Raw genomic sequence first — 72,089 nt, 5'->3', positions numbered from 1 at the left:
ATGTATAAACAGGTCTGTGTTCTGGCTCACCACTTGTGATCCAATCACTCTAGACTCATGTCTAGACTCTAGACCAGATGTAAATTGAGCCATTAGGGTTTATAATTGTTTTAAATTAGAGGTCTCATGATGCATCCATTAGAATTGTCATCAAATACATTGGTGTATCATTTGAATCTGGATGTAATGTAAAGGTAAATGAGAGAAAACAAGAAAGCTTTCTTTCCTAGTTTAATCTTAGAATAGCAATCAATCCAGAACTAGCAATCTGACAACTTTATGACAAAGAACTCCTCGTCTAGCCTAACCCTTTATTTACTGCCTAATTGCTTTCATGAAATAGAAATCGTGAGAGGTTAAAGTTTGACTGTGCTCTCAGGGTGTGCTCATACACTCTCGTCACAATTCCTGTGAGAAACAAATTAAAAGCAGACACAGTCCAATTTGAACACTGCTGTTGAAACAGGATGCGATCCAGGCTATGCTTGTCAACGCAGGACTAGTCATTCATGAAGGGCTAGCCTTTATCTTGCTGAAAATACTCTCCACCAACTTGGGCCTACACTCTAGAGTTGCCATAGAAACTAATTTCATCTGGTTTCTCTTTGACAAAAAAAAAAAAAAAAAAGAAGAAGAAGAAGAAGAAGAAAAAAAATCAATTATTTATTACATTGTGATAATGCATATAATCTGATCATTTACTCACACTTTTACATAGTCGGTATGAATTATGGATGCACTTATGGAATCACTCCCATAGTGGATTTCAGGTTGTCACGGTAATACTTTCCCTTGACAGTCATTGGTGATACAGGTATTCCTTATATTTATCTAAATTGTGTTATTGCTGAACGTTGATTTGAAATAATCTGTTTTGTGAATAAAAGAAGGCCGCACACTGTGTTTGTACAAAATTGTTTTATTCATAGCCAAACATTTTAAGTCAATAGTGCTTTGTAACAAAGTAGGCAAATTTACTCAGTGTTTACCACTTGAACTGTAATACAAACACAATTATTTTATTGTCATCAGTTTTAGTTTATGTGCTGTCCATAACATATTTCTCAGATCTGAATAAATCTGTCCATGAGTATTGGAGATAAAGACAAAAATGTAGATCATAACAAATGAAGCTCATGTGTAATATGGGTGGACTTTCAGCCTAACAAATACAATTAGTAAAGCTACATACCAGGCATCACAATGACTATCCCTAAGGCAAAACTAATTATATGTTTACAGAAGTGCAATGTCTCATGTGTTTCCAGTGATTATGGGACAGTACTGAGGATTAGGGCAAGGTGCATGCAGCCCATGGTAAAATGAGCAATTAAAGATGGCCAGGCTGGATCAAGACATAGGCTGGCTGAGTGCAGGTGATGTCCTTCAATCATCATTGCACAGAACATGGGTTATAGGTGTCATGATCAGTCCCTCCCAGTTTCCATGTTTCTTGTTTTCCCTGTTCTGTTTTTTTTTAGTTCCGTTCCATAGTTTCATTTTCTCCGTCCCTCGTTTGATTTTCAACACCTGTCCCTCGTTTAGTTGGTTGTATTTAAACCCTGCCTTGTTCCCTTCGTTTTGGCTGTTCATTGACTCCGTGTGTGAATGGTCATTGCGTACGGTTATGTTCCTTTGTACTCCGTGCCTTTGTGTTTATCCTAGCTTTCGTATTTCTTAGCCCCGAATTTTTCCTAGTGTCTTATTATAGCTTGATTCCCTTGTTTTCCTTTATGTGTTTTTGTTATCATATATCTACGTACTCTCCGTATTAGTAGTTTGACCCTGGAACGTTATAACGACTCTGATTCTGGATTTGCCTTGGATAAATCTCGCTCTTCTCCGAACATGCGTCCGCTTCCTTAACGCTCATCATTACAATACGCAACATGAGCCAATCTCTCCGCAAATGTCTCTGGCTGTTAGACATTTGGGACTTAGTCATCATTCCTGACAATGGAATAAAACTAGTAAAAAAACATGATTATATGAAAGCCTGTCAAGAAACAGAGATAATCAAATCCAACAAGTGTGTAAAACTGAAGAAAACTGAACAGCTGCCTGTATTGAGCTTAAATTACACTGCTAAGATACAGTGAAGACTTGTGGGACAAAATTGCACCAGACAACAACAAATCACATATGACAGCGATAGAACTGAACTCTATAAAATACTCTGCAAATTCACTTTCCAAATATTTCCAAAACTCTTCACAAACATGAGATCACATTAAAAAACTTAATTTAACTGTTGTCATGTAACGTATGGTGGCCCGAGTGCCGCAGGGCGAGGGGCAGGACGCACAGACTCCACTGACTGGGACGTTCTATTAACACAGAACACTAACGGCACTCACAAGGATTACACACGAGGAACATGAAACGGTTATCGTTAGACAGATACAAGAGTACGTTTCACATTAACACGAAACATCCACACATTACGCCTACAATAACCAACACCCTGCACACTTTGACACGGGTTTATATACATTTAGACGAACAAGGTGCAGGTGTGATTACAAACAAAACCGCCCTCCCACTGCACGTGGCGGGCCAAACTCGAGGAAAAGGCAATTTAACAAGAAAAAAGGTTGCACCCTGGGTACTGAACTAGACTAGCGCATATTACAATGGGGCTTTTTGGAAGGAAAATAAATAAATAAATAAATAAATGAATAAATAATCATCCACACCATAAGCCTATCATTGCCAAAACGGTAATTATAGAAGATGCTGAACATCATCAGACTGTGTCCATCTGGGTCCATCCAAAGCAGTCTGATGCTCAATATGGTGTTAAGATGTAATTTAACCAGAATGTTGTTACATGTTTGATGGCAGTATTTATTTGGCAGTTTTTTTTAGTAATCGTTCACCCTCATTCTGATGAGTGCATAGAGAAAGCATTGGCCAAGGTATGACCTGACAGCTGTTGATAAGCGTGTTATCTACCTTTGAAATGTCTCCAACATGGAAGGAGGGTTATTTAAATTCAGGAACTGAGAAAAGCATAGACTGGGAGGAGCTCTGGGACAAAAAGACAGAAAGTGTGATAAAATGGGGAACAGTGGCTCAAAACAGTAATAGAATGAGGGCCAGATAAAATGCAGTAGATAGAGGCAGTGATGTTGAGATGGCAAATAGAAGGACAAAAGGGAGTCAGAATTGAGAGAAGAAAAAGCAAAGCTACAAGAGAGTGACTAAAATGAAGGGGAGGGAGGGTTCTCTAGAAAGTCACAAAAGGTAGAAGCAAATGGCTTTGGCTAAGGAAGACAGACTTCAAAGGTGGAGAAGAGCAGCCAAAGAATTAAAGTGAGTACTGCAAGTTAGTTAGCTTGTAGGCCGGAATGATGGCCGAGATATGGAAGATGGCAGCTTTAGTGTAGTGCTTGCCATCAAAGAGCCCATTGTCCCTCAGAAAGCCTCACAGAAGAAAGAAGTTCTGGATTTAATCAGCACATTGCAAGATAAATCCATAAAATCTTATGCAATCACCTCTTTTTATGCTTCCAGGCAGCATTTTTTCTTCATTAATTCAAATTCCCAACAGCAGTGGTCAACATTTAAAATGGATGTTATTGAGTAGATGTCTCGATCAACATCTTAATATTATTTATGATGAATATATGCATTTCACACCATAGGTATGATTCACCCCATATAATGTAATTATTCCTATACTAAAATTAGTGCACAATCTGATTAGACACAGGGAGTAGATTGTACTTTAGTTTAACATATGAATGTACACATATAGTGCAGCTGCAAATCCAAGGTGTCTTTCTTTATCTCCCCACTTGCAGATCTATTTAATGGACTTCTACAGTTGAGAGTGCCCCTGCAAACATGCATGGAGATGTTTTAAAGCATGTGGTCAGATTCACAGTTGCAAAATATGAGGTTTTCACCTTACCTAGAAAACTTTTCTTGCCCTGCAGAGTTTACTCTGTTTTACCATGTTGTTTTTGCCCACTGATACAATTAGCATAATCATGTCTATCACAGCCATGATTCATTAAATAAGAAAATGGAAGGATAAGAATGTGGTTCAAATAGATGATTTCAACATTCACTTCTTTCATTACTTTAAAATCCTGAAGCATGAGAAATGTGTTCTCATTATCCATTATCTTTTCCCATCATCTGCAAATCCTTTCACATTTCGCAGTCATGGTGGAAATTCAAATAACTTTTACTTAAAACATTCCCAGAAGTTGAATTTATGATATATATTATACACTGTGTGTGTGTGTGTGTGTGTGTATATATATATATATATATATATATATATATATATATATATATATATATATATATATATATATATATATATATATAGTTGCTGTTTGATCACAGTATATACAGAAGTTCAAGTTTCTTCTACACCAATAAGAACAGACAGAAACAGATAGCTTTAACACTATTGTATGACAAGTTACATCCATACAGTGTAGCAAAAATAATTGTGGCCTGCAATATATATCCACCTTTTCCTCGGGTGAAAAAGAAATTAATGAACAGCATATCTCCCTGCTTTTGTTTATAGGATGGGAGGAAAACATTTATAAATCGTCTTACCCACATAAGTTGGAGACACATAAATCTGGCTGTGAGTGCATACAGCAAAATTAATTGTTCTTACTCAAGACTGATGGCTTTGATGAAGACTCACACAAGGAGGCTAATTTCACTGCGGTATCAGCAACAACCTCCAATGAATTCAAAAAGGCTTCTCGCATGGCAGGGACTTAAAATGCATTATATATGCTCTCGCAGATTTAATTGAAACTGAAAATGTTATGTTCCACTCTAGTGCTCCTTTAATAAGCAGGCAATCACTGACCAGTGTTGTGCCACTATTACAGGACCTCACCCCTCAGCCTTTTCGCCTCGTCTGACTTTACTTGGCCATGCTGATAAGAGAGCAGGCAGAAGCTCCCATCTCTACCTGACTGAGCTCATAAGGGAGGAAAAGCGACTGAAGTCCAGCGCTATTTATAGGTCCTTTACCCTTATCTGGCAGAACAATTCATCAGTATACTGCAAATGTGTTCACTGTACTGGCTGGCATTATGGTGAATAGTCTAGTTTTTTTATTGGTTTCAGAAAAAAAAGGTGAAAAGTATAATCATTATGAAATGAGATTGTATCCCTTTGCTGCAGTGGGGAGTAGAGAACGGCATCAATAATTGTCAGATATTTATAAGTGCTGCAACACTAACCTAGTGCCATGAGCAGTGATGTAAAATGCATGAATGCTCTGCCACCACTGGAATGTGAATGGCTATGAGTTGGAGAAGATACAGGCAGACTGAGAACAGGGAAGTGGAGTTATCAATGTCATTTTACCAACTTCCCCAAATACCTGGGCCACACTAATGATAAATCCAATTCTAGGGTAAAAGAGAATTCACTACCTTAGTGAGGTAATGAAAAAAGCAATTAGTTTCACATTCTGCCCCCTCTAAGTGTGGAATATGGTTAATTAATGATTTCTTAATTCAGAATGTATCTGCCCCAAGCTTAGTTTGACCTTATGATTCACAGTAAAGTCCATTTTAATTATTATAATTAATGTGGCATTCTGCAGATACGCATTATTCGTCAAACATTATTGATTGTTTCTTGCCTGCTTTTGTATCCACTTCCCATTATCATTTATTATCAGAATTTAATGCTGAGCTCCTGTGTCTGCAGAGGCGAATACAAGGCACATTGTCCTGCAGAAATTCTCTTTTAGCATCTCAGCTCCTCAGACCTCATCTCATGCATTTATGCAAGATTATTAAGAGCATCCTTTTATTTACAATGTCAAAGCATCTGAAATAAAGCAAGATGCAGTTCTTTGATGAAGGACTATGGCGTGATCAACACAGTTGAAAAAACTAATATGGTACCATTAAATAACAAGTAAACAGCTTTATCAGAATCATATAAATTTCATTGTGCATCACTCAGGGCTTCAATTTTGCATGACCCATGAGCCATCCAAGGCATTTTACAAGGTCTTAATCTGATATCAAGGCATAGCACCACATCTGCAATGACCTTGACTGATTGAGCCACGATCTATAATTAAGTTAAATGCACGACTTCTAATAGATATTGTTAATAGGTGTGAATCACCATGCAAAATATATTTTACGATTCATTTGGTGATTAATAATCCCCTAACGCATGAGGATTGCGGTGATTCATAATGAGTGCCTTCTTGCTTTGGGTAAATAATACACTGACAGGATGCCCAGGACTGACATCTTGAGGTGTGCTGGGAAAAATCTGTCACCATCAGTTATTTTTAGATGATAGTTAGATACTTAAATAAATTAATACTTAAATAAATAAGTTAGATACTTAAAAATTATTTGCTTCTTTCATAGTTGTTCAACATTTTCTATATTTTTTGGTATTATTTCTCTCACACATTTCATATCTCAAATGAATAAAGAAAAAAATGATACACTTGAACTCAGAGTGAGAACAAAATGCCCAGAGAACAGCTTTAAGAACAGCCTCAAGTACATTTGGCAGATGAAGAATGTACCTAAGGCTGTATAATCAAAAGAATCAATGCCCATCCTCAATAACAGTACCCCTCCTTACAATTCAGAGTTCCTGCAAACGTTTTTGCTCTTTCAGTGATTGCCACATTTCTTCAGTGCTCTTAAAGGCTCCACAGAGAACCAAGGGGGGGAAATATAAAGGCCATGAAGAGTTGAACATCTTGTTACTTGTCGATATTAACAACCGCCACATGATTTCTCTTTGTTAACAGTATGTCAGAGCAATGGTAACTATAGGTTTAAATGTTTATTTTCCCACTCAGTTCACTCAGAGAGGCAACCTCCATCACATGATCTAGGAAAGCCCCAACCAGCTTTCCTTGCACTGGACAAACATCTTGAGTAAAGTCCTACAAATGCAGGCATTTATTGGAAGTGCCACCCGCAGCAAATGTCATCTGACCCTACGGTGCATCAAACAAAATGTGAAAGGAGCTTAGCTGGATTCCCATGCTGCCAGTGCTTATATTTGTTATTTGCTCACATCTGTCACCGAGGGCCAGTCAATACTCAACCTGCTGTGATCCTTAAAGATTTTACCCCCGCTCTTATACATGACATCGCAGTATAATAAGCACCTTGTCACTTCGATATGTGACTTCCAGCAGAGGACTGTCTGAGCTCCTCTAATTTAGCCACAACACAACAGAGCATTTAGAGCACACTGAAGGGAAATGATTTCAGCAAATGGCACAGACTGCTTTTGAAGGCACACTGCATCCCATGCAAACATTTGGAAATCAAACGTTTGTTAAGCTCTCACTGTGCATATCTGTGGCTGATCCACAAATGTCAGCTAGGTCTTTCTAGTAATATGTCTCAAGAGCACCCCCTGGTGAAAATGAATGCATCTGAACCTGAGACAATCCCAGTTACTGAAAGAAATTTTCTACATATTCCACATATATTTTCTACATATTCTATATCAGTTCTCACAAAGAGATGTTTCGCTCTCTCTCTCTCTCTCTCTCTCTCTCTCTCTCTCTCTCTCTCATATATATATATATATATATATGAGCACCTTTACATAAAATCTTCCATAGCTTCCATAGCTTCCATAGTTCTTCAACTCTTACATGATTTATTACAAGGATTTAATTCATGTTCAGCCTCTGGATGTACAGTTATAAAAAGAAAATGTTATCCTTGCTAAATAAGGGTAAGCAGCTAGTTAGGCTATTGCACAAAACTGAAGTGTTGTGAGCACCTTCCGCATGTGACAGAGGGAGCTAAAATTAACTGCTAAGCCCAAACTACTAACACTGTAGCCACCAGAGCATGCTACCAGTATCTACAGTGTTTGAGACACTTCCTCCCTTACAGCATGATCCCTAATTTTGTCATAACATGAGTTTCCTTCTCATACATGTTATATTTATTTTCAGTCAATTGTTGCCAAGCTATAATAACAAAGAATGAAATTTTAAAAATGTAAAAAAGAATTATTCTTTTAGTCTATAGTTAATAATAAATATAATTTCTCTTGTAGCATATGAAAGTAATAGCCAATCAAAATAATCAGAATATCAATTTTTGGACATTTATTTCACTGGAGGAGACAGATTACATTTTTTTCCACAAAAAAGACTCATTTTTTTATACATTTGGCAGACACTCTTATCCAGCATGACTTACAATGTCAAGCATGTTACAAAAGCAGGCTAATGTAGTGTTGGGAGTCTTCCCCAAGGACTCTTATTATTATAGAGTAGAGCACTTGCCCAGAAGGGGTTTGAGCCCCAGTCGCCCACAGAAGAAGCAGCATTGTTACCCACACTATACCAATACACATTTAAACATTTTAAGAGTCCCTTATGAGAGTTTGTATAAAAGCAGTCTGTACTGCTTTGGGAGCAATGCATCCCATTGGTTCATAACATCTGGTTCATAAATGCCACCACATAAGAATAAGTTTAATAAGCAACTTCAAGTGAAGAGAATTTAAACATTTTCCATGGTGACTCCTTAAAAAACGTCTGCTCTACCACAAACATAAAAAACTCGCTTTTGTTATATTGTCTCGCGTAAGCATACAACATAATTTTGTCATGTGATGCATACTTCTCAGTAAAATACCCCTAACTTTATACCCATTACATTAGGGAAACACAAAGCTTTCAGGGTGGTCTATAAAAGGCAGGAGTACCTATAATTATAACAATTACGAAAACCAGTCAAAATTATTACTAGTGGACTCTTATCAGGGTACTACACAACAAGAGTGGCTGTCAATTTGTACAAAACATCTATTCTTCTTTTTATGAAATATTTATATTCTTAGTTTATGTTCTTAGGACTGTATCTAGGAGTTTTTGTTCTTAAAGACTCTCCATGAGCAGACTGCGCATGCACGCAATAAAACCTGCACAAAGCGATCCAACTGCTCTAACATGATTGTACTGACATAATATCAATTTGGGAAGGAAACAGTTATGAAAACCATGTTGAAACCAGCAGCTAATGACTGCTAGCAGTTTGCCCAGAGAACAGACAGCACCCCTGTTCAGTCACCAGCTTGGTCCCACTGGGCACCCGTTATTCTGTCTGCATTCTTGCTTCCCTGTGACAGTTTATACCTCAGGCTCAAAAGAGTAGTGTACGTCATGACTGGAGCAGGGCCAGCCAGCTGGAGGTGTGATAGGGGAGGTGTGGGAGGTGACAGCACCTGCACTCTGATGTTCACTCTGCCGGTGAAGGTGTGAGAGGAGGCTGCTGGCGTAACTATGTCCCCAATGTAAGCGATTACTGAGTCAGAGAAAGCTATAGGTGTTGCCTTTTGAATGAGAACTGACAGAATAAGACCAGGGTTGTGTCCTGTTGGAAAAAAGCTGAAAATGAAAAAAATTAAAAACACCAAGGAGATGTTGCTGGCAACAAATAAAGAGAAAACATGTTTTGGAGGTTTTGTTTTAAAAAAAATGCCTTACCGTACTATGTGAATACCTTAGTGTCTATCCCCAGTTACTAGTGAGTGTCCAGCTAATTCAGTCCATCTGCTCAATTGGAGTGTGCTAAAATGTGCAAAGGACCAGATCTCTCCCAAAGGAGAACACAAAGATGCCATAAAACATGCATCTAGTAGGACTGGGGTATTGACGCTCTTGTGCAAAAAACACCAGTCACTGAATAAGCTGCCCACATTTCATTAATAAAATACACCCAAGTCTCAAAGCTTTTTGCTATAAACAGCAGTTTTGGTGCATGGAGTATAATGAGACTGAGAACAAATGCATTCTCCTTTCAGAATTATCTGATATTCTTCTACCCCTGCTGAGCTATTCCAGAGTCCATGAATGGCTGTGTTTGTTCAGACATGCCCTCAGAATTGCCCAGCCCAACAGCTCTGCAGCTCATTCTGAGCGTTTCTTAGCTCCTGTGTGGAAATCCACGTTATTCACTGATCTTCCAAATGTCTTAGCAGGACAAAGTGCAGTACTGTTCTACAGATGACCAAGGTCATGAAACAAGGCAGCACTTAAGAAAAGTGGGTAAAATTAAGTTATGCAACATATATCCTACCAGAATTATGGGCTATCATAACTAATTGCCACAAATGTGCCAGTGCTTATTTGATCTTAGGTAATGTCATTATCATATTCTCATGAAAAGATTAAATCCGATGTGAACCTATTAGTAGTCCAATCTCCTGACCCAGTTCTTATTTGATCTTTGATGGTGAATGAGATCATCTCCATTAGTGACTATTATTTTCATCTAGGGCATAGGAATTGATTGAGCACATTTCTAATAGCATGTGGTCAGTGGCACTCACCATATGCAATAAGTATTGATTCACTGAGGTGGGATGGGACAATGAAGACTAAGATTTATTCCAAATGACCAGCAATATTCCGTTACTATCACAGAGCATAGAAAGGATTATAATGCTGCTTGCCTTGCTTTGAAATCATATTTCATTCATAGTTTTTAGACCATGGATTAATATTTAATGCAGGATGAAGACACAATGATTTTAATTTGCAGGATAGTGTTTGGCACTGCAATAACAAAGGCATTGAAAACAACATCTAACACACATGCTTTTGTGCTCTCAGAGGTCTTCCTGGGGTAGCCATGGTGATGTTTCAGCAATCCCTTGGGGGTATATCATGAAATGTGGTTCAGAGTAGAGGCTTCTCCTCTGTCTGCTTTTGAGATCTGGCTAATTGGCATTTACACCGGGCATTTACACCAGGCTTTGTTCATGTGATTAACCAGCTGGATGCCACACTATATGTGGCCTTAAAGCCTTTTTGGAATAAATCTTTAGTTGTTTCTGCATTATTGTCAGCATTGTTGTCCTGCTAAAAACCTGGCAACTTATAGTGTCAAATGAGTCTATATATAAAATATATGTAAATATAGATATAAAATAGATAGATACTACAAAACATCATAATGCTTGATTGGTCAGCTATAAATGTATTCCTCAATAGAAGCAATGTATTATAAATGATCACATGCAGGAACAAGTACTGACATAAGACTATTTGGTAAACTAAGTCAGAAACATGGGTGGATTAGGTGAAAGCTATTTTACAATTCCTGCATTTGAATTGCTGAGATTTGGAACATATCTGGAACAGAGTAGCTATGGAGAGTAGGATGTTGTAGCTCACTTTGTTAGGGAACAGAATTTTTGTGAAATGAATAAGGCGTAACTCTTTTCATAAATTAGGTAGATAATCTCAGAGCCTCACTTCAAAGTAGGTCTCTCTGCTTGAATTGTTAAAAGACTAGTTCAGATAACCCAAAGGCTAATAGAGGTAACAACAAATAAAAGCTATAAGGGCATTTGTGGTTTCAGAACAATGGTTTGTCTGAGCTGTTTTCTAGAAGTACTCAATCAAGTGCCCGCCTAGATTGATACAGAACTAGGTAGAATGATGTTTTTAAAAAAACAGGCAAGACAAGACATAAACATAAACATAAATAAGACACGTGTTATATAGTGGATGCAAACAGAATAGCTTCCCAAATCTTTTTGACTTTAAGAACTAATTAAAATTAGTTAAAATATTAGTTATTAAAATGTTAAATAGAGCTAATAAGGTTGTCAAGGGAGACACCTAGTGGTACACATCAAAAACAGGTCTCAAAACAGGTTCTGGAACTATGCCTTTTGTTGTTGCTGTATTACGTAGTGTCATGCTCGTGTGTAGTGCAGATCTGCTTTTGGAGCTTGACCATCATGCTAGTTTAGCTCCAACACATCCAGCTATAGCAGTATGCATCTGAATGCCATAGTTAGAAGTTGGCAGATGTCCACTTGCATAAGGCATGAGAGTTCCCCACATAGCATATATGTGTTAGAACACTGCAACAAAGTGACTGTTCCTTTATAATGTTTTTGTTACCAATAAGAAGGAACTAGAGAGGACTGTTCAAATGTTTACTTAGGGAATATTTTATGTGATCACCTTGCCCCTTTCTGTTTTCATAGCAATTTTAGTCAAACATGGGCATTATTCTGGATATACATCAATAAATGGGAAGTTAGCATTATCCTAAATGCATGCTCAGCTGCTCTATGACACTGTGGTGGCAAGCAACACACATCATGGGAGAGGCATGTATTAACCCTCACCATCCCACAATGGGATTGATCTTGTAAGGGAGACCAAGATACTGGGTCAGAATTGATTTTTAATGTAATATGAGGCACATATACTGGTGTAGGTAGATGCAAAATTATATATAATTTTAAAAGGACTGCAACAGTTATGAGACTATGAGTGTGACATATGACAAATGAAAATACATATGCTCTTCATCCATTAGATTAGACTATGGTAGACTCTGTAATGACTTCTTGTATCCACAAGAGTGCAGAGCACCTTCAAATATAAAGCTCACTGCAAAGAGACATCAAAATCCATATTAGTATATCTGTTTGTTTATAAAGTTGTTTGTAGGGATGCACAGTTACAACCATCATTGACACAAGTAAGCTTACCACACCAGGAATCTTGTTCTGAACATTTCAAAGCTAGACATCTTCTCATTGCTTTTGTGAGCCAGGCAATCAAACCCAATTAATTGTATGGAAATATGGTACACATGGCTCCCTTAGTGTTTCCTTATTTGTGGTGAATGGAGTCTGCTGTATGCAGCTTTTATGTGAATAAAAGTTACAAATTGGTGACTAAATGATGAAAACAAGGCCCCTCTACACTATGAAACAAAGGGGACATTCAGATGAAAACTGATTCCAAAGTAACAGGAGCATTTATTGCCTCATTTCACAAGACAGTTGATTACTATAATCTATAATAGAAGAATAAGCATGCCCCTCAGCAAGGGAAAAAGTATCTTAATTAAAGATAAATCATAATTATGAAAACAACAATGAATACATTTATTCAATTAATTAATATGTGTTTGCAACAAATTTTGGAAGGCTCCTAATTTCTGTTTCTAATTTCTTCAAAGCATTTTAACTATAGCTTTTCAAAAAATACCACAGATTTTAAGTGCCAAAAATGACTATATTATGTTACTCTCTTGATAGTTCTTAATAGTTGCCAAGACAACATATCCTGTCACATTTCAGCTGAAGCATTTCTGCAAGAGATTTGTAGCTCTTAAAGGGTAACTTGTGCAAGGATTATGTATAGTCAGGCCTAACTCATAATTCCCCATTAAGATCTATACTCATTATGTGGTCTGTATTTGTGCAGGTGGTTGCTGTGCTGTGGTTGATTACATGGTGGCGCAGCAGGCAGCCCCGTGAGAGTCGCCATGCACTCACCATGCCTGTCCATTTTATTAGCACAATGTACCCCTTAATCTCCTCCATGTCAAATCTGCTGTAAAACTGCATGGAACTACTATACTGCATTTGTTGTTTCAATATGCCCTTCCAATTAATAACCACAAGCAAAGGACGATTCCTCTATACAACTGAGCTTCAGATTTTGGGTAGCTGACTTTAATATTATGGCATTAATTGTTACAAATCTTCCAGGAATTATGGTACGTCTCACTTAAACTGAACTTGAGTGAAAGACAAACAGAAGAAAACCCTGCATAATAGCTAAATAAAGGTAAATCACTTTGAAATTTCATTAATCATCAAATAGTAGACACAGGTGGACTGGTGGACAAGGAAAAGGACAGTTCATAAAATAAAAGTTCTTCCTAGGAATTTGTTCTAACCATCTGGCTTTTAATTGCCAGATGAAATTAATGAAATCAGCTGGGTGATACAAAATCATGTAATAGTCATGTAATAGTCATGTAATCATGTAATCATGTAATAGTTTTATTAGTAGCACTTTAAATACATTTTGCTACAGTATAAATTTAACAAGTGAATGATACTCTGTCATTATAAAATGGAAAACAGCTTCAGTATGCACAGGGTAAGTACAGAGAGAGTAACAATTTGTACTCAGTAAAAAAGTGTTGACCACACAAAAGTTAATTACCTTTTATCTGAGTGAATCCTAGGACATCTCTGTTGACTTTAACTGAGAAAGATACAGAATTTATAATATGATGTGTATAATTCATGTAGACCAGGACTATACTTATATCCTGGGCTTCCCTATGACTGTTTCTAGTCAACCTGACATCTTCAGCCTAACCATACATTATGTTTTATCTAACTTCAAAAAACACTGACAAATTATTGTTCATCCTTTCTGTAGGCTTATATGAGGGGTTACCATGTTAGCATGCTCACCTAAGGTTTATGACCTTGCCCCCACAATATTTCTTAAAATGGGGAGGATAAGTTGTTCACTAAAACTAGATCTGGGGCATTCATGTAGGGCTTCAGATAAAAAGCCTTTATTCAGTAGCACTCAGACATAAAAGAAGAAAATCTCATTTTTACTGAGAACTGCAGATGAAAAGCAGTGATCAAGGTGTTGTGTTATGAACACTCAAGTATGAAAAGTCAGGGCAGGTAGAATTAAATGATTTCCACTAAGGCCACATTACATGGGCTAAGGCATTTCTGTTGTGATTCATCACGAAAAGAAAAACAGAAAAAAAGAACACCAGGGAGTGACCATTAAAATGTAATCTTAAAGCTAAATCTACAGACTGATTTTAAAATTACTAGATGCTTGAAATTCAGTTTCTTGATTTAAACCAGAATATATAAATAAACATCTGTCTGAATCACATTTATGTCATACATTTATGTCATACATATACATATACATTTGTCATATACATATTATCATTGTCATTTGTAAATAAAACATTTTAATAACATTTTAATGCTTAAATAATAACAATTGCATTTGGCAATTCATATTATTAAGAAGTAATCTAAAAGACAACCAAAAACCATCTATCACCTCACATGTCGTATCACAAATGAGGGCGCATCAACATATTAAAAGGTGACCTGAACATAGTTAATGTCTTAATACTGCAATGTGTTTGGTAAACCAAGCACAGATGTCAGTTTTAAAGGAATCTGTCTCCATCTGTCCATTATTTGATCGAATTTATTTCATTATAATGACTTAATGTAACATCTGAATGTAGATTATTTCATTTCATCAATCCAGCATCACAGAAGGACTCGCTGTCCAAACAGAACTGGTTGCCTCAAAAAAGGAACGCATTGTAGTCTATTTTTTCTCATGGAGAAGCCCTGTCCAAAACATTTAGTGTCTACTTTTCCTGGAACAGACGCAACCCCCACAGCACAGTCAATATTTAGAGGACTGGATAAGACTTGATTTTGGGGGGGGGGGGGGGGGGGGGGGGGAAATCTTGATCAAAGTATACAGAATGCCTCTTCTCATTTTATCCTATCACATACAGTATGTGGGTGGATCTTTTTATGCTATCCCCATATTATTCACACAGGGCTCTTCCCAGAGCCCCACGCATCCAGTAATGACCTTGTAGAATAGGCCTACTCTACATGCCCACTGGTAGCAATAAATGCCACAGATAGGGGGCAATTGTAATGCCTCTGTGTTTATATTAATTATAGTGAGAGAAAACACATGCCTTATGTTGCAACCTAAAATAAAACCATTGCAGTTAAATATGTGTGGGCTAATAGAAGGGATAGAGTCATGAGAGGGGAGCACACAGTTTCCTAACTGGCACTGCTGTTTTATGTATAGTGTCATGAGAACAGCTGGGAGAAGCTAGTTTGAGCATCAAAGTGGGGGGTCTTCAGACATTCAAAGCATCTGTTTCCTGTGGCAAGGAAGGGAGCTGTGCTGAGTGTGTTTGAGAAATTGGACAACTTGTTCATATGGATTTATTTATTTTACATGGCAGTGGTAGTATTTTCAGTTTTAAAAAGAGTTTAACAAAGGAGAATAAGTGTCATAGCACAAAAATACTCTAAAATGACCTCTCTGGATTTTTAACATATGTAACTCAAAACATACTAAGAGCATGACAGCAAGAGAATGATAGTTGAGTCAATGTTATATTCTGCACAACCTGTATTTAAAATACATCCCCAGTATATGCTATAACTATCATAACCAATCAAATTGACACTTCTAGGGGAATTCATGGTAAAACGTTAATGCTTATTCTTATCATTTTGAGTAGTACTGCTAAAAAAATTCCTTTTAGCTCTAGATTTTTTACCATTTAAATGTGACACTGAATAGCCATTTATGATTGCCCATAGAAGTAAAAAATAGTTAATCTAGTATATATGCCAAGAAAATAATTTATTACTTTGTACAATGTGCATGCTTATTTATTTGCATTTAAATTCCCTGTAAAACTTGAACTTTCATGTAATAGTTACAAACATGTATTGTTAAAACAGATATTTTAAGTTTTTTTTTTCCTTTTAAGCTGACTGTAGTGGGAGTCTGTCCTGTCTGATCAGATAATGCAGTAGGCCTTACTCTCAGAGTGTCACTTTGCTTCCTGTCTTTGAATTAAAACATCCACTGGCCCTGTTCGCAGCGTAGCATTGTGGATTTAACTATAACCTATGTTTTGTAGGGTTTAGGGACTTTATAAGGCATTATGTAATGAAAAATACACCATTTCATATTCCTTTGACTTAACCAAGTTCTGTCAATTTCTGGCATCACCTACAAAACGGCATATACAGTCACTGCCCTGTGCCACTTCCCACCAGCAGAGGAGAAGTGCCACTAGTGTAGGAGTCTAAGGCTGATGCCAGCACTGCACTCACCCCACCCAGCATGTGAGACAGTGTGCAGAGACCGATAGAGACCATCTTACGCCTTCACCTTCCACTCAGGAACGAAAACCAGGTAATTCAGCTGCCAGGGCAGTGCGTTTCCTTGGCCATTATTCATCCTTCAGGTCAGGGAGACGTGGAGCTGGCATGAAAGGCTGCACGTTGTGCAGGCTGCACTTGGGAATCCCAGGTAGCAGTGATCACACCTGGTCAGCCTTGTGTGGAATGACCCTTCTCTGTCATTCATGCACACAGAGAAGTTGTAGGATGTGAGAAGCATGACAGACAGTGGTCAAAGCACCAGTGACATGGGTCATTTTTCAGGGAGCCAAGAATTGAGGTATTCAGAAAGGGTATGTCAGCACACAGAGACAGGAAACAGCTCAGGGCACTGTGCCTTTATATGCAGAGCTCACTAATATTTATTTCACAAAGATTTTCTTTCCCTCACTCTACAACACACAGAAAGTGTGTAAAAAAATCAATGTCTAAAATATCACTTCTCTCACACTGTGTGTGTACAGTACATATGACATGCAAGCCATGGAGCGCTTTCTGTTGCTAGAAACAAACTCCCAGTCCGAATGCTTGTATCAGGTCAGATAAGTGACAAGCTGGCCTGTTTGCAATTGAGCCTTCAAATGAGTTACTGTTGGAGATATTACTACACTTATGTTGAGCTAAATGTTTACAGAGCAAGAATTACAATACTTTTATGTAAACTCTTCTTTCCTTGCTTTCCAACTGTTGAAATAGCATAGCACCGGCTTGCAACAAAGAATATAAAAGTTAAATGACATTGAAATAATGCATTACATGAATGGTCAACATGTATGGAGGGGTCCAATTACAAACATTCAGATAAGGTTTTTTGTTTTTTTGTTTTCTTTTACACTATTTCAACTCTTCTTGTAAATCCAGACTTCTTGTAAATCTTGGAAATCCAGAGACAGCATACAAACTCTCATATGACATATGAAAGAAAGCCAGCTTTCTAAAGCCTATAAGGTCCAGATTCTAAAGCTTGTAAGGTTCTTGTATTCAGGGGAAGAATAGCGGGGGATTCACTAAAAGAAAGCTTTTATGCTTTCACTGGCTTGTATTTGTTTCCACTCAGCAGCCTCTGATATCTCTGCTGATGCCTTGTTGCTGCATCCCCAGGGAGCATGGCATGCCCACAAATCCTTTTTCGTTGTGTTTTCCTCCCTGCTCTCCTCAGCTCTCTCTCTTCTCTCTACTCTACGACTCCCCCCACGGCTTCTACACCGTGGAACACGTCGTGCTGCATGTGGACAGCACGGCAGAGCTGCAGCATGGGCGTTGCTCAGGGAGTAAAACTCCAGCCTTAATCATCAAGACACACAGCGGCATGCAGCTAAGATAAGGACTCCGTATTCACTACCCCATTCCACTGCACACACACAGAAACGTTTAAGGAGGAGGGAGGGGCCATATCGTGAAAGAGCCCCCCCTCAAGGGTGCGACTCCCGGCGCGCCAGCCTAACAGGCTGCAGACCCGAGACCAACGCCAAACGGCGAGGCCAAGGGACTGGGCAGTCCACCACAGGTCTGCACGAGCAGGAGCACAGGGAGGAATACAGGGACTAGGACAGAGACAGATACAGGAACGCACACACTAACGGGCACTGACACAGACACAGAGGGGAACAAAGTGATTGGTTAACAGGGACTGGCACGGTGACAGGGACAGGCACATGAACACCACCACACGTTCAATAGTCCGAGGAAGGGAGAAGGCGCCCCAGTCAATCCCCCAGTCATCGGCTGGTTTGGAGGCTGACCAGCCTGGGGAAGACTGTCCTTCGCAGGCTTGGGTAGTGGCGACTGTCCCGATTTTGGCGCATGCACACCGGCAAGCGCACCAGCTATGTTGTCCAGTTCCAGTGCACGCATTGGTGTTGCTGCCTTTTTGCCTCCACGAGGCTTAGGTGTAGGCGCATGCGCTTTGGGACCTCTCACCTTAGGGAGAGGAGTGTCCTCCTCTGAAGACAATGTCGCTTCTCTGCCAGTCACCCGGGGCAAATTGCTCGCTCCGGGGGCAGCATGCCCTGGGCGGAGCCTTAGGTGGAACCTTGGGTGCTAGAGGCTTGTCATCCTCGGAGCCTGTAACATCACTCTGCGAGGAAGGATCCCCATGAGGGACCTCTTCAACCTCCATCAAAGGGTCCTCCGCACGATCAGACCCCATTTCCAACCGCAGACCAATGCTTTCCAGTCCGGCTTCGAGGACTGGAAATCATTACACCAGTCCTCTGCCTCCACACCTGGACCACGCTCACCTCCTGTGGGTATCAGGAGGGTGCCCAAGGACACGGGGGGCTTCTCTGCACAGGCTGTAGGAAGGCGTCTACCTCCCTTCTTTCCCTTCCTTTTTCCTCTCCCAGGTATCCTTGATCGGTCAGAGTTTCTGTGATACTACAAGGCTTAAACAAGATGCGGGGACGAGGCATGTTGAGACAAACGTTTTATTTAAAACAAAACACCTACACTTAGCACTACATTACACCAAACACCGACAAACAAACGACAACTCATGAGACATATATATACACACACTCAAGACAATTACACACAACAAGGATCAGATGGACGACACAAGAGGGCATGGCACTACCGACTAACACACACACACCGAGATGTTTGAGGAGGAGGGAGGGGCCGTATCATGACAAAAAGTCAATAAAGGGAAGTGACAGGGATAAGGGGAGACTTTGATGTACCCTCCATGCTACTCAGCTTTTTTTAAGCCTGGCCTTGGTCTCTTTATTTCCTTGCAGAGAATAACAGCTGCCCCTCCCTTCATTTAGAGGAATTTTGTGAATACACTCATTACATAATGAAGGTGATGCAAACATTTCTCAGATGAGATTTGATTTGATATGCATGTCCTCAATAATCTGCTATATTACAAAAATATTAATTGCTTATTAGAATGCACTGACTTTTTCTATTATTAGTTTCCATGGCATATGTTACTAATTAGAGAATTAAGAATTAAGAACATTAGACCACATATATTTTGTCCTGAAACAGAATTTATGCACCTGACAAGCCAGTCCTGTAAAAATGCATACCCTTCCAGCAAACCCTATAGGAGAAACTATTTTCTCCATATAGGAAAACTATTTAAAATGTTGCAAGTAAATAATGATGTTTAATCTTGAACATTGCCAAAGCAATTGGCTGGCCATAGGTGATTCTGACCCATCAGCAGCAACATGCCATAATGCTGACTACATCTGCCCTATTTTAAAGTAATCCAACACTACTAGTGACTCTTCCCAAACAAGATCGCAATACAACAACAATGTTCTAGACAACAGATGAAACACATCCTGAAACCTTTTGTTTCATTTCTTGTGCATAACCTAATGAGGCAATGATGCAGCTGTACAAGATGTAACTGAGCCACCTGTACAATTACTCATGGTTCCCTGAAATGGAGAAATGATGCTTAGAAAAATCTCAGACTGATATATATATATATATATATATATATATATATATATATATATATATATATCAGAGTTGATAAGAGGTTAAAGTACAACATGTCAGCTTTAATGGAGCAATAAGTAATTTTTCCAGTGATTCATCTTTGCATCATAAAACAGCCATTATACTGACACCTAGTGGCCTGGATGTTTCAGAGATTCTGTACTAAATCTATTTTCCCCATGTGGGGGACCAAATTTATGGAGCATAAACTGGTTACAAACAATTTTAGTCTTCATCTTATCTGAAAAAAATGGTAAAAATTACTGATAGCTCCTTTAATGTTTTAGGTATTTGCATCTATACTGGGTTTATATATATATAAACCCAGTATAACCTCTTATCATGTTTGATTTCAAATCTAATGTGCTGTTGTACAGAGCCAAACCAACAAAAATGGTGTCACTGATTTACTTACAGACTGTGTTGTGTTCAAAGCATTGCATCCCTATAGTAGTTACTAAATACAAGAGCCTCACACATAGAAGCACTTTCAGCAATTTTCATGTGATTTTTAAGAAGTACATAAGCAAGTACAAAATGTCACTGTACCAAGGAGATGCAGGACTTCCACCAATGTGTAGAATGTTCACCACGGTGCCAAAAAGTACTAGCACACAAGTACAAGTACATAAGCAAGTGCAAAATGTCACTATAACATGGAGATGCATGACACCATGCCGACATCATGGTGGAAATGGTGTAGGGTGTGATTGTAGACATTGGCTCCAAGGCCTTCAGAACCTGGCTAATGGAAATTGTGAGCTAAGCCAACTCACAGGCACAGTGAACATAATATTTATGTTCGGCATACAATTTCTGGAGGTGGTGGAGCTTTCGTTCAACATTTGGGAGTATACTTTTGACACATAATAATAATTACATTATTGCTTAAATTTGGGCTGGTTCATTCAGACGTACTGTATGACCAAAATTCATAATAGGTCTAAAAATAATAAGCAGGGAAATACAAGTAGATCTACCACATAGGATAGTATAAATTCAACAGAGGCACAAATGAAGTGAAGATGTGTTTCTGACAGAAAAAGACGCTTTTTCTTCTATAACATAGTTAGTTAAAATTGTCACTAATATTTAAAAAATATGTTTTAATACCATAAGTCCTAAAGAATATCAGTAATGGAGGAAGGGGTGTGTGTGTGTGTGTGTGTGTGTGTGTGTGTGTGTGTGTGTGTTTGTAAGTTCCATCTTATTTTACACAGCAACATGGAACAATTAGGAACATAAGCAGAAAATGACTTCCTTCCTGCCTTACAGTCTGTCCATTAGACTTCCAGTATGTGAGGTCAGACAGAAACTTTGTCAACTGGATTAATACAATTAGTTACAAGAGAGGCAGATTTACAGCCTACTGCATCTATCATGGAAGTGATAAGCATCCAGGCCAATCAGAAATCTGGTCATGGAAGTAAGTGAAATGCAGGCTTGACCTCTAGTGCACTGCGCCCAGGTAGCTGAAAACTGGGTGGGTGGGCAGGGTGATGGATGGATGAACAGATAGATATGAAAGCAGAACAGCAGATCCTTCAGAATTAGAATTTATAGGAAGCATTAATGTAATATGAAAAAAACACACCGTAACACTAGCCAAGCCCATAAATTGTAACTCTGACCAACATTGCTACAAGGTCTGTGAAAATTGGTAGATGGGTTGAAGTGCAAGATATGGAAACTGGTAGCGGATGAAGGCAGAAAACTACAGGTTCCACAATGTATTGTGTTAACTACACTGGGGGTAGTTTCTAAACACACATGGTGTATTCAGAAAGTAAATGGATAGTTCGTTATATAGGTAACACTTCCATTCAATGATGCAGCTGATGACATTTTGGAAGGATGAAGCAGAAATATGCAGATTTGCAGATGCTAAGGGTAGCTGTGAAGGAATCAAAAGTAGTAAGAGGGCTAGACAGTGGCTGTAGATGAGAAGCTCACATGCTAGTTTGAGATATGCAGCATAAAGATGGAGTGGCTGAGGTTTTTTGGTGTAAGTAGATGATGAGAAGGTGAGTATACTGCCAGATACAGACTAGTAAATCCAGATGGAACCGGTGGCACTGAGCGTGCATTAACAATGCCAGTGGGGCTGGCTACAGCCTTAATCACCAGAGAACCTAGTATGGATCTGTCAAGTTAGGGGGTGTTTGATGTTGTACTCAATAAATTCCAATTTGAGGCACTCGAGGCACATTTGTGGTACATTTAACAGTGCCAGTGGGGCTGGGTAAGACCTTCATCACCAGGCAGCCAATATGGATTTTATGGTTTAGGGAGTGATTGGCAGAGTGGGGCAGTGCAGTAGGTAAATATAGGAAGGTTACTTCAATGTGTGCTGTTGGTCTGGTGCCTAAAGTCCATATAGAACTGATTACAGTCCATATAGAACTGGATACAGCCTTTGTCACCAAGGACATCAATGTGGGTTTACCTTTAAAGAGGTTTTGGTATGTGATAGGTCTGTTGTTTAAAAGTGAGCTTAAAGGGGCGTTGGTCTAGGACAGCAGACCTCAAAGTTAAGCCTTCTGAAGATATTGTGGGTTTAATTCAGTGAAACAAAGATGAAGCTGCAATATAACGACCCCTGGGTAGAGCTTGCAAGGTACTGGGTTCTTAGAGATGTTATGTTTATTATGAGTGAAGCAAGGGGTCTGGGTCCCCATGTGAAGCCGTATTGGTTTGGCATAGGATATTTGACATTTTATGTGTACGATTACACATATTATGCTAGAGTAACTTATTCTGCAAGCTGACAACACAGTGGTGTCAAGATATGCATTTCACTTTGTTTAAGCATTTTAAACTGCTAAATTATTGCATCCATCCATCTGTTCTAGGTTTAGTTGATCAAGTAGACAAATGGACAGAGAGGACTCAAGGTTTCCCTGTTCAGAGCAGCCAACCTTGAGTTAAAAATAGAGTGAGGGAAGGAACTCAGATGGAAAGACAAATTAAGTGTGGGCAGAAGAAACTCAGCAGGAACCCAACAGAGGGGCACACTGGCAGACTTTCACACTGACTGTGAGAATGTGCTATACTTCAGATGTCACCAGTTAGCTGTGAGGGATCCCTTAAACTGGTGAGCAAATCCAGAGGTATCATGCATCATTTTTGTTGCTCCCTTCTTTTGACCATTAAAAAAACACAGTTAACAGAAGAAACCATGTGAGAACAGCAAAGTCATTGCCTGCCTTTTCATACTGATATTCACATGGGTGTATATGTTTTGAGCTACATTAACAATGTAAAACTAGTTCAGCTTGGCTGCGGATAAAGTGGAGCATTATGCATTAGCTTCTTTCTGTCCCCTAGACTGCCTCTAGATATTTTAAGAAATGTATGAGGCTAGAGATTGAGCTGCTGCCTCAATAGAGATAAGCCTCAGTGTAAAGGGGAAATCTAAGACAATCCACAGGGAATGTGCATGTTACAAAGCCAGACACCAAGCATCCCCAGGCAGCACCAAAATGAGCAGTAAACGCATCAAAGAGAATTTATGACTATTCACTTGCTGACATGCATGAGCTCTGTGAGAGGAAGAGGAAAGGGAAATGTTAGTTAGATTTAAATTTGATGAGCCATCTCATGAGAATTGTTTAAGGACATCTCTGTTTAAGGATATCAAATATCTTTTTCAGTAGCCCCCCAGGACTTATTTTTGCTGCATGGTTGGATAGTACATGCACTGACTCCTCCTTCTGACTACATAGATTTGTCAGTAGATTTTATAAATAGCACAGCACATGTCCTTAGGTAAAGATAATAGTGCTTCATGTAATGAGCTATCCAGGAAAAAAAAATTCAAATGGCCAGGGCTAAAATTATTTAAAGGATTAAAGTCTTCATTTAGAATTAATCTTAGTTTTAGAAGATTTGTAAAGACAAACACATTTTTAAATCACCCTATAATCTAAGAATTGGTTGCTTTCAAATATGTCCCTGAGAATCTCAATCATTAAATATTTAATAATGAACATAAACTGCTTACTGACTGCAGTAAGTCGTAGGTTTCATTTTATATTGTTTGTAAATGTCAAGTCTATAAAACATCTGAAGACATATTATTGAAATTTTGCAGAAAGAATGCCTATAAAAAATAGATGTTAAATGATTTCAGTAATGGTTTGCCAGTTTCCACCAAATTAAATAGTTAACAAACAACATATGCTTCAGGTCCACATAATTTTTTGTTGCCATTTGTTTACTTGTTTGCCTGATGGTTTGTTTTTTTGTTGTTGTTTTTGTTGTTGTTGTTTTATTCCAGACCAAAAGAGAAAGAATTATTAAATGTGAACTTAGTTTGCTTATACCAACACAAATGATGGAACAGTATTACATGAACAAATGGAAGAGCAGTATCCATGGCAACCATGTTTCTGAGCTAACATATTTCCCTTCAATGCAAAAATAATCCTATTGACCTAATGGTTAAATGATGATGCTAAAGAAAATAGAAATATCTGTTATACTCTGGGAAAGTAACTTCCATCAGACAAAGTATACAATTTATTTATTGCAATGTTCACAATTAAAAGATAAATGGAGAAACAATAGATTAACTTATTGCATAGAGTTATATTACTTGTTTGCTTTCATGTAAGGGCCAAAAGCAATTTAAGCATTTCATACATTTTTAAAAAACGTTTTATTGACAAATACATCCAGCAAAGACTTAATATTTACAGTGTTGACCATTCTTTTTTAACCCTCTCCCTCAGATGAGAAGTAGCCCCACATATGAATGGTCTCAAGATGCCTCACTGTTGGCATAACGTAGCACTCACCTTTCTTCTCCGGACAATCATTTGTCCAAATGTCCCAAACAGTCTGAATGGGGCTTCATCAGAGAAAATAACTTTACCCAAGTCCTCTGCAGTCAAATCCCTATACTTCCTACAGAATCTATCCTTTGCGTTTTTCTTGGAGAGAAGTGGCTTCTTTGCTGCCCTTCTTGACACCAAGCCATCCTCCAAAAGGCTTTGCCTCACTGTGCATGTCACACCTGCCTTTTGCCATTCCTGAGCAAGCTCTGCACTGGGAGATGGTCCTGGCACTTGCTTGACTTCCTTGGGCACCCTGAAGCCTTCTTCACTGCAATTGAACCTCTCAACTTGAAGTTCTTGATGATTCGATAAATGGTTGAATTAAATCAGCTGCCTTGTCCTCGTTAACACTTTTTCCTGAGCTAACGAGATCACTGAAATTGTGTTAGCAGGCTATTTTGTGGCAGGGCTGAAATGCGGTTGCTGGAATGCAGTAATTTTTGTGATTAAGTTCATTTTCAGGGAAAGGAATGACTTTGCAATTGATTGCAATTCATCGGATCATTCTTCAAAATCTAGAGTTAATGCAAATTACCACCATAAAAACTTAAGCAGAAAACTTTGTGAAAACCAAAATTTGTGCTAGACTCAAAACCTTTAGCCAAACTGTAGATAAAAACTGATGCGGTGTAATGGGAAATGTTCTTTAACATGGCTCTTGAACAGTGTAAGTCTGCTGGAGAGGGGATAGAAGATGCAACCGTGCACAAAGGCAGAAAAAAGACAGCTATAAAAAAATGAAGAGGCTGCTTGTTTTGTGTCCCGGGAGACTGTGGCATCTGGCTGGCTCTTAACTGTCAAACATGTGAACAGTAATTTTCAAAATGTGTTTACTAAAGACAATTATATCTTCCATTGTTTCACAGGTAAAGCCTTCATGTAAAAAAACCCAAAACAAAACACTAGGACATTGTGGAAGGCACTACAGCTCCAAAGAGCTCCAGCAGTCAGTACCTATTATAGTTTCATATCTGGTTTATTGTGCCTTATTATTATGACTGAATAATGCTATTAATTATAACTAAATTCATGTAGCCAAAATAATGACAGTTTGTTTATCAGTTAAGTTGCTTGTTTGTTGCAGTTATTTCAAAATATCATCTTCTTCTATATATAAAGTTTAAATTAATTCATTGTCATATGTTTTCTTCTGCTAACAGGATTAAATTTTTTTTACACCTGTTTAATTTTCCATTTCCTTTTAAACATTATATAAACATCCTCCTAAACAACTATATAAACTTTGACTTCCCCACAGAGGCAACAGTTAGTAAACATAGAAGTAGACATAAAAATACATGAAAAATAAAAACATTCCCTGATATAAATTGGATTTCTATGGGCCCTTGGGGTGTTTATAAAAGATTCCATAGTCATAAGAGCTGAGACCAGCAAATTGCTTTTTACTATATAAAATATTTTTAAAAATTATAAAATATTATTTTATATATATATATATATATATATATATATATATATATATATATATATATATATATATATATATATATATATATATTATATGTATAAAATATTTCATACAATGTTTTAACACACAAAGTACAATATGAGTGTGCTTATGGTACATGGATTAAGTTTCACTGTGGAATTAATTCAGTCATGTGTACATGGATGTTCATCAGCTCTCTTGTATAGTCCTCATTGTCTGGTAGTACTTGATTTTTCTTTTCTTTTTTTCTTTTTTTTATTCAATACAATTCTTTCTTTCAGATCCAGAACCACGAAAACCAGACTAAGATGTTTATCCAATAAATCTGACTAATGTAGCAACTTTTCTGAATTTTCACCTCATGGACTGAAGAGATCCACAAAACATCCAAAGTAAGTAATATGTAATGTTGAGGAGTTAGGAAGCAGAAGCATACGCTGAAGAGACCAGACCGGGATTTATTATGGGCAAATCCAGAATCACAAAAGTTATAACACTGCAGTGTCATTGAGCCAATATGGAAAGTCCAGGAAAACATGATGAAAGGGAAATATACACAATGAGGGCTGGTTACACAAGAACAACAAAAACACAAGCACCAAAAACATACAAGGAATGGAGTACAAATAGAGACTAGGAATAGCAATAACAGTAAAAGAAAACACAAGGCTTGGATTACACACAAAGGCTAGGAATCACGATAACCAGCCAGCAAACAGGGACAAAGACTGGACTTAAATACACATACTAATAAGAATTAACAAGACACAGGTACTACAAATGTTGGGTGGAGAAAACAAAACACAGAAGAAAAACAAATAAACGAGACAGGGTAACCATGACAAGGTACATGCTAGAAAGAACCAAACATGACAATAATACTCTACTAAACAAACAATATAACTGTATTTTCAAAATCAATTTACATATCCACATTTAACCTTGTTTAATCTTTTCAGGTTATCTACAATCAATGTGATATCTAACCATTTGTATAATCTGTTCAGTTTATCCACAGATGAAATAACTAAATGGGCAGATTCATTTGATGTACTTCTGTCAAACAAGTGTAAGTTATGTTCATCTACACTAAGAAGATACTTTTTTTCATTTCATGTTTTTCATTTCATACTGACTCATGAATTTGGCAAAATCTCTTTTGTCGATCACACACAAAATGACAGATGTATCTGGTGTGGCCTGTCTGCACAAATAGAACGGGTACTCTTAAGTACAGATCTAATACAAATCATACCATTACCATTAAGAGAAAACCTTCCTACCATATTAACCAATTTCTAGAAGTTGAAATAGAAGAGTAGAGGAAACAATAAAAGCAACAATGACATACTTACGGGATCTAGGGAATATCATTTATGTATTTCTTCACTCACCTTAATCTCAAAACAATGCACAATCATTGTGCCCTAAACCTCATTGCTCCTGCACTGCACTGTAATGCATGGTAGTATGTTAGAAAAACAGAGCATGCTGCCTTCTTGAGCTTGGGCAACGTACAGTTTTACATCTACATTCATGTATATAGTGTACTACATTCATGATGTGAGGAAAAGACATCTTGAATAATGCAAGACAGCCAAGCAATGTTTTATTTACATAGTTGCTTTTATTGCTGTTGGTAATTCTAAGATGGGTAAAGACACATCTGTTTTATTTGTGTGATGTCCTGTTTGTCTACATAATAAAAGCCTATGTAGACATGACACTAAAACACCAAGCAGAATTATTTGTTTATTTGGTGGAGAGAGAGAGAGAGAGAGAGGAGAGAGAGGTAGTAAAAAATAGTGTAGCGCACAAAAGGTTTCCAGGGAATCAGAATGTTTCAGTCAGAGTTCCTTCATCAGTTGTGTAGGCAAAGGCATCTAGGAGGTAAAAACAGTAGGTTGGGTGCATGACTGAACTACCATTAAGGTTACTAAGGTCCAGACATCAGAATCTTTATGAGATATATAATAAAATTGCTTTACTGTGGTTGGAGTGAATGATCTTGCTGTTACTACAAAATCTTTACTCAAAAGAGTGGTTCTTTGATTATGTCACAAACCAGACATACAGCTGAATCCAGAAAAGTGTGATACAGGTAACTAGAATTTTACTAGCAGACTGCTTAATTCCATGCCATTCATTTCCAGACATTAGGTAAGTCCAAATCCCTAATGATCTATCATGATGCTGGAGTGACAACTAGTTAGTTAGCATTAATTCCACCCAACCAATGTCAAACTGATAAACTCTCAATGAAAATATAAATTCAATGCAGTTTGTGTAAAGTGTTGAAATGCATGTTTAAATGAGGTATTCTTATATATATATATTTATTTATTTATTTATTTTTTTCCCCATTGCAAAATGCCAGGGACATTTGCATATAAATGCTGACTCTGTGTTTACCTTTGTCACAGACATAAAAAAAATGAAAAGACTGCATGAATCAAAGCTTGGACAAAATGAGGAGACTGAGAGAATAAGAAAGAGAGAAGGTGATAGAGATAAAGAAGGGTGGGTATGAAAGAGAGAAGTTGATGGAGATAGTATTATTGTATAAATATATTATTAAGCAAACTGTTTAATACAAATTAAAAGCCAAAAATGATGCAAACTCAAAAACAAAGATGGAATCAGAAGATACAAATTGTGATGCTGGTGGCATAGAAGGAGCGAGATGCCAGTGAAGTTCAGTAGTGTCTTTATTCTCCATAATGAGCTGAAATTCGAGTGATCAAACAACCACTGAATAAACAACAGTAAGAACTCAAAGGTTATCTAGTGACAAACGTTTGAGGATACTGAAGCAGGTATGCAGCAGTAGTACGGCTTGTTGTGCTGAAGGCTCATCGATGTGCAGCACTGATGGCAGGTACCTGTGAGAATAAATGCTGAGTAGAACAAAAGAGGGTGCAATTGGGCTGTACCCCTCTCAGACAATGAGGTACTGCAGCTGCCCAACTTTCCTTGCAAGTCCAACAGGACCTTGCACCTTGTAAGCCAGACCAGCAGTGGTGGTAGTAATCCTAAGCGTTTTGGGCCTAGGAGAAACAAGTACACCATGTTTCAGTAAGTTCTTTGCAGAAGAGGCATAGAAACTTACTGAGCTCCCGATGAAGAGAGTTATTCTGCCTGTTCACCTGGGGATGGTAGCCAGATGTGAGGCTTCCAGGAGTTCAGTTTCCCCATGAGCTCTTACCATACCTAGCCATCTTGCGATGTGAACTGCATGTCCCTTTTGGACACGATGTCCTCTGGCAGCCCAAGCTGTCTGAAGACATGGCAAAAGAACAAGTCAGTTGTGTCCAGGGAATAGGCTTATGGGCTAGGCCACAGATCTTACCACAGCGAGGATGGTGCCATACCACCTTGAGTTTCTTAATGAACATGGAGAAGTTGGCCAGCAGTAGAGAAGAGCAGGACACCAGTACAGTCCAAGAGATTCTAGCCCTCCCAATGAGCCAAGAGATGATGAAAGCGACCATGGCATGATTGGGCAGATAGAGCTTATATGAGAAGTATAACTCGCACTGGACCACAAACCCCTCACAGCCATCAGGATCTCTGCCATAAACTTCCAGGGTGGCAGTGTAGCAGTGCACCCCTTCGGAGGCTGGAGGGGTTGCGGGTCCATCCGAACTTGCTTTTGGACTCAGAGAGACTGCATACAGAGGGCAAGGTTCTCCACCATGGACCGAATCTCACCAATATCTTGCCTCTGCTGTCCAAGAGCCACCATCTGGACAGCCAGTAGGTTAGCCCAATCCGGGCTGCTCACCGCATTCCTTGTCGGCTGAGTATTCTGTAATGCTGATGACACAGTGGGAGCGAAAGGCGAGTGAAGTTCTGGAGTGTCTTTAATTTCCATAACAAGCTTGTATTCAAGCAATCAAACAAACACAGAATAAACAGCAGTAAGAACTCAATGGTCACCTAGTGATGAAGGCTTGAGGGTGTGGAAGCAGGTACACAGCAGCAATACAGCTCATTGTGCTGAAGGCTCGGCAACATGCAGTACTGACAGAAGGTACCTGTAGGCTTAAATAGTGAGGTGAATAAAAGAGGATGCAATTGGAAACAGGTGTGGGCAATCATTAATAAGTAGGTGTTTGGGACCCTGGCAGGTGTGGTGGCTTGCGTGCGTGTGTGCATGCTTGGGTGTGAGAGGACTCTTCTGGTGGGTACTCGGCACACCGTGACAAAGTTAACTATAAATTATGTTTAATACACTTTGGCAAGAAAGACAAGTGAGGTGTCAAGGGGATATTACAAACGGAGAGAAAGAGTAGAGGATGATGAGAAATGAACAGAAAGAATGGCAGGATGAAGGCAGAGGCAGGATGGGCATGCCCACAATCCCATCTAGCAAGCTCAGTTTTTTGACATTGGTATCAGTAAAACCCTGCATACAGCCATGGATTTGTGTGTGCATATATATTCAATACATGTATGTGTAATCAAATCTTGAATGCTTAAATCTACAAGGAGATATATTAGGCTAAATTATGATTGCATAATTAACATTTGCTTCATTTATTCAAATCACATCCATTCATGTTTGTGAGAGACATGCTGTTACCCTGGTACTCTTCCGAAAAAGAAAAAAAAATCTATATGTGATAAATGTTGCTGCAGTTGTGTTCTAGATAATAGGAAATTGTGAGTGACCCACCTGCTGGGAGGCTCACACTACGCAAACAACAAAAAGGAGGGTGGGAGCAAATAAAACCAGAAATTCAAGATGCAAAACATGAGCTATTCTCACAGATGTTATATAGACCACTGAAAAAGAGCTAGTTATATAGTCCAATAGACCACTGTCCCCTAATGAGAATTTATTATAACCAGAGCAATCTAAACATCAGCATAGAGCAAAATTCTGGAGCCCCACTGCAAGAGGCAGGGTGGATTCACGGGATGCACCCCCCCCCCCATAAGTCACGTGGTACGGCCTGCTGCGTGCAGGGGGTTTCACCCCATGTGTAACCACGTCCTCCATAATTGCACGCACCGGCACGGGTTTGATGTCATGTGTTTCTTTGTAATTTAAGCCTCTGTTAGTGAATGTAATGTGTTGGTTATTGTTAGTCTGCTACTATATGTTAATACACATTTGTAGTCATCGTTAAACGTTATTGTAGTCTGTGTTTAGTTAAATGTGTTCATTATGTCTGTCGTTAACGCTGTGTGTGAGTGCCACCGTTATTCGTATGTTATGTTTATAAATGTATCACTTTATCGAGGGAGTCTGTGCATCCTGCTCCACGCCCTTCGGCACTCGGGTCAGCAGAATCGTTACACACCTCAACAGTGCATGCTCACTACCATGCCAATGAGTCTAAATGTAACTAAGTATAAATGCATTAAATGAAATATATTAATTGCTAAATGTAAAGGAGTTCTTTAAGAGGCCACAGATATCCATAGTTAATTTGCCATTTTTTTTAACACGCACACACACACACACACACACACACACACACACACACACACACATTTGTTTCATAGATGGTTTAGCAATGTTCAGAGCGTTGCTCAAAACTGAGTTCAGTGATGAAAACATTGAGTTCTGGCTAACTTGTAAAGACTACAAAAAGATCAAATCACCTGTGAAGCTGGTGTCCAAAGCCAACAAAATCTACAAGGAATTCATTGATGTTCAAGCACCCAGAGAGGTATGGTAAATTAACAAGAACTGAATCAACTTTAATAAGAACAACAGGTGTTTATACAATTATTTATATGTACATTTTTTCTCCATACCTTATATAAAGGTTAATATAGACTTCAGGACCAGGCAAGAGACCAGACAGAAGCTTCTGGAGCCAACCTTTTCCAGTCTTAATGAGGTTCAAGTCAGGGTGTACAGCCTAATGGAGAAAGACTCCTACCCATGGTTTCTGCGATCAAAAATCTACCAGGATCTTCTGAACAGAACACAGATGCAATGCCAGAGGAAGTCCTTTTAAGACTGTGTTTTGCTTGTATGGGCAAAACCCATGGAGATGTTAGAGCACACCTTTTTTGTCATACATATCAAATCAGTCCTTGGGTTTACTGTTTAAGTAAGTAAATATGGACTGTAGAACTGTGAAGCTACCTTGCACTTGTATTGAGGATAATACATCCTGTTCCCATGTATTTCAATGTTTTTCTTCATATCAGTAATATACATGATGTTTAAACAATTATGTGTAAGCAGGTCTGTTTTCTCTTCTGCTAAGATACCCACCACAGTTTCTGAAAGGCTTAGCAATTGCCTGATAAGTTTGGTATTAGAGAAGAATCAACACCAAACCATTTGTAGCACATATGGTTACAAGGAATGCAAATGAGAACTACTGGCTTGTGAGCAAAAGCATGATAAATGTCAACGTATATGTACGAATATATACATATATGTTTAACGTCTAGTTAACCAACGCAGATTATTCATGTTCAACAAGACAGTTTTGTGTGTTGCTGCATGTATGCTTGGTCTGATGAAATTCCAAAATAGTTCAATAATTTTTAATTCTGACAAATTCCTATCCCCCCCCCCCCCATCTCCAATTCAAATGCTGAATATTATGCAGTTTACAGTTTATTCTTGCCATTGGTTAATTGTTTATTGTACTGTATAATGGTGTTCTTACTAAACTTAGTATTGTTCTCCTTTCTGTTGACTTGACTCATTATCAGATAATCTATAATGAGCCTCAGTAATCTCTGATAACTATTTTATTTTACCTACTGATATACGTTATTGTGGACATGAAAACCATTGGCCAAATGTGGATGGTCTTTCTTTCCAGGAGACACAAGATGTAAGCACATGTAGGTCAACTGATTGAAAACAGCAGTTTTAATCATTGTCACCCTAGTAACATTCCATCTTGGTGTCATCTCTTGGTGCAACACTAGTGGTAGTACAATATCTGAGCTGGTGTTTCTTCAGTTGCTAAAATGAAAAAACACAATTTCTACAGAGCTGATTCTTTAAATGTAGTTGACTTGTTACAGTTACTATCTTGTTTTAAAAATGAGGTTAATTAACTAGTCTGTCAGAGTCCGTCAGACCAATATTTTAAAAGCCCAGTGACCCAGTCTGTACACAATAAGTTTATCTAATAGGAATCCTAAAAACTTTATTACTTGTGACTTGAAAATCAGAGGGACTATTCCAATACTATTCCAAACTTGTATTTATTTAATTGGGAAAACCCAAATGTAGATGATGCCATTGTCCACAGCCAACAATCTGGATGTCATTTTATTAATTCTGGAAAGTGACGAACTTCTGTTGCATCATTTACATGAAATGGCTGCATCGGCCTTAGCACATTTTCAAGTTAAAATGGATTCATTAAAATGCTTTAATTTCAAAAGAATTCTGCAACATAATTAAAATTCCCCGTTGTGATAAGAACTTTCTAAATGGGGGTACTAGATAGAGAAGACTTGTTTTCCAGTCATAATAAATGTTAATATAACAAAGTTATGCATCTTTTTTGTACTCAAATGGAAGCTCAGTTTCATCCTTCTCAGAGAACTCTCTTTTTTCCTTCAAGCTCCTGGGAGCTTGAAGAGTATCTTAGCTGTCCTGAGGACTGCACTCTTTTGGACTGAGATCTTGGATATATATATATATATATATATTTTATATATATATATATATATATATATATATATATATATATATATATATATATATAAAATTTATTTATTTATTTTTTATCCCCCCCCCGAATTGGTTCCTGTACAGAGTAAAGCTGATAACCTTCTTAAAAGGGTTTAAAAGAATGACATTTACCTTTTCGGAGATGTCACCAAGAGTCTACGTGCCTTATATATGCATGCTTTTCTTGTCAATCATGAATGTGTTATCACAGATCAGGTATTGCTGTGTTCACATCCCTGTTTCTGAAAAGCTCTGTCACTTGGTTGCTAAGACAGATAGTAGTCGTTGAGCACTTTGAGTGCTCTGGGCCCTGACATGAAGTGATTGCTTGGAAGACGAATGGGGATTTCACAAAAGTCCCTCTTTGACGATGACTTAACCACTGAACTGAGGCTTGTGGAGATGACGCTACTGACAAGCACATGTTTTGCTTGCAGATGCTAAATAATCTTTTGCAAACATCTAGCTCATTGAATGAAATAAACTCTCATTGAACTGAAATAATGTATGTGTGATCCACATGCTCCTACTCAAGCAAAAATATGAAAAAGTATGCTCAAGTAATAAATAAATATATAAATTAACTATAATACTATTTTTTTTTAGAAAATTGCCCCAAACGTGGGACAGATCACTGTAGTACAAAATGTAGAAGTCATCACATCAAATCTTAAACAAAGGTAAATTAAGCTTTGCACAAATGTAACTGAGACTCAAGGTTCCCCAAAATAAACAGTGCTGGGAATCACCGGTCTGGCCTTTAGCAGCTGATTGAGGCATATTCCCGGACTGGTCCTCACTCACCGACCCTGCCCCCTAAGTCACACCATTTAACAGGCATTAGAGCTGACAATGACCTTGATGTGTGGCTTAGCACTCAGATGTTTTTTCCACATTGCTAGGAAACAGAGGACATGGTATGAAGAGTAGCTGAAAATGGTGCTGCTTCCATTATATTGTATGCAAAAATTTATTTCCACATCAAAAAAGACTAAAAAAAATAAATGTAGTAGCAAGGGCACTGAAATATACAGTATGTCAGCACACTTGCAATTACAATTAAATTTTTGAGTGTGAAAATTTTTTAGGTCTGTTTTTTTGGGTGTGGAACGTTTTATGCCACTAAAGCAAAATGTCATCCCTGTTGTTTAAAATGGCAGTCAAAGAAACTGAGCTTCCATTTGAGTACAAAAAAGATGCATAACTTTGTTATATTAACATTTATTATGACTGGAAAACAAGTCTTCTCTATCTAGTACCCCCATTTAGAAAGTTCTTATCACAACGGACCAGTGTTTAAAACCATACTAGGCTGACACTGGCCTGCAGCACATAATTGGCCAATGTTAGAACACTGAACTATGAACTATGCCATCAGTGAGTTTCTTGGCCTTATAACTGTTCAGAAAGTGTAGTTATCAAGATAAGAAGGACTGGGACACAATGCTGTGTCCCCAGTTAGACCAAACAAGCCTTTTCTTTTCTTGTTTCCCTTCTCAAGGATAGCATTTCCATTTCCTGCAGGTGAAGAGAAGCAGTAGGTGATCCTCTCCTGTGTCTTTGCAGGCAATAAGAAAAAAGCCCCAATAATCTCTCCGCACTGTGACTTTAATGTGCCAGTATGATTCTCATTATCTAGGTCATATTGTCTCTTGGAGTGAAAAGCAGGTATCTGGAGATGGGAAACAACAAGGTAATTTTGTCCCTCTGCATGTCTCTCATTTGGGATAAATAGTTTCCAGGCAAAAAAACAACAGCAAGAGACTAACGTCACCACAGATACACAAACATCTCAAGGCTGACATCCACAGAAGCATGTTGTCCATATATAACTATAACTTCCATGACCCAGGCTCATACCCTACAAAGCGTGCCAGTCAAGGGGGCTTTTTTTGCCCAGGGACATTATCAATTATCACCCACAGGGGTGTAGGTGGAGTTCTCCAAGGGCTTTTTTCCATATTAAAGTAAATCAATTGTTTTTCATGGTGATCACATCCTGATCGAGTTAGTAGGGCTTGAGCTCCATATCCCTTTTTGAGCAGAGAAGCAGCAATACAAAATTCAGTACAAATCTCATGTTAAATATTTCACAGGAGGCTCACTTTTTAAACTGTCAGTATATAGTTTAAATGTTTAACATTAACAGTTAATGTTTTTGTGTGTATTTATTGTATATTTATTGTTTATGGATGGTAACTAAACAATGTAAATCTAATTTATTTTGGTAAATATAATGGTTTCGATTTAATAATCTTTTGCAAGAATGTTGTGGAAGTAACAATTAATGAAATCAAAAATCAAAGGACTCTTCTATACTCTATTGCAACCTCACTCTAAAGCATGTTTTCCATTCCATTTATATTATATGCATGTTTAAAATGGCACCAAAATAGTTTCAAAAAATTCCCATTTCCTCATTTCCCCAACTTAATCACTTTAAACCATAAACACACAAACATGTTATGCCCACACACATACAGACAGTACCCACCCTCAGAGAGAGGCACAGGGAGAAAGCTGTGGTGTGACTGGCTAGGAGTACACATGACGATTAGCTTCCTGCACTACATAAACTCCCTCCTGCTTGTCCATAGCCAGACTGCTACTCTCACCACAGGCAACTCCAATAAGTGGATATTTGTTTTTTCATGGGGCACACAATGTGCAGAAAACTAGCAGTGCTGCCAAATGCTTGCCTGGAAAGGTACAGATGTCATCCTCTCACAGACTTACTGCATGAGCTGGTTAATTTGTATTAAGAATATTTTGGATAATATGAAATTATATTCCATAAGTACACTTTAATGTATTTGTATTTAATGCTGTGCCTATACATGGGTGAAATTGCTTTTGGAATATATGTATTTTATTATTGTTTACTAGATGACTATGAAAATGCCTATATACAGAGAATTCTGTTTGTAAATAACAGGGCTAAAGAATTAAAAGCATGTGTAGGCAGCTTCCTGCAGAAGCAGGACTGGAGATGGCTGTGCTGTGCTTACAAACTGAGGAAGCCAAGATACAGGTGCATTCTGAATGTGACATTTAATTCAAAATGTATCTTGCATAAACCTGGGGAACAGAGATTTGTATTCTTCAGTAAAGGATTTTGTCTAATCGGATTTTATGTCCATTTGCAGACTCACATTGGAGGAATGTCTAAGGTGGAAAGAATCTTTTGAAAAGCTACTGTCTAGCCAATGTGAGTATAGTAAACAGAAAATAAACCTTACCTACAGTAATAGATGCCCTAATTGCAATACCACACATTAGCATAAGGAAAGCTGTGCCTATTTAAGGACCTTGAAGTACTGTTCTTTAATAACCTTTCTGACTTTTCTTTTGTAAACTATGCTAAAATGGGACAGTTAGGATGTCCATCGAGATGTGGGTGAAAACGGGGTTGCATTGCATGGGTGTTGGTGTACTACTCTGCCTGACCGGTGTGGGATGTTATACATTGATGCAACACATTATACAAGAAAGTTTATTTTCTCTTCCACTAGATGGACTATATGCTTTTAGAGCTTTTCTAATGTCTGAATTCAGTGAGGAGAACATTGCCTTTTACCTGGCCTGCGAGGACTACAGAAACACAAAGTGCATAGCCAAGCTTTCAGCCAAAGCCCAGAGGATTTACAATGAGTTTATTGGAAGAGAAGCACCAAGAGAGGTGAAAAGCATTCATATTTCATGATTGTATACAACACTGTAGCACGATTTCTCATAATTGGTGCTTTGATAGGCATATTGCCATATTTTATGGGACTCATCATTTCTTCCAGGTTAACATCGACCATGAGACACGAGACATTACCCAGATCAATGTGAAAAGCCCCACACCAAAATGTTTTGATTTAGCCCAGTATCGGATCTATATCCTCATGGAGAAAGACTGCTATCCTCGATTCCTCCGTTCCACCACATACCGTGATTTGCTTAGCCAGCTGACCAAAATGAGCTCCAAAGCAGGAAAATAAAAGGAGCTCACCTACTGGTATTGGAAAATAACCATAAAGGGCAAGAAATGAAGTTACCATTGGGGTATCTCTGTTGAAGAAAAGGCCCAGGTGCTGAATGGAAGGAAATTGGCACCCATACAACTGCTAACCCATGAGGGCAGGCAGATAATATTAGATAAAGACCCAACAGTAGCAGTGGGGAGTGGGAGAAGACTACTGTGTCCTTTTGATGGAATCAATAGATAGAGTAGTGTGAACTATGAAGAGGACTGTATGACACACTGGCACCAACAAAGATATGCTCCTGGGAAAATTCCATAATTTTAATATACAAACAAGATATTTAAACATTTTGTACAAGTCCGGGAATTTTGATAGAGAAATCTAAAAATTGAATGGGTATTTATTTATTGATTTATTTATTTATATATTTGCAGTAAACTAAAATATTTCTGTAAATAAAAATGTCTGTGTAAAAATATAAATAAAGATAGAAAAAAAATTTCAAATGGGACCAGTAAATTACATTTTGCATTTCTTTTTAATATGATAAGCATATTGCACACACTTATTAGATTTCTCTAATAAAATATACCAAATATACCAAATTTTGTTATATTTCATTAAATATAAAATATGCCATAAAAATCAATGAGTACAGGTGAAACATATAAACGTGATTAAGTTCAGCAAAGCCAGAACAAGCACATATGAAATGCTAAATCACACTGTGCTAGTTCTATTTTCTTTGAATCCACACAACAGAACCTGAGTAATTATACTGCTATGTGAATCACTAGCTCAACATTCTGAACTTTTCACCCTATGGTAAACAAACATGACTGAGCTGCTCGTTGTTTAATATTAAATCTTGCCACTCAGTAGCAGACAGCAGCATGCAGTCTGGGTTTACAAAGTCACCAAGGCAACATCTTGGGCCAGGTTACAAAAGAACACATGATTTCCTCAGTTCTCTTTTCTTTACTATCTCTCACACAGACATCAAAGGAAAAAGCTTTACATTAAACACTGATTGAATATCAATTCTTGCAAACAGGAAATCAATTTGATAATGCATTTCTGTCATTGAAAAGCCAATGACAAAGGTTTGTTAGTCTTTGTATTTGCTTCAACAATAAGTCACAGGTAATAAAATAAATAAAGCTGTGATTTCCATGGCTTGAATAAAAGAATATATATCGCAAAGAGAGATATCAAACTCTTATGTACCAGTCTGTATTTCTGTTTGTAAGCAGGATGGAATCAAATTTCAAGCACAACAGAATCAAATCACAAAAGTGTTTTGACTGATCCCATGATCGATTAATAAATGTAATATTAACCATACCAATCGCTCTATCTACAGCCCACATACAACAAAGATAACATGCTTAGCCATGTTGAATCAGTATTTGTGAATATTTCAATTTCATCAGCTAAGAGGGCAGCAACAGATGGTATAGTACTTGTAATATGCAGCATTCACCACCATGAAAGCATAGAGACTATGGTCTAAACAGCATGTGCATTACATGTGGGTTTCATCCTAAACTGTATCTACCAAAAGTTTAGATGTTCCAGCAGATTAGGCTATTCTGAAGTGCAGATTTTCTATTAGTGGAAACTTGATCATTAATAGAATGGCTATAAATATGAAAAGGCAGAATTTATGAGCCAACAGTTATGCATATTATGTCATGTAAACCTCTAGGTACAAGAATATGTCAAATACATCAGAGATTTTCTACATTTAGACTTCTGTTTTCAAAAGAAATTATTAACATTGTGAAATAGTAATTACTGGGTTTGTTACACCTTGTATTCAAACAGAACCTGTCCAGAGATTCCATGTCAACTAACTGCACTTCTGAATTCTGTTTACTTTGGTCAATGCTAATCTAAACTAGGACAAAAAACATCCTGTAATTAAACCTAAAAGTTAAAGATGACTACTGACAAGATATCTACAGGATCAACTGTCTCAGTAACTATTACTGAAAGGGTGGAAAATGGTTTGTAGACTATTATAATTTGTGAAGATTGCATCTGACAAATACAGAACAACATCGCCTCCATGTGGTTTACCAGCAATATAGCATCCGAGGGCTGAGTTTGCTTTTGTTTGAATTTATAGTTTATACTCCCTATAAAAGCAAAACAATTTATACAGTTGACTGGGATATAAGGCTATGATGCTTTGGGAGAGTGGCTGATTTAGGTTTATATTGCTAAACTCTCCTATCAATTATTGAGTCTGAATTGTCTCTGAAAGAAAATTGGCATTGAGACTAATTGTGAGGCAGTTGGTAGGTCTATACTGTAAAGTTAGATAATCAACTGTATGTAAGGAATAACATATGTCCTAGTATATTATCTTCCAACAACAAATAACGAACACATTTACCTTCTGTTTCTTGTATTGTATCTACAGTACTAAACCTGGTTTGACCTACCCTAATCTTTCACAGTGAAAAGAATCCCCTAGTCTGCTAAACCTTCAGTCTCTAATGACATAAGTCACATTAACTCATTTAGAGAGCACTTAAGATGACAGATTCAAGGGGAGGGATGGAGATTCATGTGAGTGAAGTGGATGAGTCTGAATGAGTGTACTCTCAGTGTGCGATACTTCTCGTTCAACCCGGAATTATTCTGTACTGATTAGAGTGCAGTCAACATTAATTCATAAATGTTTACATTTTGAATTTAATTCATCACAGTTTAATCTTTTGTGGTATTCAAGCAAATTAATGCATAGCATTTAGAACTGAATTTCAGTCAGGATTTTGTCATAAACAAGCATAGCACTAATGAAGGTAGTAAATGATCTGTTACCTCCCTATGCAAGGGCTGTGTACCCTTGTGGTGCTTGAATACCATGTCATATTTGAACACATAGACCAGAGTAATTTACATGATAGGACAGAAAATCTCATTGGGGTCAGGGGAAAGGCACTCCTCTTGATCTGATTTCAACAAACTGCTAGTAAATGGTAATTAAAATTCTATTAATAAAACACATTTTAAATAACAATTGTTGAACAAAGTGATGTAGATCGTTTAAATTGCTTTGACATAAATTAACATTTTAATGGCATATTAGTGGGCTGGAGGAGTGGGCAAAAATAATGTCAGACTTGTTTTGAATTAGTTGTGGCCATCCAGGTTTTAATATCTCCTATTATACTTCAGATCATTAGGCTGTAGAGGGAGACAGTTGAGTATCCTCAGCACAGCAATGGAAAGAGATATATTTCTGAATCTTATTACCAAGTGGAAGCAATGAGAGGAGAACAGGTTGTAACACAGATCTTTAAGGGACTTCTCAATGGTGGAAATACAGAAAAATAAAATGACAACATTAATTGTGAAGACCTTATAATACAGACAGGACTTGATCCAGTTCAGTACTGCCCCCTGTAGACCAACCATGTGCTCATGCGATTCAAGGGGAAAGTGAGTTTCAGCAAACTTACAAGACATTTTGACATCTGGGATAAGGACAGCCCAGTTACCAGAAGCAATATTAACCTTTAATAGAGCAGACTCTGTGCTTTAAAAAAAAAAAAAAAAAAAAAAATATATATATATATATATATATATATATATATATATATATATATATATATATATATATATATATATATTTATATATATATATATTTATTTGTTTATTTATTTATTTATATTATTATTTTTTTAAAGAGTTGGAGACTCTGCTTTACTGCAGAGAAGAAGTGGTTTCTGATTTTCTCAATTTCCCCTATAGTGAATTTTTTTTTTTAATCCACAGATGTGTTAAAAACAATGGATTTGGATCCCAATCTCAGCAGATAGATTTTGAAGATTGACTCCATTTAGACAGAACAAACATGGCATTTAAACTTTTTTCCCCGTAAACAAAGAAACCTCTTAACATACTGCATCTATTTTCACTTTATATTACGCCACTGGTTGCAATCAGCAATAAGCAGGTATTAGCTTCTCCTATGCTGATGGCACTCAGCAGTATGCATCAGCCAAGTTAGCTTACAGACTTAATAAAAAACACACTTAACTAGATGTTAAATCATTTAGGTTAATTCATAATTGTTTTATTCTTTGTCCAATGGTTGCTAGTATTATTCTGTACAAATATATTGTTATACGGTATATTAACGGATCAATATGTAATATTGACACCAAGCGTTTAAAATGGACACTGCAGTCCAAATTCATATTATCGGATAGTTGTCTGCCCCAGTCCCGTCCCCAGACTTAAAAAGCTCAGGCACAATGCTAGGTTGAGGACACTGAACCTACACGAATGACCGCATAATTAAACTTTCACAATGGCAAGCGACGAGTCCTACAGCTAATGTATGTTTGCTCATTTAAAAAAGATTAAATAATTTATTTCGAAGTAGCAGCCTACTGCTCTTCCTTGCTGCAGCCTAGTGCAGATCTGTTAGCTCTTAAGTGCCCTCATTGGTGTTAAGCGAAGCCATTATCAACCTATTGGCAGAAAATTGTACATTGTTTCAATGAGACAGCTATCTAGTAACGCTACCCAAATTTGACCACGTCCATTGATTCACAATGGACAGCTGATTCACAAATTTAATAGATGGGTAACGTGAACTAGCTGGCTAACCTAAGTGGTTACAGTAAAACAGCTAACGCTAAATTAGCTAACGTTAGTATATAAAGACGCACATGCGTAACGATATTCGACATATTTGTTAAACACATTCGTGAACTGAGTCAATTTAGAGTCAAAGTTTCTGAGGTATATTTCTGTCACGCTGGTTGTTCCTTAGCCCGAGTTAAACAACCCTCCTCCAGGGTGAACGAGAGCAGTTAATGTTAGTCTTAGAATTTGGCGTTAGGCACCGCTAGTCGGGATCACTTCACCAGCTGTTTCTCAAATACTCGCTGCCTTGATAACCATATACCTACACATTTATAAATACAGTATATGTTGATAGCCCAGCTGCACACAGACCAGTCTGATTGTTGAAATGACTTACAACGTCTATCCCTACTAGTAGCCGTGATAAATCTTACCTGTTCAGGAGAAAATTAGCACACTCGGCATCCAATCTAATGGGCTTTAAGATGTTTCCTTTCAAACGCGTCACCAGTTTTTACCTGCGTTTTACTATGCCTATTTTTACTAGGCTTTTAGATCGGGCAGAATCTAACATTAACTCAGTTGATCCATTTCGTTTGTTTCATTCAGTGGCTGCCAATTTATTCCAAACCTGGCAACCCGAGTGTCGAAATGGTACTGGAAATGAGCACTGGGTGAGATCACAGGCCAAAACACAAACAAACGTTATGCTCCGGATTGAAAATTACAAAGGAAAACATACTGGTTGTAGCATTGTTGTTTTTCAATGTTTCCTTAATATCTGATGATGTTATCTAGTACGGTAAATAGGGTGAATTCAGGTAATGTGGGATACTTAAATCCAGTATGTTTATTTCCTGCTCTAACAAAATCTTGTCAGCAAGACTTTCTATAGGTTTAGCATGGATGTCATGTAATTGAAATCACATGACTTCATGCAACTGATGTGACAGAACGGGGTTGGGCATATACCAATCAGAAGCTCACCCCCGAGAGCTGCATGATATGCTCTGTGACAGGACTCCGCAAAGGATTAACGCGTGTCCGAAATATCGTATTTGAGTTCTGAGCGCACATGAACGCGATCACAGCGTGGTCTTTACTAGTGGGAAATGTTTTGATCTTAAGGTCCGACTTTCCGAGTTGGGGACGTGTCAGTAATAAAACGTCGTGGCGGCTGCCTGTATGGATACTGCTCTTATAGTAGACAGTTGTAGGTAAGCTTCAAGCTTATTGGCGGTAGTTTTGCATGTTAACCGTACAGATCTAGCGTGTATATATTTTGTTTACAAAAAATAAAAATGCAGACAAATAAACATGTTTGATCTCTCATTTAGTTCAGTAACATTCTGCAGTGGTTATGGATTACTACTATTAACTTGAAAGCTCGACTTGGTATGTCAAGTTGCATGGAATTGTATCATGTCGTCCATTATCCCCCCATTAAAACTACTTGAACGCATACTATGTCGTAATTGCGACCTCCGAACTAGTAATTCGGAATTTTCGAGGAGGACTTGAAGTCAGCATTAGCCTGCCAACTAGACCACAAGAGTAAGGTAATTTAAGATTTTTATAAGCCTAAAACAAGTGTCAAGTGCCCGATTACAAAGTGATATGCCCCAGGCTGTCAAATTAATCCTGATTATTTGTTTATTTGCCACAAAGAACACTAACAGGTGTGTCTCCTCTGGGTATGGTATCTACATTCTTTCTTCTTGTGTGGTTAGAGAACATCTTGGGCATTACGATATTGAAATAAATTGCAGAATTCAAAATTGCAAAAAAAAAAAAAAAAAAAAGTCCCAGATTTCCCAAATTCACCCTATATTACATATTGTTCCTTTGTTATTTTCAGTTACATAACCTTTAGCTGTGATAAAAATGTTTGATCTCTCATTCAGTGCCTTTGGGGACATTAAACTTCTGCATTGGTTATAGATTACTACTATTAACTAAAAGCCCTACTTGGTCTTTCCGTACTGCATTTGATTTAACCAACTGTCTATTATGACATACCATGCCTGCTTCAGTCACATGGAGCCAGTGCAGGGTCATAACATGATACCCAAGGTGAAGCTGCTCTTACCTTATCAACCTGTTTAGTACCTTATCACTTTTTGCATTGGCCATTTAATCTCACACTGTGCTGAATAACTTCACCTGGATGCTCCAGAGTTTTAAATAAATAGCTCACCCTGCTTTTCTAAAAGTTTCTTTCAAGAGACATCTTAAAGAGGTTTATCCTTGCTACTTTGATTTATCCTTTTATCCATGCTACATTCTCAAAAATTGATTTGAGAATGGCTAGTGTATCATGCCCATTCAAACCCCTGAAGTTATTCAGATTTGTCTTTTAAGACTGATGTAAGCAACATTTCATCTGCTTTAAATTGCCTGGCTCGGTAGTACACTGACAATTCAGAGAAATTCGTCCTTGCTTCATGACTTCAAAAATGGACTTTCAGATCACTTGTTGGCTGATATAATGATACTTTGAATACGTTTTAGTCTATGTAACCATGCAGTTGCTGGAGTTCCACTATACCTCAAAAGAGTATATTCTAAGCAGAGCTTCACAGTTTACAATTAAATTCTGTATTGCTGTTATTGCATATGCTAATCAATTGCTTAGGCCCTTTATTTGAATGGGTTTGTGCCCTTTTAGGATCCCCTTTTTGTTGCGACTAGTTAAGAGTGGCTTTTTAATTTTTACAAGACCATTTACAGCTGCTGGCAGGATATTTACCTGAAGATCCCTGAAACTGTAGAACATCATATGTAGAACACCCAGTAAGCTGGTTCTCCCTCTTCTTCCAGCAGTGGAGGTGGATCCCCTGATGGGTCTCCCTCCTCCACGATGGGACCTTTTGGTATCGGCTTCAGGGTGGATACGTGGAAAGCCCTGGATGCATGACTGTTCCCAGGCAAAGCTATATGGTATGTAACCTCATTGAGTCTTTTGGAAGTGGTGTATGGGCCCTCATACCTGGCTTGTAGCTTGCCCTTAGGATCAGCCTGACAGTCCCTTGTTGCTTCCCACACTTTGTCTCCTGGCTCATATTGAGGGTTCTCCCTGCGCTTTGTATCCGCCTTTCTCTTATAGGTTGCATTGGCAGAACGTAACCGTCTCCTCCCAGACCTGTTCACTACATCGACACCATGTTTCAACAGCAGGCTGCTCAGACATAGGGAGGGTTCCAAGGGTAGAGCGGAGGTTGATAACCTAGAGCACACTCAAATGGGGTTAAATTTGTACCAGCAAGACAGGGAGAGTTTTGTGCGTATTCCACCCAGGAGAGATATGCAGTCCACGTCTCGGGATGCTTCTTACAGTACAGGCGTAGAAACTTGCCCAGTTCCTGATTGACTCGTTCTATCTGTCCGTTAGCCTAAGGTTGTTAGACAGAAGTCAGGCTAATGGTGATTTTAAGCTTCCCAAGCAACTTGTGCCATACACGTGATGTGAACTGTGTTCCCTTGTCCTACACTATGTCCTCCGGCAGACCAAACTGCCTGAAAATGTGGAGGAAGAGCAAGGACTGCTGTCTCTAAGGCTGTTGGTAGGCTCTTCAAAGAAACTAATCTAACCTTCTATCACCAGTATAACTGTGTTACCCTCAGAAACAGGTAAGTCAGTAACGAAATCTACAGAGATGTGGGACCATGGACGTAGAGGAGTTGGCAGAGGGAGTAGCTTACCTGCTGGTGGGGTACGCGACATCTTGCTGAACGCACATTCAGCGCACGAAGCCACGTATTTAACTATGACCTTCTGCATGGTGGGCCACCATTATTGTGTGCACAATTGCACTGTGTGCGTGGATCCTGGGTGTCTAGTCCCCAATAAAGTGTGTGCCCATGTAATAAGGGCTCGGAGGTGCCTAGGCAGGACATAGAGCCGATTCGGTGGGCAGTGAGGATGGGGTGCCTCATAGCTGCCTCTATGCTATGGTCTAGATCCCAACGTACCGGGAGAGAGGGGGAGAGAACTGGCTCTTGGTCGGTTAGACTGCACCTCAGCATTGTATAGCCGAGAGAATGCGTCCTTCCTTACATTATTTTCTCCCGGTCTGTAGGTGATGTGAAAGACTAACCGGGAGAAGAATAGTGACCACCAAGCTTGCATGGAATTCTATCTCTTGGTGGTTTGGAGATATTCCAGGTTCTTATGATCAGTGATCACCGTAATGGGGTGCCGGGCCCCCTCCAGCCAGTGTCTCCATTCCTCGAGTTTCATGGCCAGGAGCTTGCGATCTCCAAATCCATATTTCATTCTGCCGGGCTCAGCTTCTTGGAGAAATTGACTATTGGCCAAAGTTGTCCATCTTTTCCCGTGTTGGGACAGCACCGTTCTGACTCTTACATCTGAGGTGTCAGCCTCGAAAAGGCTTCTCCGGGTTGGGTTGCTGCAAAACAGGCACAGTTGAGAAGGTTGTCGAGTAGATCAGGATGTCGTCGATATATGCGACAACAGATCTACCTAGACCTTATTTATGTATGATTGAAATATGGAGGGGGCTGTGGCTAAACCGAATGGTAGAACCAAATACTAATACTGCCCTGAGGACGTACTAAAGGCTGTGCTCCATTTATCGCCCTCCTTGATGCGTATGAGGTTGTATGCACTACGTAGGTCTATGTTAGTAAAACACCCAGGCTCCCCTCTGCTGTTCAAGTGCAGCCAGGACCAGGAGAAGAGGAAAGGGGTATATAACCAACAGTTCATTCAGTCCTCAGTAGTCCACACATGGCCTCAAGCCCCTGTCCTTCTTTTTAACGAAGAATACACTGGCTGAAGTGGGAGAGGTGAAGGGACGAATGTAACCCTGTGCAGAAGCCTCTGTGATGTATTGTTCCATTAACCTATCCTCCTCCTGGGAGAGAGGATAGATTTTGCAATGAGGGGGAACAGGTCCTTCCCTCATGGTAATGGCACAGTCCCATGTATGATGAGGGGGACGCTGGGTAGCTTTAACGTGGCTGAATACCTCCACAAGGTCTCAATATTCTCAAGGAACTGCTATCTCCTTGCTGGCGTCGGGAGTCTATCGATGTGGACTGGAGAGGCATAGCCCGGTTGGGAAAGCATTGCCTATTGCAGGAGGGTGCCCACTCAGGGATGCAATTCTCAGTCCACAACAGGTGAGGGTTGTGCAAACATAACCAAGGAAGACCTAGTGTGAGGGGGTGAGAAAGAGAAGAAAATAAATAAAAGGACATGTGCTCTTTGTGTTCCCCGTTTATTTTGAGGCAAACATGAGGAGTGACATGCATGATAACTCCAGAGCCCACAGGTCCCCGTCAAGTGCTTGCACATGTAAGGGAGAGGGCAGGGGTTTGGCCTTCTTCAGAAACCTCTGTCTGTCCAGCTGTCAAAGTACTCTTGATGTGGAAGTTACAAAGGCGCTCCTGCAAAAGGCGGCTGTATATGATAGCCACCTCGTTCAACATGGCCACTTCCTGCTTACAGGCTAGTTCAGCCTGCAGTTCATCCCTCAAGCCACCTATGAACATGTTAATAAGCGCCGGTTCATTCCATTGTGTTCCTGCTGCCAGCATCCAGAACTCCATTGCATAATCTGCTGATGTTTGCAGACCCTGCCTCAGACGCAGCATTGCTTGTCCACAGATTCTGCAGAATGTGTCCTTGAGTTCCTGGACAAAACCGAGTTAGTCACCAGAGCCGCTCCCCAGGCATGGGCTTTCCCTGTGAGCCTGGAGGTCACAAAGGCCACAATGGCGTTGTTGGGCAGAAAGGGCTGATAGCTAACAAACAGCCCACACTAGACCATGAACCCCTCACAGCTTTCTGATTCCCCTCCATAAACCTCGGGGAAGCGATCAGACACCTTACCCCTTCTGGCATGGGAGGAGTAGTAGGCGGAGTTGCTCGACTCTCGAGACTAGTGGCGAGATTCTCCACGCATTGCCCGAGACACCTGCTCTACCCTATTTCCTTCCTCTGCTGCTCAAGTGCCGCCATTTGAACAGAGAGCAGGTGTGCCCAGTCATGGCTGCTCGCTTCACTCCCAGTTGGTTTCACATTCTGTGACAGTGGTGGCACAGAGGGAGTGAGAGTTGAAATTGAATATAATTAATTATTTTCCATAATTCAATAGGCTGCAAGGCAGCGATCAAAAAGGAAAACTAAGTAGATGATATCAAAGTCAAAGTCGGCTTTATTGTCATTGTCATATAGTCAGCATTGTAGTCGTTCGTAGCATGTAACTCTAAGGTCTGCCAATGTGCAACGCTGACATCAGGTACCTGCGGGCTTAAATACCGAAAGCACGTGAGTTGACTTAATAGGCAGGTGATTGTGAGCACAGCAGGTGTGTGATGTGGTCTGGAGCAGGAGTGGGTGATTCCCTCCTGCTGGATGATTGGCCTACCATGACATACATTTTCTGGTTGTCCCTTCTTACACATGAAATGAAGAATAATGTTAAGCTGTTTTGTGTTTTATAATACTTTGATATAATGGGGAACTAATAAAATGGAGGAACACTTTGGTTATCTCCATTTCACTTAGAATGGGCCTTAATATAATTCTGCTAGTTCAAATAATTCTGTTGCTTTTATAATACCAAGCTTTATTAGCATATTTGTTATAAAAACTGCATTTACAGGAACTTTACATTTGTGTTGTAATCCTGCCCATATCACCATATGTCTGCAAATCAAAAATATATGTGCATCAGATGGCCACCAAAAAGCTCACACAAGCTCCTGCATTTTCTCTATGCAAACTAAGGAATCTCATGTGTAACATTTTGTTCATATAAACATGTCCCTTCTCCAACAGTCCAGCATTAAGGCCCTTTGCTGCAGAATGCCCAATCCCTACACTCCTGTCATCTTGGTAGGCTCCACCAGTGTAAACATCCCAATATACTGATTAAAACATTCTTCAGTAATAGAACGTCATGGACTTATCTATTTTTAAAATATTCATGAAGGTAATACTCACCTTTGAAATGGTATCACTCGGGTGAGAAGGGGACATATCTTAAAAGCAGATGATATTTTGAGGAATATCTGGCTGCAGTCCACATACCTTGCCATGGTCTACCCTGTGCCATGACCCGCCCTTTGACTACCCCATTAACCTTTGACTTTCATGAGAAATAAAACTGCCCTTGTCATTGTCTGGGTCCCTCCTCACTTCCATGTTCCATGGTTTCCCTGTGTTGTGTATTGTTTTCGTTCCATTCCGTAGTTTTTTTTCCGACAATCAGCAAAAATAAAACAAGGGTTTAAATATATGTGCTCACAATGAACATAACTATAGACAGGTGTGACAGGACCAATGAACACGGTAGGGGCATGGCGCTAGACACACACACATGCGGGGAGGAGGAGGTCATCACACCATGACACTCAAATTATTAAGAAACATTATTATTATTGCTAAAAATTGAAGACAGTATTAACATGATGACATGCAAGGCAAAGTATTACAATTGATGAGAAGAATGGGTACATGGAACATGGTTGAAAACAAATGCTGGAAAAGTATGTCATTAGTGTGGTGCTCAGTCATGCATCCCTGTCCTGATCTTAACTTTTGTTTCTGGTGGTGATTTTATTGGATATATACATGAACCTCTAGATGTTTAGCAACTGGACAAGGGGTGGGCTGTTGCAAAGTTGAATCTCAGGTGAAGCTCAGGTTCTTTACTCTTACCCCAATATAACCACATTGTAAACACAGTATTTTATCAAATATGTGGGACATAACAGGTTTAAAAATTGCCATCAGTATATACAGTTAGAATATTATGACCACCCCTGGTTTGCAGTAAACTGAGCCTGGGGACATCACAGATGCCACGTGACGTGGTTTTCTGCACATATAAAGAAGCGAGAACACCAGTCAGTTGTAGCAGGGTGCAAAATGATTGTAATGGGCAAAGGACATAATTTGACTTATGTCCAATAGAGAATGATAATAGGCAAAGGATAGTTGCACCTCAGAAGCAGCTAACTTTGTGGGATGTTCTAGAGCTGCCATAGTGAAGGTGTCCTGAGAATTGACTTCTCACACGTTGAGTGCCTCCAAATGGCATAAGAGTGATTTCCCATGGGCCATTGATGCCAGAGGGAAACGACGACTCCAACAAATGGTACAGAGCAATCAACGCACCACACTGGACCAATTAACCTCTATAACGAACACAGGCGCAATGAGGATAGTGTCGGGGATCACCACTGAGCGAAAATTGAAATGTCTGGGTCTGTGAAATAGACACATAGTTAAGGCTCCAATGTTAACCAAGGTTCATTGTCAAGTTCACCTCCAGTTTGCACAGAAGTACCATAATTGGACACTGGAGGATTGGAAAAATGTTGCCTTCTTGGATAAATCCAGGTTCATGCTGCATAAAGTGTACGGATGGTAGTATATATTCCACCAAACACATGAGAATCATCTCTAAGAAACAACTGTGGGCCAAATGCAGGGTGGTGGTGGCAGTATATTTGTCTGGGGAATGTTTTTCTGGCATGATCTTGGACCAGTAATACCACTGCATGAGTCTCTGAATGCCAAAGGGTACTTGGCAATCCTAGCAGATTATGTGCACTTGTACATGTTGATGCTCTTCCCCGATTTTAATGGTACCTATCAACAGGATAACGCTCCACTCTTGTGCCTACCTGGTGCACGATTGGTTTCAGGAGCACAACAATGACTTTGGTGTCCTTACCTTGCCCAGTCTCAATTCTGTAGAGTATATCTGGGAACACTTGGATTGATATATTCACCTTGCTGACCCACAACCCCACAATCTGAGGGGCCTCAGTGCTCTGCTGCAGTGCCTCCAGATACCTTGCGCCACCAAATACAGTCAACGCCATGACATCTTGGTAGTGTCATCCGAGTGGTTATTCCCACTATTAGGTAGGTGGTCATAATATTCTAATATGACTGTATATTCAGGAAAATAAATATATATCTTGTGTTAACAATGAAAGTACCCAATGTCAACATGGAAACAAATACCATGTCCATGATAAACATATGTAATAGCACTCACATCCGAAAGATCTATTGGGTGTACATATCTCCTGCTTCAAGCGAGTGAAGTAAAACACATAAAGTAGTAACACAATGCATTGTACATATTTTAAACCTTTAAAAAAAACGTGGCTACATTTGTATTCCATTACTAATCAATGATGGTCATGTGTTCAACCTATCATACCATTTCAGTCCTTTTTAACTGATGTGACTAAACCTATGACATGAAGGCTTCTATTAGCCACCAGACTTTGTTAACCAACTAGCCAACTAACTGTGACACAATATTGATCATGAAAGGACTTCAGTAAATGTGTATGAGAAGCAGTCTAACTACTGACACAGCAAAATTATATTTTAATGCAGTCATTTTCCTTTATCTAAAATATTGTCTGACCAGCTCTGTACATGCCAATCGCACAATGTGATTCAAGAGTTTATAATCATGTAATGAAAGTACTAGACAGAAAACCAAAAACCTATCATCATTGAAAAATTGTTACAAAGTATAATCCCATGCGCTGGCAAACATTATAAATGTTACAAACACATATCTCAATTTTAAGATTTATGGTTCAGCTCTCCACTTAGTTGTTAAATTGAGCTCCCAAGAGAAAGAGGTCACCAGATCTGCCTTGGGAGGCAGTTATGTAATTTCACTCAGGAAAAGCTCTTTTATTCAGACAGCTTCCTTAGTAACTTCAGCACATTCTGGAAATGCTATGCAATCATACACTCATCATACTAAAACATTTTTCAAACGTAGCTTATTGCCAAACATGAATGTGTAATTTTAAGTTTTTAGGTTTGAGGTTTAAGTGAGTTATCATCATTTAAAATTATTGTTGTTGTTGCTGTTGTTGATATTTCTATTTTATTCTTTTAAAATATTTTGTTTCATAATAGTGTTTGTTTCATAATATTTTTGTTTCACAATAGTGTTTGTTGCCATGTGTCCACTGTGTCTAGCCCATAACCATGGCTAACTCTGGCACATTTACTTTATGTTGACCAATGTATATTGTCCCTGATATATAAATATAACAATAAATAATACTATGTTGTCATGCTAAAAGGTTAACATTAAATGGAATTTTTTTTTTTTTCATTCCATGTTGTTTTAAGTAATGATATTTTCATGTTTCCTACACTAGAGGGCACTGAACATCACAAATAAACTGGCTAGTCAGTTAAGACTGATCAGAGTTTTGTAACTAAGCCAAGTGATACTGAAAAACTTGTGGGGTCAAATGATATCTTTAAAAACATGCTACCAGTCTTACCACATTTCTAAAATAGGAAGAGACTGTAGTTATTGATGTTTATAAACCTAGTACTCATACAGTTTTATATATATATATATATATTGTCCTTGTATGAGTTCCTGTGAGCAGGATATGGTCACACTGAGTACTCCCTTGATACCCATAACAAATTAGCATTCCAGGGTAACATTAGGAGTTGTACATTACCTGTGCAATCATGTCACAGCTCTTAATATGTTCTGAGATATGTAGCTATTTAGCCCCTCCCTGCCCCATTGTCCCAACCAGGCACCCCACCCGACCTCCATTACTATGTGTCTTCCATAACGTTGTTTGCATGGTGTCACACCAGTTATGGAAAGCTCATTTAATGGAGTCCATGATGTCATGTGCTTAAACAAATAGTGCTTTTGAGGATTACTAGTTTTATTAAACTCAAGTCCAGTGGACATGCCTTGCACTTCAAGCGTGGGAAAAGCCCTACTGCTAGTCCCATGTGAATGAGGAAAACTGCGCTATCCTGTGACCCTAGTCCTCAGAGCTTTACAGCCTTGGTCTTTTGTGGATTGCAGATTTCACAGTCAGATCTCTAGCCTCAGTTTCCGTCTCTCTCATTACTGTTATGTCATCATATTCTACCATTGTTGTCCCCTGTGACCCCTGTTAGAAACTCATTGAATTAGAAACTGTGACCCAGGCTGAAAAGCTCTTTTTCAAATATAGCTTTGGTTGATCCTGAAGTCTCAAAGTTCTTAAAAATCTTAATCATTTATCAGCTTTTATTAATGACAGTTACATTGTGAGAGACAATTTGATCCCTTGGCACCCAACTTCAACTGAAAGGGATTCTTTGGGTTATGCTAATTCTTAGAGAAGAGCTCACTGCCGTAACCATTTCAAGATGTGTTTGCTTTTCACTCCTTGAATAGGCTTCTGCAGGAAACATTTTGTTCCTAACAATGTAAAACAGAACAGCCAATGTGGAACATAATGCAGCCAACACAAAGCACCATTTCCATATGCCATGATGATTCCAAAATGTAATTTTCCACCTGAATGACTAATATAAGCTAAGTACACCCACCATCTCAGATCTTTGGTCTATGTTAGTCTTTTTTTAGGGCTAATCCAGGAAACATCTGACAAGGAATGTTTGACCTGTGGTTACAGACAGTTTAATTGAGAACATATGCTATTTGAAAAACAACATCTTTGAGTGCATGCTTCATTTCTATAATAGGTGCGTGCAGACTTTGAGTGTTTTCAGGTTGAACAGTGCAAATAGAGGGTGAAACCATACTGATTTTTAAAAAGAATGTTGCCTTTCTTCTGCCGCAGCTATCAAGAGCCCTGTTTTTAATTTAATGACTCATCCATCAACAACAAATATTGGATTTCCCGATTAAAGTTTCACAAGGTTGTCAGTTGCAAAAAATCTTGATTTAATGTTCCAAAAGGAACTTTATTTATTTTTAAGAGTAAATAATTGAACTTTTGTTAAAGAGGAATGTATCACAGCCTCAGAACATATACCTCGTATTAACTGAATGCATCACAGTGCAATCAGTTGGAGCATTCCTAGTTCTTGAACACTGTACGTGACTCACTGGTCCTAGGCACTACTTCTCTAAATTAAAACCAAAGATTGGAGATTAGGAAAGTCTACAGGGTGGAAGATGTTTGTTTCCCACAGTGGGGTTGCTGGACACAGAAAAAAATTTCCATTGCTGGCAATCTCTTCAATCGAATAAATGCTGAAGACAGCATGCATTATAACGGATTAGCTTTCGTGTCAGTTTTAGTTTGGTATTTCCTTTTGATGTGACTTCAAGGCTTTTGCTCAGGAAACCACAATTTCCTTAGTGATCTTAAATACATAAGAATTATTGTTGCATCACCACGGTTCAAGCACCTGAGGTTCTAGCATATTTCTAGCAGGATGCCTTGGTCCAAGCTGTAAGGTTATGACTAATAGTTACATATAGTGGTCAACAATCAATTATTCATCTAAAGTCTAGCTTGGAGATGAGAGGCTGTAGCATATCATTTACCATTTTTGTTGTTGTTAATTGATTTTTCATTGTAAAACAACACTGATATATAACTTTTATGAACATTTGGTTACCCTGTTTATGCCATACTTCTGTAGAAAGCTAGTTTACTTTGTATCTCATACATGAAACATATTTGTATTTTTTTATAAAACGTTGCCAGACCTTGCTTCTTTTCAGACGTACATGTAAAATGTTAAATTAATACTGGGTAAATACGCTACTTAAAAGGTAAACAAAAAATCAACCAAGAAGATTTTTTATTTTGAAAAACGTTCAGATCTACTGTGCACTATGCATTAACCTGTTTCCATATTTTTTGCTACTGTACATTAAGTACAAAAGGAAAGTTTTTTTAAATAACTGGGTAGATATGTAAAATATAAATAAAAACTTTAGATTCCATAATAGTAAAGTGACTGGCTTACAAATTGTGATTTAAATGTTTTCATTTCTGCTAGCAAAAGCAAAATACCATACATAAAATCATCTCAGTGAAACTCTCCAGCTCAGTGGAACTTTCTTCCTTATCCAATGTTTAAGTATTTTTATTTCAAAACAAATCATTTATTAAAGTGACTTTGTCTTTTATGAAGACAAGGTCCAGTGAAAAAGCCTTTGTAAATAAACAACTTAAAGTAAGCAGTTATTGATGTTATGGGAAAATAACTTTAATGTCATCCAAGTGGCCTGTGGTCATGTGTAGTGTTAACAGAGACTCTCAGAAGCCACCCCCAGTGAATATCCCAATACACTGGTAGTGCCTCTTGCAGTAACAAACAGGAGTCAGCATGCTTTTGCACAGTAAATTCATATGTGCTAATTCAGAAATCAACTTTATCACAAACAACAGGCCAAAGCACAGGTTGCAAATCAATCATTAAATACCTAGAGAAACAGGTGAACTCAGAAAACCAGGAAATCACTAAGGTATGAAGGAAGCAGTGTAAATGAGATAAACATTCAGGAAAAGAATGGCTCACAATAGCTGACAATGCTAGCAACAGCTCTACAAGAATACATAAAAACTTAAATCTTTCTTTAATGATTATAGTGATAATACTGATGAGGTGTGAGTGGGTGGTTTTATAGGACTTCCCAGAAGGAAGTTTATGATGATGGGACCTGAAATAAAGATGATCAACATCTGTGTAATGGTAGCTTGTCCTTTATAACCATTTTTGCCTGACTGGTTCTGCTGCTCTTTTAATTCCATGTCTATTAAGTAGCGAATGCCAATCATTGTCTGTATCATTGCCTGTTGTCAGGCCTACATATATAACATACTTACAAGCAATTAACCCTAAATGATCTGTGTTAGATGTGTGTTAATATCTGCAACATCTACACTCCAGGGTTCTGAGAAATATTTATCAAATTATGCAATCCCAGAAAAGCTTTTACACAAAGATAAATGTTTACCAGTGTGTGCTAAAGGGAATATGGAACATATATTATTGGATCCTATTTAAAAAAAAACACCCTCTCTATCTCAGGCAAAGATTCAACACAAGATTCTCACAGTGATTCCTCCAGCTAAAACTAAATAATGACATAGTCCTGGAGTAGTTACAGGAATCTGCATGTAAACACACACACATGCACATGTTGAGCATAAGAAGGGAGTTGGTTATCTGTGCCAAGTGCAAGATGTCTGGCAAAATATTTATAAACCACAAGCAAACCACTCTGTCACATCTGTAAAGGTGATCTAAGATATACACATTCTTAATAATCTGTCAGTTTGCATTTTGTTATTCAGTGTGAGCTGGATTCTCTCTAACCACCCATTTTTGTACAGCTTTGAGTCACAACATCCTATTATTAGTAAAATTGAAAAATGTTTTGATAGCTTATCAGTGCACAGCACATCTCTAGGCCCTGGTATGAACTGTCTGCTATCTTATTACCAGAGTCCTGTTTCTCTCAATGATGGAGGAGTTCAAATATTAAATTTTGACACGGAGTTTAAGCAGTACCTCCCATTTCCGTCAGGAACTAAGAAGGTATTTTTTGCTAAAAGAAAGCAAAAATAACAATAATGGGTTTGATTTTGAGGGTATGACTGGTATCTTCATACAGTTAATTAAAAAATGTCTCCTGCAGCTTTAATAAAGATTTATCAAACGTCTCCACTATTGACATCTCATTTAGGAGGAAATGAAAAGTCAGAGGGTTAGCCAAAACGTCAGAGCTGAAACACAGTGTGATTTTGCAGCTGGCTGGAATTCCTGAAGACATATTTTGGCAACCATCCCTCATTTTTTTGGCAAACATCACTGTAGCTTGTATCTGATAAACCTGATTTTTTTACTGCAGACAAAATGGTAATTGTGGTACGTGCTAATTTTTGTATATAATTGCCATCATTTTATCATGATGCAGAATATACTTAAGCCTTGATATCTTTGGACCATATTTGGAGTTGTTACCAACACAGGATTTACACAAGATGAAAACTAACAGACTTCATGAATAATTACAGTGTCAAAATGATCACACATTGGCTTCTAGATGTGCAATGTTTAAACATGTTTTAATTCCAATAATTGAAAACATTATGTATTATGAAATTACTGTATACAGTTAACATCTGTAATGGTTGAACCATATAGGAAACACAATCCTTTTATACATATTCATATTTTAGGGTTCATGAGGTATTGGATCAATTTAAATGATTTGAAAAAAAGAAAGTTGTCATGATAAATAGTTTTGCATTCAGTGACTATCCAAAGTCCAAGACCCTGACTTCACTTCACCTTCTCTGGTATCTTCTCTGCCATGCCTGCAATTCAGCCAGTTCCTGCATCTTCCTGGGTCTCTTTTGCCTTCAGTCTTATTTTCGGTAAGTGGAATGTATTCTCAATTGCATTCAGGTCAGGCTGGAATTTATCCTTCTGCTGCCATTGACAGTCACTTCATTAATATAAGCAAATGAGCCAGATCCATTCTGAGTCTTACATGCCTACAGCTTTCATATTTCACTCGTGAGGTGTTATGCTTTATCATTATCCACTTTTGTGATCTGGTTGTATGATATTAAGTTCACCATTCTTTTCCTGCTTCTCCACAATACCAAACAGCTGACACACCTAATATTTTTGCTCTATCTCTGATTGAGTCATCCTAATTTTTCGATGACTGGCTAACTAGCTATATGATAGATTCATATTCGCTGCCATTACAAACTGTACCTCATATGTAAGATAAGCTAATATAGTTAGTGATAGCTGGCTAGCTAGGTAGTAAACTAGTAAACTAGTGAAAGAAAGAACTGTGCTAATGTTATACACAGTGGACAAGTGCAATAAAACAGGAACTGTCAAAACATCACTCATATTCAATATGTTATAAGAATGAGAAAAGTATGGTTCTATCCGTGTTGACAGCGTGTTACGTTGCTGTAGAAATTAGTTCCTTTCGATTTCAAATATATAATGGTGCGAGATTGTATTTATTTATTTTTGCCTGACACAAGTCGGACATCTATTCATTATCGTCATATTCTCATTGGCTCAACCTGCCTCTTGCAGTAAGACAGGCGCATGGACGGGTAAGTTAATGGCGAACACTAATTCATGTTATTTGGTTGCACCCTCAGTTAACACTTTAACTGACACATGTAAACACTGAACAAAAACTCACATGGAAATTGAAAATTTGATCAAGTTGTTCATTTCTGTTCATTTCTGAACTCTCTGGGCTGGTTTCCCAGATGTGGATTAAGTCTAGTCCTAGACTAATAGAGAACTTGGCTGAAGATCTCCACTGGAAGTCTTAGCCTTATGTCTCCATGTTTAATCTAGAATTAGGTTTATGTCTCCAGTTCTCATGGCCCTCTTAATTTTAATTCACATGACCCAACAATTTATGGTTTAATCCTCTCCAATGCACTTGACAAATCTATTTAAAATCTGTAAGCCTACATAATACAAATTGAAAATCCTTAAAATCATGCAGTTCCATATTTTCTGCAAAGCTATTGTGATAAATTTCAGTCCTACCAGTTAATTGATGAATGTCATTTTACAGACTGGTTATCATTTTAGGACATGTGCCTTGACAATGAAGATTAGATTAACATAGCTCATTGTGTTCTGCCACACATTAAAATACAAATGTGAATTTCAAGTATTTCCCCTCAGGATTTCCTATACAAATGTACAAAATTCACATTAAAAGGGTTGACAGAAACCCAGATATTGTCCCTTGGAAAATAAGTGTCACTTTTCAGTCCACCCAATATTTGTTTAAAAAAATGTAATTGACAACCAGGAAGTTGTAGAACAACCACTACTAAAACTTTTTTTTTTTTGATATGTAGTTTATTTTGTGGCCCTCAGAAAAGATAGTCTGATAAACCTACACCAGAGGACCATAAGGAGGAGGAATTACATCTTGACACTGGTGAAGTAACAGCTGATTTGGATTAGATGCAGGTATTTTGTATAAAATTAACTATTGTAGGACACATTCTTAAACAATCAATATTTCAATAACTTTTTATTTTAGTGAATCTTTTCAAAGGAAACAGGCCTGTGTGTTTTTCATTTGTTACAAACCAGGAAGAAATGACTCCATCAGAAATGCCTGAGTCTGATTATTGTGTCAAGATGATTCTCTCACTTCTTCCCCACTCTGCAGATGCAACAACAATCACTCGTTGCCTGTGTTGTCTCAACAGACAGCTGCCCCCACAGAGATCTTTTATTCCCAAAGGTATTAAGATAATGTATTTAAATAGGATGGTTAATTGAATTGATCATTTGTCTTTCCAGAACTCGATACTTCCTTAGGTATGAAGAAGAAAGTTTTTGATAAGGTGATGCAGCTGGTAAGACTGACTGAGGAACAAGTTATTCTTGTAAAATAAATTAAACATTTGAAGAACCTAGAAGAACCTTTAAGGCCCTGCAGGGTTTTGAGGGACTGGGTTTATGTACTTTCAGATGACCTGGCAACACAGAATTTTGTTTTCTGCTTGATTATATATACTCTTCGATTCAGATTGTTTGTGTTTGCATACTTTTGGTATATTGTTTGGTTGTTAGATTGTGGATTGTGTTGTGTTGTTTTTTTTACAAATGCTTAAAAGCTTTGCATGGTTCTGTATATCCTAATTTGATTTTTAGGCTACCTTTCAGGACTTTCTGCTCAAGCTTTCCATGGCTTGCACAGTGCTGTCCTATGAAAGCTTGAGGAGCTCAAGACAGACTAGCTGCTGTGAAAGAAAGAGACCACCAAATCATGGTCATGGTCGGACTGCTGAATAAGAAATTGTTGACACATATGAGAATGTCTCCAGATGCCTCAACAGATGATGAATTCTAAATTCCATCCCCTCCACTACACTTGCCAATTAATTTTTTTATATATATGCCTACGTAATACATTTTTTGGGGGGGGAAAAAGTGCTTCTCATTGTACAGTGTAGTTGAATGAATTAGATTATAGCTACTGTTATTTCTACAGGTTACTACCTCATTCAGAATGAGAAGCATACATTTATGCTTGAAATGTGTGAAGGCATATTCCTACTATTGTAGACATGGTCTTGCTGAATAATTTCCACTTGAATGTTAACAAACCTGGCATCAGCAATTTGGTGTGGCTGTGACAAAGGACAGGATACAGATATAACCATGATCTACCACCATTTGGTGGTATGTCTCTTTCACAGCTTCTGACATTCAGCAATTAACTGGTAGCTTTGAAATTGTTCATATTAAATTTGTAGAAAATATGGAATTGAGTGGGACATGTTAAGGATTTTCACTTTGGTGAAATATATGCATCAACGAGTCGTTACAGAATAAAATCAAGTTTACACCCGTGTTTACCCCAGAGATGGCCAATCTTGCATCAAGAGGGGTAACGACAGCCTTTCCACTAACAGTCACGCAACACCTCTGAAACTGACCAATTATCACTTTAATTAATTTAACCAATTAAGACGCAAGACATGTGTCAGGCAAAAAAAAAAAACAAAAAAAAAAAAACACACACACCTTTTTTTTTATATGGCAATGCGTATACTGATCGAAAGTTTCATGGGAACTGTACTTTTTAAGGAATATAATCATATACAGTCACACGCTGTCAATACTGACAGAACCACGATACTTTTCTCATTCTGAGAACACAATTAATATGAGTGATGTTTTGCCAGTCCATGTTTCATTGCATTTCTCCACTACGTGTAATGTTAGTACACTCTTTCTCTAGCTAGCTAGTCAGCCAGCTGTCACTATCTAACCTATATTGGCGTCTTACATATCAGGTACAGGTTGTAATGGCAGCGAAAGCAGATCAATCACATAGCTAGCTAACCAGCCATCTTCTTTGCCGCACAAAAGCCACAACTGGAGCTTTGTAGCCAGTATACCGTGACAACCTTAGAAACACGCCGACTGCTTTATCTAACAAGCTCTATTTCATTAACCACCTAGCTAAGGCACCCGAAGCTACGTAGCTGCTCAGATGACACGTCAGCTATATGTACTTCAGGATACTGAATGAATCAGTAGGCAGTAACATTACTTCCCGTTTCCGATTTCTCCAGCCATAGGTTATGTAAACATCTCATTGGTAGCTAGCAAGTACGCTATCTGCTTTATTCACCAAACTGTTCGAAAATAGCCATAACTATAGCTAGCTAGCTGATGCTATGAACAATGCCCAATCGCGAACCGATAGCTATTATGGGTGCTCCCAAATCATTGTACATTTTTATAATGTAAATAACACTGTCGATTGACAGCTTCAAGACATCGTAGCTTTATAAATCATCATAGCGTCATCTACAGAAAATATCGTTGGGCAAAAGATCGTAATGTGAAACAAAATCTGACAGTAACATTTCTAGCCCTGCAATAGTGGTCAGTGGTAGGCTATGTATAACCCATGAGACCAGGTTTGTTTCCACTGCTCTCCATCTTTGAAACTTCACAGCTGTGTGGAGCCTCACTAAATGAGTCCATTCTCATGTAAGGACATCCCCCATTCAAAGAGCAGAATCCATTGATATCAACTCCAATGCTGTCTACTGTAGCAGTAAAGCAAATGAAACTCTTTACTTTTAAGATTCCATTCTAATTGCACTTGCACTAAAAGAAAATGAAAGAAAATATTTAATTTTTAAGTTTATTCTTAAGAAGCGCAATGCTTCTTTTTCATGCACAATGGCAAAACATTGTGGTAGACAGGTCGCGCTACCATTGTTCCTGATTCAACAAGATAAACCTACTTACAGTAGCATGCTACAGCAGTGTTTTCTATTCCTGTAATGCCTGGATACTATGCAGTGTTTCCCCCTACACCCTAGATTCAACTCACCAGCTAATTATCCAACCATTCATGTACTGCATAAGATTTGGAGGTAGATCAGGGAAAAACAATGGTACAGAGCAGGGGTTCTACCTGACCAGAACTGTAAAACACAAAACACCTAAATGAATTCAACCAATTTATCATTTAATTGTTAGATGCATTCAATAAATCACCACAGAAAGGTAGTACTTAAAACCAAAATAAGGTGCAGGCCTTATATGTGTGCAATTGTGTGGTTGTTTAATCCTGATCAAAAATGGTCATGTCAACATCATACTGAAATTTCTGCTACACCTTTTGCACCACAGCCAAAAGCAATATCTCTCAGAAATAAAGCTCCATACCCAAAAGCAATTTGAGTAATTTGGAAAACATCAACAGTAAATATTTTAGCTTAGCCAAGGAAGTAATTTTTTTTTATTTTGCAAAAGACGTTTGTGTAAGGTATGTTCTATTCTGATGGAGTTTTGCAGCTGAGTGTTTATTTACTTACCAATAGACCCCTTGTCTCAATGTCTTATTCATTGCTTGTTAACATAATTGCTCCTCTTATAGGTCTTCGCCACCATCAATGCTGTTGAATTTCTTATGAACTTAGCATTGGGAAAATTCATGTTCGATTGCCACATTCATTATGGTCAAAACAAATACTATATTTGTTTCTTTTATAATGGGCTCAACTGTTTGCCTAGACTTTAGAATTACCTTAAAACAAAAGGCTTGTAGTATACACAGGCTTGTAGTATGCCCTGTGGTCTGGAAGCTGGTTAATCAAGGGTGTTGACCTTTGTCTTATGTTGGCTGCGTCTGCTTGAGCATAAAAATAATATGCAATACAATATAGTGTTGTTTCTTTTAGGCTATTGTGCCTTAGGAGTTCCAACAGTGCCTATAGCTTTAACCTGCAATGAGTAATGCCAGTCAAAGTTCCTACCACCTGTTTCCATTTAGATTACAATGATCCCTGGACTATTTGAATGGTGAATAAGCGTTAGCAGCAGTTCAAAGACTCTTGCGTCTTCTCAGTTAAGTATGTGTTAAATATAGTTTAAGTATAGTGTTTGTTCAAATGTTCATGGTATAAAAGTTAGACTTTAAAAGTTGCCTATTTAATTATTTTGCTGTTTATATATTTATTTATTTATAGCAAAAATATAGCAGTGTAAACAAAAAGTAATAAAATGTTCTTTTAGGGTCTGTTTTCTGTTTGTATTATATTCTGTTTTATTGTATTTCCACAGCTATACTCTCAGACTATAAAGTTATCTAAAGATAATAGAACAGATTGAATAACTTCAGCCAGGGCTTAATCTGTACTCATTAAGATAACTTAAATGTATATTTTGCAGTTTGATCAATATCGTATTTCAGAAGTACTCATGGTGTATCCCTTGATTTCACATAAATTGTGCGCAATCTTCCAACTACATTTTCAGTTTTGATGTTTTCCCCTTTACATTCATAGCTCAGAACTTGGGGCAGTTCTCAGATTTAAGGGTTTAAGGCATCTGTACACTTACTGACTTTCTCCAGAATACACTCAGCCCTCACAGCTCTGGTAAGCTTCTACTTGATTGGCTCTTGCATTTTTGGCACAGGGCCAAAAATGTGTCTCCATATAAAAGTGCAAAGCAGGGAGACAAATTCAAAAAGAGAGGAGACCGGAACTCATGGTGGTGGAGCTGCTCTGTGCACCAGTACTAAAACATCCAAAAAATGTGTAAGGGATTAGCTGCCCTGCCTCAGACATGTCTGGAAAGGTATGTACAGTGTGCAGTGTTGTTTACTTCATTTTTCCTTTGGCTCAAAATTGACTAACAATGAGTCTAAAGATAACTGGCATCTTCAGCTGCTCATGAATTTTAAATAGAAAATTATGTGAAAAGCTGAATTAAACATATACTGTAGCTTGAACAAATATGTTCTCTATCAAGAACATATATCTATATATATTTTACATTGCCTTTACAAAAATGCTTTCATTCTGAGTGCCTGTATTTTGATGATGTATCCTACAAGCCTAATCACTTCATCACAAGTATCAAAATGCTCAGTTCCACACTTTGTTTTTTTCTGTTTCCAAATAGTTTCTGTAAGCTTTGATAATCTGCTTAAGGCTTCATCAAATGCCTTAATAATTGTACTTGTGTAGAAAACCTTTTACGAGCAAGGTAATAAAGAGCATTCCTCTAATCAAAGCTATGTAAACTGTCCATCTTTTTACTTAAAGCCTGTAGTTAAATCTTATTTTGTACAACACTGAATGTCAGTGTTACAATACACCATGAATGCTGTGACTGTCCTAATGTGTATGAAAGATACAGGAACAGTGATCAAAGAAACAAATACATTATTCTCCATATTATGTCAGAATAAACATGGTAGAGGGTCTGTTTTTAATAGTGCATAGTCTGGTTTTAATAATACACGACAAAAGAGGCATTCACATACATAACCTAAGTTAAAATGTTGGCCAAAGTGGAATTCAGTTGGTGAAAGTTTAGTCTCGGCTATGTTAGTCTGGAATGAGTCAGATGGCTGCAGTTATGCTCTTTAACATCTCAGCTTGGGTACTGCCCAATGAAAACGAGTCATGGAAGAGCAAGGTGCAAAACCATGAAAAACATCATTCTAATTGAATGCATTGTGAGCAAGGGAATTTCTTTATCTTTGTATGTACATTTTGTATATGGTTACATCTGTACATGTATATGGCAATGTATGGAACTGTCTAAAGTAGTATACTGCAATAATAAGTAGTGTTACTTTATTACTGGTTTTAGGAATAACTTGTAATAAGAACATCATTCAGATTAAAGAAGATAGAGCTGTGATTACTGGAGTTCTTAATATTAACTATTTGCCTGAGACGTTGACTAGAGTAGAATTTTTACACATTAAGCATGAACTATTTTGAATTACAAACTATCACCTAAAATATACTGTATAATATTTTTCATATTATACTGTAATAATGACAAAAACAAATGAACTAAATGATTGTATATTCTAGGGCTAAAGAGATAAAGACAAAATTGGGAACTCTGCTCCAGAAGCCAGAAAATGCTATTGACCTTATCATCCCATACCCTGAAAAGCCTGAGAAGAAACCAGAGAAGCTTCAGAAGTAAGTTCATGTTGGCTCCCCTTTTTCTCTCTCCTTCTCTCATTTTTTTCCCTATCCACATTCAATGTATTAAAATATACATATATAAAAGAGGCACTTTTGAATGCATATATTTTTATGTGCAATTTGCACTTACACTTAGTAGCCACTACCTTACATGGGCCATATTTTGTGCAACCATTTGTGAGTTGTGTTGCTATATTTATTAGGTATACATATAAAACAGGAGTATCTACTAAAGTAGCTATATTACCATGATCTATTTCAGCTAAAAGCGAGTGGTTGTAATATATACCTGAAGGCATGCACATAACATCAGTCTTTACTATCTTCTTTCATGAGTAGTCTGTTTCCACTGCAGGGTAGGCAGCTGGATGTCATACATACATAAAGACATATACAGTTGAATAAGTACACACAAAGCATACATTTCAGACATACATTTGAATATTTACAATTATATGTATAAAATTAAAACTATTGATGCATGGTATCTTTCTTTCATCTGATGTAAATAATGAGAGGAGGAATGAAAGCAGGAAATTAAAACACTGGCTCGACCAATTTAATAAAGTTACATTATCTCTTGACAATCAGGTCTAGAGACTGACATGACAGACATGTTACAGGCAGTCAGTATAATAGTATATAGAGTATAATAGTGGTGCCAAAATACACGTCATAAGAGATATGGTAGTCTATTGCACATCTAGGGTATGTGCAATCTACAGCATTTGACAGAAGCTCTTATACAGAGCAACTTTCAAGTGCTCTCTGGGAGTCAAACCTCAAATTCAAGTTCAAATTGCAGGCACCTTGCATAACCTCCTCTTCCAGGTTCATCCATTTGTATAATTTCAGACCCTTCTGGAATGTGAACACATCAAAGTGGACTTTAGAGAGAGAGAGAAAGAGAGAGAGAGATAGAGCATGAGAGAGAGAGCCAAAGACAATGAAAGAAAGGAACAGTGAAGCACACATGCATATGTATTCTGGGATAGAAAAGTGTGAAAGGATTGTTTCTAACATAATTCATGCCCACCCACACCAGAAAGTTTTTGCTTACCACATCACCTTATCTAATGGATTATACAAGATAATCCAAAATTTTATTATACATTAAATTATATTTGATACATAAATATTTATTATACATTACACAAGTATCATCAGAGGGCTGTTTCAGACACCATTAAAACATGTTAATAGAAACTGAATGTCTATTCACAAGGTAAACCGAATAAAAGTACTACACTGTGGGAACAATTATTAGGCAAGATGTATTTTTGGGGATTAATTTTATTATTGAACAACTACAGTGTTTTTGGTCGATCCAAAATATTAATAACCTCAAACTGAATATTTAAGAAAGTAAAAGTGAGGTTTTGGCTTTCTTGGGAAATTATCTATATGTGCATAATTATTGGGCAACTATTAGTGTGCTGAATTTTTATTCAACTAAATTAAAAATGGAGATTTTTCCATCTCAGTTGTTTATTTTCATCTGTTAATGAGAAAATAATAAACAACTTTTTCATTTACTTTTTAATTTACAAATAAACATTTCTGATATTTAAAAAAAAAAAAAAAAACAGTGACCAATATAGACACTCTTCTTTTCAATAACAGTTATAAGCCTTCCATTCATGGAGTCTGTCAGTTTCTTAATCTGTTGACGATCAGCTTTTTGTGCAGCAGCAACCTCAGCTTCCCAGAAGGGGGCCATGTCATTATTTTTTTATCTTTAAGGCCTTTACTGGCTAGCCATGTAGTGGAGTACTTCCATGCATGCGATGGAGCATTTTCCTGCGTAAACATCATGGTCGTCTTGAAAGACACAGACTTTTCCTGTACCACTGCTTGAAGAAAGTGTCTTCTAAAAACTGCCTGTAGGTTTGGGAGTTGATTTTGAGTCCATCTTCAACCTGAAAAGGTCCAACTAGTTCATCTTTAATAATACCAGCCCATAGCAGTACCTCACTTCCACCCTGCTGGCAACTGAGATGAAGTGGAGCTTTGTGCCCGTTACTGATCCAGCCATGGGCCCATCCATTTGGTCCTTCAAGAGTCAATCTCATCTAATCAGTCCATAAATGCTTTGAAAAATATTTCTTAGCCCAGTCTTGATGTTTCACCTTATGTGTCTTGTTCAGTGGTGGTTGGGTTTCAACATTCAATACCTTGGTTATTTCTCTGAATACTGAACAACTTGTACTTATAGGCACTCCAGGTTGCAGTTTGAGAATATGACAGCACTGGAGGATAATGGGTCCCTTCACATTTGATTTTTCTCACATCTTTGGCAGTTCATTTGTGTCTTTTTTTTTCTCAACACATTTTTTGCAACCCTGATGAATATTTGCAAAAAAACGTTTGATGGTTCTGTTGTCATGCCCCAATATCTTAGCAATTTAAGACTGCTGCACCCCTCTGGAAGACCTTTTATAATTTTTGATTTTTCAGAGTCATTTAAATCTCATTTTGTCCCATTTTGCCTAAGGAAAAGAAGCTGCCTAATAATTATGCACACCTTGATCTCTTTAGATTACACCCTCCCTTATTGCACAAATACACATCACCTGTTTAAATCCAATAAGCATTCACGTTTATACAGCTTGGAGTTAGAAAATATGCATAAAAAAGATGATATGGTCAAAATACTCTCTTGCCTAATTGTGCACACAGTATAATTATGGGTGCATTTTTTACTTTGGTAATTGAGAATTCTGTAAAGTGATTTTTTGGACATCTTAAAATGAGTGAATCATTGTATTTTTCTTATATAAAGAGGTCTTTCCATTATCTGTAATACATCATGTAGAAAATGCTGATGAGTCAAAGGATTGAGTTATTTAACTCAGTATTCCATTTCTCAAAGATATAGTATTAGGTTTCAGATCAACATGGAAAAAATCTAATACAGGTAGAATGAAAACAATTTTTGAGAACAAGGACTTAGAAGACCTTAGAAGCCTAGGTGTAATGGAAGCCTGGGTTCAATGAGCAATGCAAAGAAAAATATAATTTATACATTTTGAAGACTAAAACTAGTAAAAGTGCTTATTTTAGCAGTAAAAGCATGCTTATTAATGACCTCTGTGGCATCCACAATCACAGATCTGAGTCATTCTCTTCTTCCAGCCAACCTGAAATAGATCCTATGTTCAAATGACCTCACATAACTCAAAATAAACCTTAAAAGAAAGTAATATATTTAATTATAAAGCAATATGTTGTTGATGAATTGGGTGTTTTTGTTTGTTTGTTTTATTTTATATAGACACTGTAATTAACAGATGTGCTTTGTATCGTTCAGGCCATCCCCTGAAGAAGCTGCTGAGTGGCGGGACTCTCTGGACCGCATGATCAACAACAATTGTAAGTGCACTTTTCCATCTTAGTGTTATGTTACTGTCCTTCAAATAAAAGAAAAAAACAAAAACAAAACAAACAAACAAAAAACCATTGTATTGTTTCCTGTATCTATGGTCTTCACAAAGACAAAGACAGCATGGGTGAAGTGAATGTTTTGACTGTTGTTTAACCATTTGGTGTCTGAGATGAACAGTCAATTTTTTGAAACAGGAGCATATAGTTGTGTGATTATAGTAAATGGCACAGACAACATACACACACAATTTTTAAGCCACACTAAAGGTCAACAGTGCATACCATGTTTTCATCTGCAGGGGGTAAACCTTACAGACATTTGTGAGCATAGAGTAGAAGGCATAAACAACTTACATCTGCATAAGGAAGAGAGTGGGCTTTCAGTAGGTTAACCTTGGAAGGCAATTATGGACATGGAAAATTCTCTTGGTATTTTGAGTGCACCTGTAAGAAATAGACCTACTTACCACACGCACAGACACATTTATGTATGATTTAGTCATAAATGTGACATTTTCGTATGAGATTTAAAGTTTATTGCAAATGCAGTTTTCAAGGTTTATTATGCATTGTAAATGCCAAAAGACTAATTTCAGTGTATTTAAGAGTGAACATTTTAATGGCCCTTCAAAGCCTATTCCATCTTATGACAGTTGTCTGCTGAACAACATAAACAGTTTAATTCCAGCTGTTATGTTAAAATCTCCTGAGAGATCTTTTTAAATGACCCTGTCCAAAATGACACTGCAAAGGGCAGCCAAACACTGTTCTGCCGGAAATGAGATTTGTTAAATTAAGCATTTCTATATTTAATTTCATATGAGATTGCTCTTTACAGAGACCCAAAATGTCTTGTCTTAAAATGATATGGGGATCAGAAAAAAGCAGACGTCTCTACTGCAAAATATTACAATGGCATAAGGTCTCACTGGAGACTGTTCAAATAAATCTTTGGAAAGCCAAATTAATAAAAGAAATGCATTTGTTTTTGAGAATTGGTATTTGAAATGCTGCCAGAACATTTTGTGTATATGTGAGCAGTTGTGCATTAGACTAATAGTTAATTTCAGTCTACAATTACAGCTAGCCAATCAATGGGTTATGTAACAATTATATTTTACTTATTCTGTTGAACATAGGGCTACATAGGGTGGACTGTGGCAAATAAAAGCAGGCATTTATATGAGGTAGCTTCATAAGTGCTCGTTCTGGGTGCTGTCTGTGCCAGGAGTGCATAATAGTAATGTTTGGAAAGGGATCATTAGAGACCAGCTGAAGGCCTGGAGCCACTGGCAACCACCTGTCCAACATAAGTAAACACCATACACACACACACGCACATGAAAGCACGCATGCATGAACACACACACAGGCAAACACACAGTTCTGAAAAAAATTCTGTTTGTAATGCCATTTCTTTATTCTGTATTACACAGATGGCCTAGCAACCTTCAGGAGTTTCCTGAGGTCTGAGTTCAGTGAGGAGAATATTGAATTCTGGGTGGCATGTGAGGATTTCAAGAAGACTAAAGCCCCCCTGAAAATGGCCACCAAAGCCAAGAAGATTTATCAGGATTTCATCCAAAATGGTGGACCCAAAGAGGTTGTTGGGGTTTTTTTTTACTTTAGATTTACTTTATTCCAGTTACAATGGAAGAGCGAATCCTTGTATTCATCTCCCAGTAGACCTGACAGAGTTGGAATACCTGAAATGCCTTCAAGGGAAAGTGAAGTCAGCTTTTTAGCAGTAATCATATTGCTACTGGACCTTTGTGATCAAGGGCTTCCCAATTGGCCTCCTGCTTACAACAGGAAGACTTATATCAGATGCTTTACTGGCTCTCTGGGGTTCTCAGGGAAATTGAAAATCATGTTCTGCTATCCAATTTATCCAATTTGTCAGAGGAAGAGACTAGTTCTTGAGTTAAATGCACTATATGAAACCTTCAGGAAGAATGAGGGTAAGAAAGGGAGTAACAATGAGACCTTTTCCCTGATACAAAAATGGTGAATGAATGCAAATTATTATCATTGTCATTTAATTTATCTCATCATCATGCCTAATCTGGTATAAAATATATCCTCAATCCCCATTTTTTCAGGTTAACATAGATCACTTTACCAAGGAGCTGACCCTGAGAAACCTGGTGGACCTTTCTCCGTCCAGCTTTGATCTGGCCCAGAGGCGCATCTACACTCTGATGGAGAAGGACTCCTTTGGCCGATTCCTCAGATCTGAGCAGTACCAGGAACTGACCAAGTAAACAGAATTCACTCCAGCTGCAGGGACACAATGCAAACAAATCCATTACAATCTATGTAGTTCCCAGCACCAGGTTTATTCCACACCTAGTGTAGTGCCTTCATGTGCTACTGCCTTGCCCCACAGACTATTGTCCTGAAAACATGATCTTAACCTCTTCTGAAAGGGACCATTGACAGTGTGAAATTGTATAAATGAAAAAACATTGTCTTCCTGCAGCTTACCACAATATTAACTCACAACTTTTAAAATATTTGTTTGATGTCTAAATAACCAACACTACAAATATTATGCCTAGAAAAAAATAATTGTCATATCAGTAAACATTTAAATTGTACAAGCTCTTAATGTATATTTTACGCACTGTTCACAGCTTGAAATGCATAGTCTGTTAACTGGAGTAGTGTTCTCTTTTCATCCCCGTGGACCAAATAAAATGGAAAACTGTAGTCAGACTGATCCCCCCTTTCAATTCATGCCTTATCTTGGCAATTAGAAGAGTTGCTCATGTTTTTGGACAGGGCAATCTGACCTCCAAGGCACAATTAGAAGTGTCTGAGCACTGAGTTCTTCACAGAGAGCGATTTGTGGTGGGGTGGGAGAGAACAGGGAGGGCTTTTTCTTGGAAATGTCCACATTAATGTCCACAGTATGGTAAATGGGGAGGGGGAAATACACACTTAATCCAGAAAGGCCCACCATCAGTCACAGTAAGAGAAAGCAAGTGACATGTTTAAATGCACTGAGTTCCTGGGAAAAGCCAGAGAGGAGGCTGGTTGCAGCATAGCAGCCAAATTGTAAGTTGCTAAGATGGGATATCAAGTAGTATGGGATCTCTATAAAGCAGAGAAAACCGTATCTTCA

General features: G+C 38.0%; 3 protein-coding genes across 3 annotated transcripts in view; all 3 read left to right on the top strand.

The window, feature by feature from the left end:
• The first annotated feature begins 22,814 nt into the window (after positions 1–22,814).
• rgs8 (regulator of G protein signaling 8) lies at positions 22,815–32,501 on the top strand. Its single transcript, XM_026998834.2, is given in 5 exon segments — positions 22,815–22,855; positions 26,808–26,918; positions 27,534–27,595; positions 32,041–32,207; positions 32,307–32,501. Coding segments are annotated over 5 exon segments (576 nt in total).
• Positions 32,502–36,812: 4,311 nt separating this feature from the next.
• rgs16 (regulator of G protein signaling 16) lies at positions 36,813–38,667 on the top strand. The gene is made up of 5 exons (XM_026998858.3): positions 36,813–36,899; positions 37,128–37,223; positions 37,339–37,400; positions 37,705–37,871; positions 37,984–38,667. The coding sequence occupies exons 1-5, from the start codon at positions 36,844–36,846 to the stop codon at positions 38,176–38,178; spliced, it is 576 nt and encodes a 191-aa protein (XP_026854659.3). The 5' UTR covers positions 36,813–36,843; the 3' UTR covers positions 38,179–38,667.
• A 25,406-nt stretch (positions 38,668–64,073) lies between these two features.
• The window catches only part of rgs5a (regulator of G protein signaling 5a), an 8,907-nt gene continuing 891 nt past the window's right edge, over positions 64,074–72,089 (top strand). Inside the window, exons 1-5 of the mRNA XM_026998900.3 lie at positions 64,074–64,205; positions 65,459–65,572; positions 68,889–68,950; positions 70,399–70,565; positions 71,065–72,089. The exon at positions 71,065–72,089 is cut by the window's right edge and continues 891 nt beyond it. Coding sequence (XP_026854701.3) covers positions 64,162–64,205; positions 65,459–65,572; positions 68,889–68,950; positions 70,399–70,565; positions 71,065–71,226 — 549 coding nt within the window. The 5' untranslated portion in view covers positions 64,074–64,161 and the 3' untranslated portion in view covers positions 71,227–72,089. The remainder of the gene's footprint in view (positions 64,206–65,458; positions 65,573–68,888; positions 68,951–70,398; positions 70,566–71,064) is intronic.

This window comes from Electrophorus electricus, chromosome 7 (genome assembly GCF_041902795.1).
Source record: "Electrophorus electricus isolate QZ-2024a chromosome 7, ASM4190279v1, whole genome shotgun sequence".
Classification (NCBI taxonomy): domain Eukaryota; kingdom Metazoa; phylum Chordata; class Actinopteri; order Gymnotiformes; family Gymnotidae; genus Electrophorus; species Electrophorus electricus.
Note: the sequence above shows the minus strand (reverse complement) of the source record. Positions and strands in the feature narration are given on the sequence as shown.

Bases quoted from the DNA above. Each gene is read 5' to 3' on its own strand.
- rgs16 (XM_026998858.3), top strand. From the start codon at position 36,844: ATGGGGCACACAATGTGCAGAAAACTAGCAGTGCTGCCAAATGCTTGC. The intron at 36,900-37,127 runs GTACAGATGTCA...TGTAAATAACAG, and splicing joins CCAAATGCTTGCCTGGAAAG to GGCTAAAGAATTAAAAGCAT. The intron at 37,224-37,338 runs GTGCATTCTGAA...GTCCATTTGCAG, and splicing joins CTGAGGAAGCCAAGATACAG to ACTCACATTGGAGGAATGTC.